Here is a 72,089-nt window from a genome sequence, read left to right as displayed (position 1 = left end):
GAGGAAGGCAAAGGCAGCAATAATTGAAGGGATTATGTAAATAAGTTCATGCATCTAATTCAGTTAACAGAAGGGAAATGTTGCTCAAAAGCATTAATGAATTAACCATCTTGAATTTACCATATCTGCAGATGGAGTACAAATTAAGAACAGAAAAATCAAACATGACTACAATGATGGAATTTATCCTCTTGGGGTTTTCTGATAGTCCCAATTTCCAGTGGATTCTTTTTGGGATATTTTTAGTGCTCTATCTGACCATCCTGATGTGCAATAGTGTCATTGTACTGATGACAAGAATTGACCCTACTCTGCAGACCCCCATGTACTTTTTCCTCAACCACTTTTCCATTTTAGAAATCTGTTACGTAACTGTCACGATCCCAAGAATGCTCACGGACCTCCTGAGCCAGAAAGGGCACATTTCTTTCTTTGCCTGTGCAACACAAATGTGTTTGGTCCTTCTGTTTGGAGGTTTAGAGTGTCTCCTCCTGGCCGTGATGGCCTATGACCGCTACGTGGCCATTTGTAACCCTCTTCACTATGGTCTGATCATGAGCCCCCAGGTCTGTGTCCAGCTGGTCACTGCCTCCTGGGTCAGTGGTGTTCCTGTCGTAATCGGGCAAACGTGGCAGGTTTTCTCTCTGCCCTTTTGTGGCTCTACCACGATTAATCATTTTTTCTGTGACCTCCCTGCAGTGTTCAAGCTTGCTTGTGGGGACACATTTGTGAACGAGATAGCAGTCTATGTAGTTGCAGTCGTGTTCATCATGGTTCCATTTCTGTTGATTGTTGTCTCCTATGGCAAAATCATCTCCAACATTCTGAAACTGCGATCCTCCAGGGGGAGGGCTAAAGCCTTCTCCACTTGCTCGTCTCACCTCACAGTGGTGGTCTTATTCTACGGCACAGCCTCCACCACCTATTTACAGCCCAAACCAAATCAGTCTGAAGAAACTGGGAAGCTGATCTCTCTTTTCTACACAGTTTTGATCCCAACGTTGAATCCCATTATATATACGCTGAGGAACAAAGATATCACCGTAGCACTGAGAAAACTACTAAGTAAATTATCAACTTGACTCGAAGGCTTGAAATTACAGAAGCAATTTGTTTCTATGTTTGTCATGTAAATACATCAGAAAATGTCATTTGTATTATTTCTATGTTCCTATGAAATGATATTTAATATTATCTCTGCCATCTCACATTATGTGAAAGCACCTTAGTGTCAAAGAGTTAAGGGTTTCTGGGTTATCAAAGTATACATTATCTCCATGGCAATGATCTATTCTGAAGACCCATCTTTCCTCTCATTAGGAAAGGGTGAGTTAAGAGATTTCCTGAGCAATAAAAATGATAGTTAACTACTATATAACTAATGATCAGGGTCATGCCCTGTAAGAAATTTGCTTGAAACTTCCCATTCCTTCAGACATATTCACTGTCCTTTTCTGTAATTAGGATTGGATTTAGATGATGAGAAAACAACAACCACATCCAAGTTGGTGGGAGTAGCAGAATCTTAGTATTTTCTGGCATTTTTTCCTTCTTTCTCTGTTTTGCAACTGTCCATATCCCTTTCAGAGTACAAACCTTGAAAGGATCCTTTGTTACCTCAATGCTGATTCTTCTCTAGTGACACCATTTCCTCCTGCTTGTAGCTTCATGTTTTGCTTTTGTGGCATCTCCTTAGTATTAGGAATATTGGGAATTTAAACTATAAATGGCATTGGGTTGAATGTTGATCCCTCTAAATATATGTCAGGTTATAACCTGAAAACCTGAACTTATTAGGAAAATAAAAGCCTTTGCAGATGTAATTCAGTTAAGGACTTTCTAATAAGATAATCTTAATTCAAGGGAAGGGCACTATATCCTATGATCAATGTTCTTAGTTATTTTAAGCGGGGGAAGAGAGATTAAGGGAAGACTAGAGATGCAGCGACACATAGAAGAATATCACGTGAAGATGCAGGAAGCAACAGGAGTGACACATGCCACAGCCACGAAGCGAAGGAGGCCAGGGACCACCGGAAGCCGAAAGAGGTGAGCCGTGACTATCCCCCCAGAGCCTGTGGAGGGAAACCCTGCCAGCACTGTGATTTGGGACACTGGCTTGTAAAGATGTGAGAAAGTCAACTTCTGTTACTTAAACCACCCAATGTGTGATAATTTGTTACAATAGATCTACAAAAGATCTAGTGTACAAATACACTACGTAAGCAGTCTTTTTATTATGGTGTTTTTATTCTAATCATCTAGAATAAATTCTGTATCTTTTAGGAACAGTAATTTTTTAAAAAATGTAGGATTTCTTTTTATTTTTTTTATTTTTTTCATTTTATTTTTTAACTTTACAATATTGTATTGGTTTTGCCATATATCAACATGAATCCGCCACAGGTATACATGTGTTCCCCATCCTGGTATAATATCATATATGAAACGAGTCGCCAGTCCAGGTTCGATGCACGATACTGGATGCTTGGGGCTGGTGCACTGGGACGACCCAGAAGGATGGTACGGGGAGGGAGGAGGGAGTAGGATTTCTTTATAATTTTAAAAACTAAATCGATGAAACCCCATAACAATATTTGCCCAAGAATGATGGCTACCTGTGCTTGTCCAAGATGTTTGTTAAAAGCTTTTTTAATACTGCAAAAGACAACACTAGCAAAGCAAAGGGAAACTGTTTTCAGTTGGAACATAGTAGACACAGGCATGATGTTACCATGTGATGCTGCATAGCCTCTCAAGACAATGTTTTAGAGCCACACCAGTGAAGAAATCCAAAGCTTTTCAGACATGCAATAAGTACATAAATATGTGTATAAAATATAATCCTATTTTTGTAAAACAAAGGGAGATAGCATTCATATATTCATATAACATTTCACATGTGCATCTTTCTAGTTGGTGTGTATATATGTCCACAGTATCTGGATGTGTATTAGAAGAGAGAATGGGCTTCTTCAAAGTGAAGGGAGTTCAGATCATGTGTGACTTATTTATTTATACTTTTTGGAGTATGGATTTATTATGAAGATAATAATGTGTACATCACAAAAATAATAAATTTTATTCAGAAAATAAAAAACACATATGGAAGAAAATTACTGCATATCTTTTTTTCTTATTGCCTCCCAATGTTTTACAGACTATTTAGTAGCTAACAGGGTAACTTTAATATCAGCCAAATAATCTTTGATATTTGAAATAACACTTTTTTTTTGAACTAAACAGAATCAGAATATATAATTTTGATAATTTCTTTTAAAAAAAAGACTAAGATAGCTTTAATAATAGTTACAAATAGAGATAAATTTAAGATTATGAAATGGATATATATGTACATAGGCACTTTTGCATATGTATAATATATATTTTATATAATATAAACATATAGATTTCAATATTCATTGGAAGGACTGATGCTGAAGCTGAAGTTCCAATATTTTGGCCACCTGATTCAAACAGCCAACTCATTAAAAAAGACCGTGATGCTGGGAAAGATTGAAGGTAGAAGAAGAGGGCATCAGAAGATGAGATGGCTGGATGGCATCACGGATGCAATGGACATGAACTTAGGCAAACTCCAGGAGACGGTGAGAGACAGGGTGGCCTGGAGTGCTGCAGTCCTTAGGGATGTGAAGAGTTGGACACGCCTGGAAGACTGAACAACAGTGACAGATATATATTTATATATAGCTATAAAAAAATAGAAAAATGACTGATTTCACTCTTTTTGCAGAGAAAACATGAAACACACACACAACCCAGAAGCATATCTCACTTCAGCGATAACATTAGTTCTTTGGGGATTCTTCTGTATTCCCAATGTCTGAGTGTTTCTTTTTGTAATATTTTCTTTTTTATGTGATTATCCTGGTGAGAAGCAACATCAATACTCCCATAATCAGAGCTGACCAGGCTCTAAAATTCCCATGTGTTTTTTCCTCAGTTAACTTTTCCTTCCTGGAAATCTGTTATGTATCTGTCCCTCTTTCTAGAATATCCATTCAAATCAGAATAAATATATGTGTGTATATATATATGTATATATTTATTTTTTTTGCATGCACTACAAAGATATCTTTTATTTCTATTCTTGGCAACATAGAGTACTTGGTCTTGACAGTCATGGCCCATGACTGCTATGTGGCCAACTGTAGCTTTCACCACGTCCTCTAGTTATAAACCGGGAGCTCTGTATTCCACCAATGACTCTTGGCTCTTGAATCAGTGGTGTTACAGTCAGGATAAGGCAAGCGTGCCAGATTCTCCCCCTGTCCCGTTTTGGATCTCACTACAGGCTGGGCTGTGGTGACGTTTTTCTGGATGAGGTGTCGGTCTCTATGGTTGCACCCTTCGTGCACGTTTGTCATGATCCCTTTCCAGCTGACACTTGGCTCCCACAGTGGAATCACTTCTCCTTCCTGTGTTTGCCATCAGCAGTGGAATGCGCCAAAGTTTTCTCCACCTGTTCACCTCACATCACGCATGTGCGCTAAGTTGCTTCGGTATTGTCTGACTCTGCAACTTTGTAGACCGTAGCCCACCAGGCTCCTCTGTCCACGGGATTCTCCAGGCAAGAACCCTGGAATGGGTTGCTGTGCCCTTCTCCAGGAGATCTTCCCTACCCAGGGATCGAACCTGCATCTCTTACATCTGCATTGGCAGGTAGGTTCTTTACCATTAGAGCCACCTGGGAAGCCCCATGGTTGTGCCTTTATTTTGTGGACTCAGAACCATTACATATTTATGACATGATTCCAAATACTTTTACAGGAAAGACTTTTTCTCTCTTCTTTCTAAACCATGTTACCCCGATGTTTAATCCCATTATGTATACTCTGAGGAATAAGGCTGTCACGCTAGCCTTGAGAAAATTACTGCCTTAATGTTTAACGTCTTATCCACTGCTTTGAGCTAGTGATCTTTTTCCCTACTTAGTTCTGGTGTTGTCTTAATCAGACATTATTTGGAATTTTGCTTCCTGCATTAGTATAAATTGATTGTCCTCATGATCCTGCCCTTTTATGCTTGACTTTCTGATATCAGGTTTATCTCCCTAGTGTTTCTATTTATAAGAAATTAATTTTTTGCTGATCTCATATTTAATGGACTAGTCTCTGTCAGGAAAAATTCACTGCTTATTTGATTTGTTGTTGTTGTTCAGTTGGTAATTCATGTCCGACTCTTTGTGTCTTCATGGACCGTAGCATGCCAGGCTCCTCGGTTCTCCACTACATCTTGGAATTTGCTCAGATTCATGTCCATTGAGTCAGCAACACTATTAATATCCAACCATCTCATCCTCTGCTGTCTCCTTCTCCTTTTTGCCTTCATCTTTACTAACATCAGGGTCTTTTACATTGAGTTGGCTCTGTGCATCAGGTGGCCAAAGTACTAAAACAATATAGTATATTTTATCTAGCAATTGGCCTCCCAATATCTTTATCCAAAATTCATAATGTATATTCTAGTTTATCTCCCTCTATATTGTTACAATTTACTTAAAACCAAAAGATTTCAGCTAGCAAAGATTACTGCATATGGAAAGCTTTAGAAAATACTTGCTGACTGACTATAGAACATGGCCACACTTAAATAAACAAAAGTTCATACAGCAGAAAATGTAGAAAAGATGGTCTTTTAATAAATTACATTAATTTAAATATATATAATGGTACAAAAAAAAGAGCTTGACCCTCACTTCACAAAATTTATTTTAAAATGTAATCTCAGATATTTTGTAAACTTAAGTAAAAATGCATAACAATGAGTCTTTTCCAAGATAATGTTTATCAACTTCATGACGTTGGTGTGAGAAAAGTGTTTTTGATAAAATTATTAGTCATAATGTAAACATTAATCAGTTGAACTTCCTGGACTAAGAAATGCTGCTATTCCGAGTGAAGTTTTTCAATATAAAAGGTTTAAATACACTATTGTTAAAGGAGTGCACTAAATCAAAAGCATCAAAAATTCAGGAGAAGAATTTACAGCAGACTTTAATATGCATTTCAAAAGATAATAATCTAAATGCCCAGAAAAAAAGAAGAAAATAACTCATTAGCAACCGGTAAATGCAAATTAAAACCAGATTAAAACCAAATGAAATCTATGACACATTCATTATGAGGACGAAATCAAACAAACAAAAATACTCACCCTATCACGTATGTAAGAGGTGTGGAGTAATGAAAGCTCTCCGTCGATGCTGGTGTGTGAATGGTGCACCATATTACCACACAGCCTGCCTTCATCAAGAAAAGCTTACCCTTAGCCACATACCAGAAGAAATGTGTGCACATGTGTGCCAAGGGACGCATCTGAGAATGCTCATTTCACATCATTCATTATGTCAAATCTTTATCAAACTAGAATTGTGTGTAATTATGATAATTTCACACAGAGGAAAACCAAGGAGTTCTAGAAATGAATAAAATGTAATTCCATACAACATGGATTAAGCATATTTTTAAGCAAACCAAATCATAATCATACTGTACATATCCTTTTTGTTAAGCTAAAAAGCCATATTCAGAACATCATTTATCATATGTATATACATAATTCCCTCTATTTCTTAAATTTTATTTAATGAGCACATTCTATCATGGAAAAAAGCATAATACTATTTCTTATTTTTGGCTATGCTTCTATTTTTTTCTGAAACTAATTCAGAAAAATGAATTACCTTTTATTATAAAAAAAGAAGTAATCAAGCAACAAATATACGATTCAAGACTGGTGATGCCACTGAATTGCTTTGAAAAATAAATCAACATCTTTATAAAAGGACATACTTAAAGCCAAGTTTAATTTTCCAATCTCTAAAACAACAACAACAAAAAATAACTTTCATTTGTGGTTAAGAGGCACTGGGTCACAACAAGCCAGTCTAGTTTCAGGCACTAGAAATGTTTGATAAATTATAGAACATATTTTAAAGGTACATATAACTATGGGAGAAAAAAGAATAGATGACAATATCAAAATCAAGACTCATTAAATCATAAAATATTCACACATTTTCAAGCCACAAATCTGTTGCAATGTTACTGCATATCTTAGTATGTGTGCGTGCTTACTGATTAATTCAGAGGGTGAGCACAGTTGTGCTGTTGGTCGATTGGATATTCCTCTCCACACATACACAACACATAGGAAAATGTCTCAGATTTTTTAATACTGTATCATTGTTCAGATTACAATTTACTTATTTTTTTTTTTTTACAAATGGAGCTGTTGTCTGTATGTTGAAAGAATAATTTTCTTCTATGAATTGTTAATTCATCTGTTTTACCCATTTTTTAAATTTATACTTTGGACTTCTCCTCTGTATTAAAGAAGGAGCCAAGATCACTTTATTTGAAATCAATTGTAACAATTTTTTCTGTTATATTAATTATATTTGATACTTAATGGAGCTTGCCACTTTTTAGCATCTAGAATCATTTATCTTTACAGAGTTTTTTGTGTGTATGTGTATCCTGCATTCTAAATTTTAATGAATTAAACTTTCCTTACTCCAAAATTATAAAACCCATTTCTTAGAATACTTTAATCATTTCACTATAAAATGTATCATTTGGAGTTTATTCTGCTGTGGGATAGTTATCAAAAATACATATACTGTTTTTTTTTTCCCCTCTAAGGGTGCCCAGCTGTCCGAAGACAGTTATTTTAAATGTCCTCACTGTACTAATTTGGTAGGCTATTTTTAGTCAATGACAAATTTTCATGTATATTTGAGCCTTTTCTGGAATTTCTGTTCTATTCCAGCAGAAGGCTTCTTTATTTATGCATAATACTGTGCTGTGCTGTGCTCAGTTGCTCAGCTGTGTCAGACTCTTTGTGACCCCATGGACGATAGCCCGTCAGGCTCCCCTGGCCTCCCCTACCTTGGTAGGCAGATTCTTTACCACTGAGCCACCTGGAAAGCCCATGCATAATACTGCACTCTGCTGATCAACAGGTCTTATAACTCCTTTCCAGCACTAGCTATTTTTTGGATGAGCCCCTGCAGGAGCTCAGGCCTGGCTGGCCTCTCACTCCCTTTCTGTCCTTTATCACATCTGGTCCCCATGAGAAGCCTGTCCCACCACCCGCTACTCATGATCTTTACCACAAGGCTCCTGATACTTTTTAATTAACCTTCCAAATCATTCCCACTGTCACATTACTCTCTGTGTTCCCTCTCTTGTAAATATTTTCTCTTCCTAATCATAAACCTGAAGAAATCACTGTTTACTAAATAATAGGAAACAACATCCAATTTGGGGGGGGCCATGAGAAACTGGCTCTGAGCCAAGATTTTTAAACAATCTTTATGTTGGAGAAATTTCTCCACATTTGAAACATATAACTCACAAACATTTTGCTTAGCATCTTTCCCATAATCTCAACTAGACTTATTCCCGATTCTCATTTTATTGCAACTAGAGGCTGCAAGTATTCACATCTTGAAGATGTGAAGTAAATTTGGGGAAAATTGGTGGTAGACTGCAAAAGAGAGGAAAAATTTTCTCCTACTAGGATTAACCTTGGGTTAAATTTTTAAATTTTGATGTATGTTTAATATATTCATCAGCTAAATCTCAGGTTGCTTAAGAAATCAATAACACACTAATTTTGCACATAAAAATATTTGCCATCAGAATATGTATTGTAACTACTACACAGATCTGTCCTCTAACTAGGAATCAAGGAACATATCATATAGAAGCTCTGCATAATGCATTCATAACAGTTAAGGTAAGAATTGGATCTGTGTCTATTTGATCAACCCAAATAATAGTGTGTGTGTGTGTGTGTGTGTGTGTGTGTGTGTGTGTGTTCAGTCATATCCAACTCTGTAGCCCACCAGACTCCTCTGTCCATAGAATTCTCCAGGCAAGGATTCTGGAGTGGGTTGTCATTTCCTACTCCACGTGAATTTCATGACCCAGGGATCAAACCTGTGTCTCTTCCATCTCCTGCACTGGCCTCTTTGTATTGGTCTCTTGCCTCTCTAGTGAGAAAAATCACCAACATTTCAAGTAAGAAAGGTAAATATGAAAATGATAGTAAGGTGTAATTCTTACTTTAAATTTAAAATTAATCATGTACAAAGGTTATTAATGTGTAAATTATTAATTTTACACATGGTAGCAAATATTTTTGTTCATTAAAGCAACTTCTATATATTTCTTATTCTATTAAATAAAATTTATAATCAAATAATTATAATAAATAATGGTATTAAGTCACTTTGAAATGTCAAAAAATGTAATAGCTTAAGTCTAGGTATAGATAATATTAAGGAAAACTTCATTTGAGCCCACATATTGCAACAAAAATGGTTACATATGTCTATTCAATTTGATATTATAATGATATTTAAAATAAATTAATACATAAAATAAAGAACAGTTATTTTGAAAAAAATTATAGAATTCAGGATTTATAAAATAATAAAGATAGCTTCAGTCCCAACAATGTTTTTAAATTATTTTCAAGGATTGAGTTACCAATTTTTATCAAATATACAAATATACTTGAAGTATACCTTGTTTTACTCTTATGAAATTCAAACTCAAATCTTACCTATTTCATGTTATACAAGATTTCATCACCAAAATGTCACATCTGTACAATTAGAAATTATATTTTATATAGCACTGGAAATAATTTTATTCAGGTAATGAGTAAAATACTAAATGCTTCTGTTCATAAAAATGATAAAGATTGCAATTCTATTCTTTTGTATATTAATTTTCCCTCTCTTTTAAGATTGACAATTTTAAATTAAAACTGTCTGTTCCTTTACTCAATTTCAGAATCAAATTATGAAGAATATATTAAGTAAACATGCATTTTCTAAGATCTACATTGCTTCCAAGCAGGAAAACTAGGACTATTTTCCTAGATCATGCAATAACTATTTTCCTAGGTCTCAGTCCTTAGATCCTAGATCATGGAATGTCAGTGGGAAAGAAAAGCGGCATATGAAAGGGATGAGCCAAACTGCAACACTGTGTGCTTCAAAGCCACAGGTGCTCTCCCTGTTAGCTCTACAGAGTGGAGGTGATAGTATTATCAAATTATTGGCAGAAACTTCATGGAGAATTCACATCTAAGAGTCTGGGATTTTTATAACACTGTGATGATTGCTTTAATATCTTATTTCATTCCCACATTAACCATGTGATACCAAGCCAAGGTAAACTAGAGAGCAGTTTTTCATAATGTTAAAGCAGAGAGTGAAATTTAGAAGAATAAAATTTAGCTTTTAATAAAAACAATAATAGCTAGCTTTCAAATAGACTTTCTATGAATGCCAAAACAACTTTACGTTGCTTTATTGTATCAAATGAATTAATTCATGTCGCAATCCTAACTGTTGGTACAACTGTTAAGTCAGTTTTGCAGCCAAGTGAAGTATGGTGCAGAGAGATTAAGCAATTCGCATTGTCACACAGCTGGCAAGTGAAGCCATGATTCAATTGCAGGCTATCTTGTCAGGATTGTATTTTTTGTCCATGACACTATATTTAGACTATGCTTGCATGGAGAAACTTGAAACGTAAAGGGTGGGGAAATGAGAAGCAGGGCTGGGACTCATGTTGAGTCAAGTGATGCCTGGAGTGTAATATTTAAAGAGGCAGTCACTTTAACAATGGGGCGATGCAGAATCAGCCCTGAAACTGAGTGTGTGCTCTTAGATTCTGTACTAAAAGAGTCTTATTCCTTATTTAGGTAAGACCGTATCCCACTCCTGGCTCTGATGAAAGGAAAAAATGGAAAAAAGTAATCATCAATGAGTAACTCAATAACTCTACCAAAAACAATTTTTCTAGGGAGTGTGGTACAACCCTGGCAACTAAAGATTTAAGAACATTATACCATATTAATAATTATAATTATAGGACCATGACTTATACATAAACATATTAAAAGCGATAGGAAATTTTATTGATAAAATCATATTTAATTATCTCAAATAAGGAAGCAAACAGAAAATTTAAACAATTACTTAATATAATAGATGATAAATAATGGAGGTAGAATTCAAACTTAAGTATGATTTAAACAATAGGCACTGATTTGCAATCACAAAACCAATGTGCAAATGAGCAATGTATCCATCATTGCTAAATCTGAATATCCTAGCTCAAGAAAAGTGAGTTCAGAAACTTTTATCTGAATTATTATTATTATTATTATTATTATTTGAGGAACAACAAAGACATCAGAGATGCACACAGAACACGGGGTAAAGCATAACAAGAAGTATCTTACACAGCTGGTGAATACATTCCAGGTGACCCCTCTTTTCCCACAGTGACCTTCTTAATTGTTTCTCTCTGTATCTATTCCCACACAACTTTTCCAGAATAAAACCCTCTGATAGCCTCCACAAAGCATCTTACTGAAATATATGTCTTCTATTCCCCTATGTACAAAAAATAAAATATTCTCTCATATTTTTTGTAAACTGCCTAAAAATGTGAATTGTATATAAGAACATGTATGATCAAGATCATCAAGTGATGGGAGGGAAATGAAGAGTTGAAATAAGTAGCTGAAAATATATAAGGCAGATAATTTCTGTTATATTAATAGTTCTACTGAAGTATGTAAAGTCATAGAGAAATACAATAAAATTGTCAAAAAATGTAAATTTTGAGGGAATTCCCTAGCAGTCCAATGATTAGGACTCTGTACTTTCACTGCTGTGAGCCTGAGGTTCAATCTCTGGTTGGTGTACTAAGATCCCACAAACTGTGAAACATGGCCACAAAATAATGTAAGTATTTAAAACTGAGATCACATAACAACAGTGTGGGTCTATCTTCAATAACTATCAGTTTGTCCAACGTCTGTGCTGATCAGGGCATTTGGGGCTTCCCTGGTGGCTCAGATGATAAAGAATCCGCCTGCAATGCAGGAGATCTGGGTTTGATCCCTAGGTTGGGAAGATCCCCTGGAGAAGGGAATGACAACCCACTCCAGTATTCTTGCCTAGGAAATCCCATGGACAGAGGAGCCTGGTGGCCTACAATCCATGAGATCAGAGAGTCAGACACGACTGAATGACTAACACTCTAACTCTTTTGACTTTGGACTATATTCGGAAAGAATGCCCTAAAAGATATTTCAAGGGAGAGTGTATGGTGATAACACATGGATTATAAACTGAGAAAGGGGAAAGTGGAAATAATAAAATTCTTAAATTAGAAACAATTGCATTGATCATGAAAATCAACCTGGATGTCCTGATACAACTTATAAAACAGGCACTGATCCCTGATGGTAAAAATAAAAAGCAGATAATACATTTACCCTTTCTCACAGATGGAACACCAAGAAAAAGCACCAGAAGGTAATCTTACTAAATTGATGGAGTTTGTTCTCCTGGACTTTGCTGATGTTCCTCATCTCCAGAGGTTTTTATCTGGACTGTTCTTACTCACCTATATAATTATCTTGATGGGAAATGGCATCATATTTCTGATAACAATACTGAACCCTGGTCTCCAGACCCCCATGTATTTTTTCCTTGGCAATTTTTCCCTTTTGGAAATCTGCTACGTGTCTGTTAACGCTCCCCAGAATCTTTGGACACAAAGAAGAACGATTTCTCTAGTTGCTTGTGCCACACAAATGTGCTTCATTCTTATACTTGGGGCCACCGAGTGCTTCCTTCTGGCCGTGATGGCCTATGACCGCTACGCGGCCATTTGTAGCCCTCTGCAATATCCCCTAGTCATGAACTACAAGGTGTGTATCCAGCTGGTGGCCGGCTCCTGGATCAGTGGAATCCCAATCCAAATAGGCCAGACAGGCCAGATTTTCTCTCTGCCCTTTTGTGGTTCCAAACTTATCCACCACTTCTTCTGTGACATCCCTCCCATACTCAAGCTGGCCTGCAGGGACACTTTTCTGAATGAAATGTTGGTCTTCACAGTTGCTGCGCTGTTTGTTTTGGTTCCATTTCTGTTGATACTTGTTTCCTATGGCAAAATCATCTCCACAGTCCTTAAATTGCCATCAGCCACAAGTCGGGGCAAAGCCTTTTCCACCTGCTCCTCTCATCTTATGGTTGTGGCATTGTTCTTCGGATCAGGCCTCGTCACATATTTAAGACCCAAGGCTCAGCAGGAACTGACAAAGTGCTTTCCCTCTTCTACACGATTGTGACGCCTGTGTTTAACCCCATTGTATACAGTCTAAGGAACAAGGATGTCATGATGGCACTGAGACAATGGCCAGGCAAACACCTTAGTTCATTGAAAAAGTGACTTGTATTTCAGAACTTGATTTCTTATATATGTGTTATAAATTTTCAATAGATATTTATCTTAAACTCAATTTATCTGCCTATAAAGTGGTAGTTATTACCAAAATAAAAATTACTTGTAACACTGAGAAACCTTTTTGTCTAGAGTTATATAGTTGTGTATGGGTCAACAAATAGCAACATTTGCTTAGGAATTCTATAACCTTGTTGTGAAATGTTCTCTTTTAGTAAGAACTTTAGACAACAATTGCTATAATACACCCAGTTGTAATACAGACTCAGTTATATCACTTATTGGAAAGCATATTATCCAGTTCCATAGAGATGTCACACAAATTTTTTAAACTAAGTTAGTAATGGACTTTAATTAAAATATTATGTATAGCTTGGGTTAGCAATTATTCTGCAGAGAAATAATACAATGATTATAATATTAATATTATTGTAACAGGATAGTGCAGAGTGAAAAGTACCTCTCATTAGGAATGTAGTTTAATGAATGATGTTGTACAATGGTATTAGTAATTATTAGGCATCCCTTATGTGTATATCAGATTAAATTCATAATATGATTTGTTGAGTTGATAAAACAAAAGATATTATTGAAATCTTTACATATAATAAGATGAGCTTGGAAAAAGTGATGGGAATATTCATAAGCCATGGTTTTTTAATATATTTTCCTAGAGATGATAGTGGGGATAGGAAAGTTAGGGGAAAAGGGAAAGGATTTAAATTTTTGTAAAAGTATCTTCTATAAAAGCACAAGTACTGTACATCTTAAACCTTACAAACATACACATATTACAAATGGTCAATACAAAAATAATCATTGTTGCTAATTATAGAAATCACAGAGTAAATCATTTTATTTTTCCCTTTGTTTTATTGAAATTGTGCAGTTTATTACAATAAACTTGTGCTATTTGGGTAATCAAAATAACAAACAATAAATTTGTATTCATTCTGGACAAGGAAAATCGCAATTATTAGTTGTGTGTGCTATTTCTGTAGTTACATATTTTTCAAAATTCCATGTGTATATAATAATCCTTCATATAGACAAGCAACAGATCATTGCAGAAATATGACCTGTCACCACTCAGTTCAGTTCAGTTCACTTGCTCAGTTGTGTCCGACTCTTTGCGACCCCATGTATCGCAGCACGCCAGGCCTCCCTGTCCATCACCAACTCCCAGAGTTCACTCAGACTCACGTCCATCGAGTCAGTGATGCCATCCAGCCATCTCATCCTCTGTTGTCCCCTTCTTCTCTTGCCCCCAGTCCCTCCCAGCATCAGAGTCTTTTCCAATGAGTCAACTCTTCGCATGAGGTGGCCAAAGTACTGGAGTTTCAGCTTTAGCATCATTCCTTCCAAAGAAATCCCCAGATTGATCTTCAAAATGGACTGGTTGGATCTTCTTGAAGTCCAAGGGATTCTCAAGAGTCTTCTCCAACACCACAGTTCAAAAGCATCAATTCTTCGGTGCTCAGCCTTCTTCACAGTCCAACTCTCACATCCATACATGACCACAGGAAAAACCATAGCCTTGACTAGACGAACCTCTGTTGGCAAAGGAATGTCTCTGCTTTTGAATATGCTATCTAGGTTGGTCATAACTTTCCTTCCAAGGAGTAAGAGTCTTTTAATTTCATGGCTGAAGTCACCATCTGCAGTGATTTTGGAGCCCAGAAAAATAAAGTCTGACACTGTTTCCACTGTTCCCCCATCTATTTCCCATGAAGTAGTGGGACCGGATGCCATGATCTTCGTTTTCTGAATGTTGAGCTTTAAGCCAACTTTTTCACTCTCCACTTTCACTTTCATCAAGAGGCTTTTGAGTTCCTCTTCACTTTCTGCCATAAGGGTGGTGTCATCTGCATATCTGAGGTTATTCATATTTCTCCTGGCAATCTTGATTCCAGCTTGTGTTTCTTCCAGTCCAGCATTTCTCATGATGTACTCTGCATAGAAGTTAAATAAGCAGGGTGACAATATACAGCCTTGACATACTCCTTTTCCTATTTGGAACCAGTCTGTTGTTCCATGTCCAGTTCTAACTGTTGCTTCCTGCCCTGCATACAAATTTCTCAAGAGGCAGGTCCAGTGGTCTGGTATTCCCATCTCCTTCAGCATTTTCCACAGTTTATTGTGATCCTCACAGTCAAAGGTTTTGGCATAGTCAATAAAGCAGTAGTAGATGTTTTTCTGGAACTCTCTTGCTTTTTCCATGATCCAGAGGATGTTGGCAATTTGATCTCTGGTTCCTCTGCCTTTTCTAAAACCAGCTTGAACATCAAGAAGTTCATGGTTCACATATTGCTGAAGCCTGGCTTGGAGAATTTTGAGCATTACTTTACTAGCATGTGAGATGAGTGCAATTGTGCAGTAGTTTGAACATTCTTTGGCATTGCCTTTCTTTGGGATTGGAATGAAAACTGACCTTTTCCAGTCCTATGGCCACTGCTGAGTTTTCCAAATTTGCTGGCATATTGAGTGCAGCACTTTCACAGCATCATCTTTCAGGATTTGAAATAGCTCCACTGGAATTCCATCACCTCCACTAGCTTTGTTCGTAGTGATGCTTTCTAAGGCCCACTTGACTTCACATTCCAGGATGTCTGGCTGTAGGAGAGTGATCACACCATCGTGATTATCTGGGTTGTGAAGATCTTTTTTGTACAGTTCTTCTGTGTATTCTTGCCACCTCTTCTTAATATCTTCTGCTTCTTTTAGGTTCATGTAATTTCTGTCCTTTATCGAGCCCATCTTTGCATGAAATGTTCCCTTGGTATCTCTAATTTTCTTGAAGAAATCTCTAGTCTTTCCCATTTTGCTGTTTTCCTCTATTTCTTTGCATTGATTGCTGAAGAAGGCTTTCTTATCTCTTCTTGCTATTCTTTGGAACTCTGCATTCAGATGCTTATATCTTTCCTTTTCTCCTTTGCTTTTCACTTCTCTTCTTTTCACAGCTATTTGTAAGGCCTCCCCAGACAGCCATTTTGCTTTTTTGCATTTCTTTCCCATGGGGATGGTCTTGATCCCTGTCTCCTGTACAATGTCACGAACCTCAGTCCATAATTCATCAGGCACTCTATCTATCAGATCTAGGCCCTTAAATCTATTTCTCACTTCCACTGTATAGTCATAAGGGATTTGATTTAGGTCATACATGAATGGTCTAGTGGTTTTCCCTACTTTCTTTAATTTAAGTCTGAATTTGGCAATAAGGAGTTCATGATCTGAGCCACAGTCAGCTCCTGGCCTTGTTTTTGCTGACTGTATAGAGCTTCTCCATCTTTGGCTGCAAAGAATGTAATCAATCTGATTTAGGTGTTGACCACGTGGTGATGTCCATATGTAGAGTCTTCTCTTGTGTTGTTGGAAGAGGGTGTTTGTTATGATCAGTGCATTTTCTTGGCAAAACTCTATTAGTCTTTGCCCTGCTTCATTCTGCATTCTAAGGCCAAATTTGCCTGTTACTCCAGGTGTTTCTTGACTTCCTACTTTTGCATTCCAGTCCCCTATAATGAAAAAGACATCTTTTTTGGGTGTTAGTTATAAAAGGTCTTGTAGGTCTTCATTGAACCGTTCAACTTCAGCTTCTTCAGCATTACTGGTTGGGGCACAGACTTGGATTACTGTGATATTGAATTGTTTGTCTTGGAAACAAACAGAGATGATGCTGTCGTTTTGACATTGCATCCAAGTACTGCATTTTGGACTCTTTTGTTGACCATGATGGCCACTCCATTTCTTCTGAGGGATTCCTGCCCACAGTAGTAGATATAATGGTCATCTGAGTTAAATTCACCCATTCCAGTCCATTTTAGTTCGCTGAGTCCTAGAATGTCGACATTCACTCTTGCCATCTCTTGTTTGACCACTTCCAATTTGCCTTGATTCATGGACCTGACATTCCAGGTTCCTATGCAGTATTTCTCTCTACAGCATCACTCAAAGTTAAAAAATATGATGAACCTTGAACTGTTGTATTTAAAGTTTATTCCCATAAAAATAAATGTCAGTTTTGTCACATTTATGTGGAGCTGGCTATTTCCAGATGGATAGGGAGGTGCAGTACCACTTTTTCCTTGGGAGAAAACAACCAGATGACGTGTGACCAATTCTGATAATAAAGTAAAGAAGGAAAAACCAACTCTTATTGAGAACCAAGTAAACAGTAAATCACCAAGTTCCTCAGATAATACAGCCATCATAACCTAGTAAAATCTAATGGAAACAATTGAATACAGGGGAGGTTAAAAGAAAGAGAACTATAATAACAGCAATAACAAAATTCCAGGAAAATTTCTAGGCAGATGTTGGATAAATCCTGAAACTATCATATGTTGAAAAGATTGAGACATAAATTAAGAAAGCCTCTCTGTTTTCTCTCCTTCCTGCCTAATTAAAAAAAAAATTTTTTTTTCAGAGAGAAGAGATAACTAATGGAGGGGGCAACACTTAAAAATATTGATATATCGAGCAGATGCGACTGGATCTCTCTCCTTTTATAGAGAAGGGCAAATAAGAGTGATATCTTGGAGCATTATGAGTTTTTGGGTAGATACTGAAGTTTCACAAGCTAAAAATGTCAGTGGACAGTGTCAGAATTTATTTTCACTTTGGCTTGGCAACTAACAAGCCATATCTAAACTAGTTACCACATTCAGTGGTAATAGCTTGCCAAAAATCTGTATCCGTATCACTTGATTTTCAAACACAATGAATGTGTGCAAATACTGCCAATGTTTTGTAAATTATAAATATCTTTATTAGCAAGATAATCTTTTGTTACTACTTTGCATTGTACTATTCCCAGAACAAGTCACTTATAATTCTGATAAACTAAGCACACACAATTTCATTATTTAGAAACACAAAAACAGATATTCATTTATATAGGTATGCATGCTTGTCTGTGTGTGTACTTTAGGATAATATTGCTTTTGTGTACTGAAGTCAACTGACAACAAAGGATGGGAAGGTCAATAATATGTGTAAAGTCTTTCCAAGATTAATAGACTGATTCGGGGAAAGTGAAAAGTGAATATGTCTTCATTGTGCATCTGGATTGTATTAATAGCTATGGATTCTTTGCTGGAAGGGAATAATGGTAGACATCTTCTCTTTCTTTCCTTCTTTGAAAGGTATCTGTATATTTATATTTATATAGGTATGATATGTATAATTGTTTTTTGGAATAGTGTTTTGGTATATGTAACCTTATTGATAAACTATTTCTTTAGCTGTGACATGAAAGCATGTAAGCTTATTTCACTATCATAAGTAGTACAGAGAACATATATGGAAATAGAATAATAGAATTGGAAGATAAAGAGAAAGTGAACATATGGTCTGAGGGAAGAGTTGGAAAAAATATAAATTATGAAACAATGTTTTAGAGAGATGATGCTGAAATTTCAAAAAGGAAGATGATTGAGCTTTGCCACAATAAGCTTTACACACAAAAGATATACATATTTATATATGTGCATTTATATTTTGTGTTTAAAGCATTTAGATAGATGATAGATACACAGATAAAGAGTTTGTGTACATGCATGCAATAACACAGATGAGAACTTTTCTAGGTGGATTCACTGAACTAATTATATTTAGAATGATTAAGTTTGTCATATATGGCCTTCTCCAGTGGCTCAGTGGTAAAGAATCTGACTGAAGTGGAGGAGCTTCAGGAGACGTGGGTTTGATCCCTGAATTGGGAAGATATCTTGGAGAAGGGCATGGCAACCCATTCCAGTATTCTTGCCAGGAAATCCCACGGATAGAGGAGCCTGGCTATCTACAGTCCATAGGGTGGCACAACCAGACACAACTGAAGTGACTTAGCACACACACACAAGGTTGTTTTATATATATATATATATATATATATATATATATATATATATATATATATATATATATAGTTGTTGCTATTCAGTCGCTCGGTTGTGTCTGACTCTTTGTAAGTCCACAGATTGCAGCATGCCAGGCTTCCCTGTCCTTCACCATCTCCTGGAGCTTGTTCAAACTCATGTCCATAGAATTGGTGATGCCATCCAACCATCTTGAACTCTGTCATCCCCTTGTCCTCCTGCCTTCAATCTTTCCCAGCATCAGGGTCTTTTCTAAAGAGTTGGCTCTTCGCATCAGGTGGTCAAAGTATTGGAGCTTTAGCTTCAGCATCAGTCTCTCCAATGAATATTGAGGATTGATTTCCTTTAGGATTTACTGGCTTGATCTTCTTGCAGTCCCAGGGACTCAAGAATCTTCTCCAACACCCCAGTTTAAAAGCATCAATCCTTTGGCACTCAGCCTTCCTTATAAAATGTGTCTTTGAGGGTCATTATTCTGTGACAGCCAACATACTTAACAAAACAGAGAATCAATTAATATCTGCCTCATATATTGGATTTCCATACTGAAAGTATATAAACATTAGCAAACCACTGAATATCTAGAAGAAATGGAGTATCCGTCATAGTCAACAAGAGTCCAAAATCCAGTACTTGGATGCAATCTCAAAAATGACAATGATCTCTGTTCGTTTCCATTCGTTTCCATTCAATATCACGGTAATCCAAGTCTATGCCCCAACCAATAATGCTGAAGAAGCTGAAGTTGAACGGTTCTATGAAGACCTACAAGACCTTCTAGAACTAACACCCAAAAAAAGATGTCCTTTTCATTATGGGGGACTGGAATACAAAAGTAGGAAGTCAAGAAACACCTGGAGTAACAGGTAAATTTGGCCTTGGAGTACAGAATGAAGCAGGGCAAAGACTAATAGAGTTTTGCCAAGAGAACGCACTGGTCATAGCAAACACCCTCTTCCAACAACACAAGAGAAGACTACACATGGACATCACCAGATGGTCAACACCTAAATCAGATTGATTATATTCTTTGCAGCCAAAGATGGAGAAGCTCTATACAGTCAGCAAAAACAAGGCCGGGAGCTGACTGTGGCTCAGATCCTGAGCTCCTTATTGCCAAATTCAGACTTAAAATCAAGAAAGTGGGGAAAACCACTAGACCATTCAGGTATGACCTAAATCAAATCCCTTATGACTAGACAGTGGAAGTGAGAAATAGATTTAAGAGACTAGATCTGATAAAGTGCCTGATGAACTATGGACGGAGGTGCATGACATTGTACAGGAGACAGGAATCAAGACCATCTCCAAGAAAAAGAAATGCAAAAAAGCAAAATGGCTGTCTGAGAAGACCTTACAAATAGCTGTGAAAATAAGAGAAGTGAAAAGCAAAGAAGAAAATGAAAGATATTCCCATTTGAATGCAGAGTTCCAAAGAATAGCAAGGAGAGATAAGAAAGCCTTCCTCAGTGATCAATGCAAAGAAATAGAAGAAAACAATAGAATGGGAAAGACTAGCGATCTCTTCAAGAAAATTAGAAATATATTTTCTTAAAAATATATTTCATATTAATGAAGAATATATTTCACTACACTTTCACAGGTCTTATTAGTAATAGGTTTTGTTTCTTTAGGGAATTTGAAAAATAAGAGGACATAGAATCCTGTTTATACATAAGGAAACAAAAGTCAAAAAGTGAAATAATTGTATTTCGGATTGAATCATTCCCACAGATGAAATATAAAGAGATGGAAGCAGAAGACAATGTATCCACAGTTATACAATTTGTTCTCCTGGGGTTTTCTGACCTTCCAAACCTCCAAGGGTTACTCTTTGGAGTGTTCTCCATAATTTACATCATTATCTTAACTGAAAAGAGTCTCTTAATAATAATAACTCGGCTTGACCCAGCTCTGCAGAAACCCATGTATTTTTTCTTGGCAAATTTTTCCTCCTTGGAAATTTGTTACGTGCCTGTCACTTTCCCTAGGAATCTGGTGAACCTTTGGACTCAAAACAGAAGCATTTCTATGTTGGCCTGTGCTGCCCAAATGTGCTTCTTCCTTATCTTCGGAACCACTGAGTATTTCCTCCTGGCGGTGATGGCCTATGACCGCTGTGTGGCCATCTGCGACCCTCTGCATTATCCCCTGGTCATGACCCCAAAGACATGCCTCCAGCTGGCTGTGGGCTCCTGGGTCAGTGGAATCCCAGTGCAGATAGGGCAAACGTGTTGGATCTTCACTCTGCGTTTCTGTCATTCGAACCAGATTAACCACTTCTTCTGTGACGTACCCCCCATTCTGAAGCTGGGCTGTGGAGACACTTCTGTGCAGGAACTGTCAGTCTATGCAGGAGTTCTGCTGGTTGCTGCAGTGCCTTTTATGTTAATACTTGCCTCTTACAGTAAAATCATTTCCACTATTCTGAGGTTGCCAACAGCCAGAAGAGCCAAAGCCTTCTCCACGTGTTTGTCTCACCTGTTGGTTGTGCTTTTATTTTTGTATCTGCTGCCATTGCCTACTTCAGGCCCAAATCCAGTCACTCTGCAGGAACTGACAGACTGCTCTCCTTGTTCTACCCCATAGTGACTCTGGTGTTAAATCCCATGATATACAGCCTTGAGAACAAGCATGTGATTGCAGCATTGAGACAATTGTTACTTAAAATATAGATTGAAGGCAGGAGGAGACAGGGACCACAGAGGACAAGATGGTTGAATGGCATCACTGATTCAATGGACAACAGCTTGAGCAAACTCTAGGAGATGGTGAAGGACAGGGAAGCCTGGCGTGCTGCAGTCCATGGGGTTACAAAGAGCTGGACTGCACTGAGTTACTGAAAACAATAATAGTATAGTGTGATGAGTATAATTATAAATGTTTTAACTGTTTGCCACACAGTTATCAGAGAAAGGTTTTAAATATCTATAATTTCCCCTTAAAAACTTAACCCTTTCTAGCTTATAAGATACTTTAGATAGTTTAGAATAATCCACTGTTGACTATGCTTAAATATTTATTGGGCTTCCCTGGTGGCTTAGACGGTAAAGAATCTGCCTGCAATGCAGGAGACCTGGGTTTGATCCCTGGATTGGGAAGATCCCCTGGAGTAGGGAAAGGCTACCCACTCCAGTGTTCTTGCCTGGAGAATCTCCACAGACCGAGGATCCTGGTGGGCTAACTTGTGAAAGGATCTTAAATATTTCATACTTAAATAATCCTCTATTGTGAATAAAGAGTAATGTTCATTACATACTTTATGAAAAAAACAAAACAGAATTCAAGTTGTTAAGAATTTTGGCTTAAATATACCTTAAAACATGCAAGATTCCTTATATTTTTCCATTCTTATTGTTGGTGCTTTTTGCTTCAATTGCATGGAAACTGACCAGCAGCAGTTAAATAATGACTATTTGAAGGAGGAATTGAACAACTGAATGAGGGAATGCATATTACCATGCCCTATGTCAGAGCCCTGGAAAAATCTAGAGACTTCATTTCATATTGATGTATGACAAAACCAATACAATATTGTAAAGTAATTACCTCAAATTTAAATAAATAAATTTAAATTTTTTAAAAAAATAAAGATATTTAGATAAGAAAAAAAAATCTAGAGACTTCAAAGAATCAACAGACACTAGGAGTATGTCTATTTATCCCACTATACCCTCATGAGGAATTACTTCAATCATCATACTAAAAGAAAAAATTTCATGTACTGAGTACTTTTCCTAACAGCACATTATAGAAGAATCTCCATGTTTGTCCCAACATTTTTACTTTGTACATATTTCTATATTCTGAAAAGGAGTACATCAAGGCTGTATATTGTCACCCTGTTTATTTAACTTATATGCAGAGTACATCATGAGAAACGCTGGACTGGAAGAAACACAAGCTGAAATCAAGATTGCCAGGAGAAATATGAATAACCTCAGATATGCAGATGACACCACCCTTATGGCAGAAAGTGAAGAGGAACTCAAAAGCCTCTTGATGAAAGTGAAAGCGGAAAGTGAAAAAGTTGGCTTAAAGCTCAACGTTCCGAAAAAGAAGATCATGGCATCTGGTCCCATCACTTCATGGGAAATAGATGGGGAAACAGTGGAAACAGTGTCAGACTTTATTTTTTGGGGCTCCAAAATCACTGCAGATGGTGACTGCAGCCATGAAATTAAAAGACGCTTACTCCTTGGAAGGAAAGTTATGACCAACCTAGATAGCATATTCAAAAGCAGAGACATTCCTTTGCCGACAAAGGTTTGTCTAGTCAAGGCTATGGTTTTTCCTGTGGTCATGTATGGATGTGAGAGTTGGACTGTGAAGAAGGCTGAGCGCTGAAGAATTGATGCTTTTGAACTGTGGTGTTGGAGAAGACTCTTGAGAGTCCCTTGGACTGCAAGGAGATCCAACCAGTCCATTCTGAAGTAGATCAGCCCTGGGTGTTCTTTGGAAGGAATGATGCTAAAGCTGAAACTCCAGTACTTTGGCCACCTCATGTGAAGAGTTGACTCATTGGAAAAGACTCTGATGCTGGGAGGCATTGGGGGCAGGAGGAGAAGGGGATGACAGAGGATGAGATAGCTGGATGGCATCACTGATTCAATGGACATGAGTGGGAGTGATCTCCGGGAGTTGGTGATGGACAGGGAGGCCTGGCGTGCTGCAATTCATGGAGTCCCAAAAAGTTGGTCACGACTGAGCAACTGATCTGATCTGATGTAGCAATTTTGGCCCAAAAATAATCTGCTTTGAATTATTTCATCTTTTTCATCACTGCCTTCCAAACTACCCCTATGCTAATTCATAAGAAAGCTATGGTACATGTACACAATGGAGTATTACTCAGCCATTAAAAAGAATACATTTGAACTAGTTCTAATGAGGTGGATGAAACTGGAGCCTATTATACAGAGTGAAGGAAGCCAGAAAGAAAAACACCAATACAGTATACTAACGCATATATATGAAATTTAGAAAGATGATAACAATAACCCTGTGTACGAGACAGCAAAAGAGACACTGATGTATAGAACAGTCTTATGGACTCTGTGAGAGAGGGAGAGGGTGGGAAGATTTGGGAGAATGGCATTGAAACATGTAAAATATCATGTATGAAACGAGTTTCCAGTCCAGGTTCGATGCACGATACAGGATGCTTGGGGCTAGTGCACTGGGACGACCCAGAGGGATGGTATGGGGAGGGAGGAGGGAGGAGGGTTCAGGGTGAGGAACACCTGTATACCTGTGGTGGATTCATTTTGATATTTGACAAAACTAATACAATTATGTACAGTTTAAAAATAAAATAAAATTTAAAATAAATAAATAAAATATATATCCTTTTTTGATAATAAGTACTTTATTTTTTCTTTTCTTTTTTTTGCATTTGTTTATTTTTTATTATAAATTTATTTATTTTAATTGGAGACTTATTACTTTACAATATTGTATTGGTTTTGCCGTATATCAACATGAATCCGCCACAGGGATGGGGAAATATATGTGCTTTTAATGGTAAGAAAATATTAGAATTTATTTTCAGAATTACATAAAGCTTCCACAATTGCATTTACATTAGTGTGCCTTGCTAATCCTCTATATTTTTAACATACTCTAAGTGATATAATTTTTAAACCTTTGAACTGATATTCACCAGGAAAATGAGCATCTGTCAATAGAATCATTAACAGGTATCCTCCCAATTCCATTCAGATGGCACGGTAGTAAAGAATCTGCCTGCCAATGCAGGAGATGCAAGAGACACGAGTTTGATCCCTGAGTTAGGAAGTTCCCCTGGAATAGGAAAGAGCAACTCACTCCAGTCTTCTTGCTTATAAAATTCCATGAACAGAGGAGCTTGGTAGCCAGTCTAGACACAGACCGTCTACAGTCTAGTCGGTCACACAGAGTCAGATACGACTGAGCACACACACACACATAAGCATAATCAGCAACTCATTTAGAGAATACGTCCTCTGGAAGTTCTTTTGACAATTATGCTCTTTTGTTGTTTTAGTTATAATTGTGCACATGTGTATAAGGCAATGTTAGCTTCTGTGTTGAAGCTAGTTATGTTTCACTTCTCAGTCCATTTGCTTATTTTACCATCTAGGTTGTAAATATGATGTACTAGGTTTAGTTACTTATGCATTTTATCATAGTGTCTATATGTATATATACCTTCTAGTTAAATGTTTAGTATGTTTATATACTTTAATATATAGTCCGTAATGTACTCTAGGATGATGATTATAATAGAGATGACAAAGATGACGATCTAGATGGAGAAAACAATAGTAGTTTTTTTTCTAAAATTTAGGAAAGCAGGAGTCACAGCACCATGGAAATAGTGCTGTCCCCTAAGTTCACATTTCATGTGTAAAATAAGTGATTCAATTATACATATACATGTACCTTTTCTGTTTCAAACAATTCCACATTTACATTGTTATATAACATTGAACAGCACTCCCTGTGCAATAGGCAGGTCCTTCTAGGACATCAATTTTAAATACATCAGTGTGTACATGTCACATTTTTTTTTTTTTTTTAGATTCTGCAAGTAAATGATATAATATGATATTTCTCTTTCTATGTCTGACCACACTCAGTATGACAATCTGTAGGTCCATCCATGTTCTTGCAAATGGGATCATTTCACTCTTTTTAACAGCTGAATAATAAACAGGAAAATTCTGAAAGAGATGGGAATACCAGACCACCTGACCTGCTTCTTGAGAAATCTGTATGCAGGTCAGGAAGCAACAGTTAGAACTGGACATGGAGCAACAGACTGGTTCCAAATAGGAAAAGGAGTGTGTCAAGGCTGTATATTGTCACCCTGCTTATTTAACTTATATGCAGAGTACATCATGAGAAACGCTGGGCAGGATGAAGCACAAGCTGGAATCAAGATTGCTGGGAGTAATATGAATAACCTCAGATATGCAGATGACACCACCCTTATGGCACAAAGTGAAGAGGAACTAAAAAGCCTCTTGATGAAAGTGAAAGAGGAGAGTGAAAAAGTTGGCTTAAAGCTCAACATTCATAAAATGAAGATCATGGCATCTGGTCCCATCACTTCATGGGAAATAGATGGGGAAACAGTGGAAACAGTGCCAGACTTTATTTTGGGGGGCTCCAAAATCATTGCAGATGGTGATTGCAGCCATGAAATTAAAAGACGCTGGCTTACTCCTTGGAAGGAAAGTTATGACCAACCTAGACAGCATGTTAAAAAGCAGAGACATTACTTTGTCAACAAAGGTCCATCTAGTCAAAGCTATGGTTTTTCCAGTGGTCATGTATGGATGTGAGAGTTGGAGTATAAAGAAAGATGAGCACGGATGAATTTATGCTTTTGAACTGTGGTGTTGGAGAAGACTCTTGAGAGTCCCTTGGACTGCAAGGAGATCCAAGCAGTCCATCCTAAAGATCAGTCCTGGGTGTTCATCGGAAGGACTGATGTTGAAGCTGAAACTTCAATACTTTGGCCACCTGATGTGAAGAGCTGAATCATTGGAAAAGACGCTGATGCTGGGAAAGATTGAGGGCAGGAGGAGAAGGGGACGACAGGATGAGATGGTTGGATGGCATCACCGACTCAATGGACATGAGTTTAGGTAAACTCCAGGAGTTGGTGATGGACAGGGAGGCCTGGCGTGCTGCCGTTCATAGGGTCACAAAGAGCAGACACAAGTGAGTGACTGAACTGAACTGAATATCAGGTTTTGGCACCATTAATGTGTGTGTTATGATTGACATTTTGGATGTTCCAAGGGAAGTGTGTTTTCCTTTTCTGTGCATGCATTTAACCCAACTTCATATGATGTCTGAACTTCTGTGGACACAGACACCTGTGAATATAGACACATTTCATAAGTATCTTGCAAGAATTTAATATATTCACAAGTCAATTGGAAGAGTAGTAAGAAAGGCCCTATTGATATTTCAAAGAAAAGTATTGTATGTTTCTGTGAGTGTGGCTTTCATAATTATGATATTCCACAGCTAGATATTTGATGATTTGAAAGCAGTTTTTTGACAAATATCTTACATTTTAAATAAGATTTCATTTTGTAATCTATTTTGTTGTTGTATAATTCTAACATGTAAAAGCATTGTTAAACCTGCAGGCTTTGCACATTTTCTTATAACTTGGTTCACAACAACTATGACTCCTTCATCATTACTTGAAATAGTAGCCCAAAGATAAAAATGATTTCAAGAGATATTATTAATAATGCCTGTATCTGTACTGATCTGTACTTATTTTCAATCTATTTTTGTTGTGAATTTTCATAGTCTTAATAAGCTCCTACATCTAAAATTTTATCAAGATAAATCAGCAAAATGTTTATAAAAGGTCTCTAAAGAAAGAGTAAGTTGTCCCAATTGCCTTCACAAATATAAAGTGAAAGTCAAAGTCACTCCATTGTTTCCTACTCTTTGTGACCCCGTGGACTATACGGTCCGTGGGATTCTCCAGGCCAGAATACTGGAGTGGGTAGCCTTTCCCTTCTCCAGGGGATCTTCCCAACCCAGGGATTTAACCCAGGTCTCCCACACTTCAGGGGGATTCTTTACCAGCTGAGCCACAAGAGTAACCAAAGAATATTGAAGTGGGTAGCCTATCCCTTCTCCAGCAGTCTTCCTGACCCAGCAATGGAACTGAGGTCTCCTGCATTGCAGGCGGATTCTTTACCAACTGAACTATTAGGGAAGCCCAAATAGAAAATACAAGCTAAAAGGGAAAACATTTGAAAGTTGCATATATCAAATAATAAATATATAGAAAGATTATGCAAATAATTCTCAAAGCCAACAGGAAGAAGCAATCTAACATCAAATGTAGGAGATTTTTTTTTTGTTTGTTGGTGTATCATTGCTATTTAATATTGTGCTAGTTTCTATTGTATAATGAAGTGAATTAGCTATATGTATACATAGGTCCCCTCCCTCTGACTCCTGACATTCCGTCATCTAGGTCACCACAGAGCATTGAGTTGAGCCCCCTGTGCTTTAAAAAAGGTTCCCACTAGCTCTCTGGCCATCATCAAAAAATACACAAACCAGAAATGCTAGAGAGGGTATAGAGAAAAGGGAACCCTCTTGTACTGTTGGTGGGAACTTAAATTGATACAGCCACTGTGCAGACCAGTATGGAGGTTCCTTAAGAAACTAATATAGAACTGCCATTGACCCAAGAATTCCACTACTGGGCATATACACCAAGAAAACCATAATTCAAAAAGACATATGCACCCCAATGTTCATTGGACTGTTATTTACAATAGCCAGGACATGGAAGTAATCTAAATGTCCACTAAATGTACAAAACTCTTAAATAAATATTTTACTAAAGCGGATAGCAGAAGTCAAATAATCACATAAAGGATAGTAACTGCCATTAGTCATTATCAAAATGCAAATGAAAACAAAACTGAGATTATGCTATGCATGTATTTCAATTGTTAGAATTAAAATAAAACAAATCACAAAATGGTATAATTCAAAATTGGTGTGTACATATATAACACTTGAACAGTTTTCAACGCATAGGCATAAAATTTATAAACTAGCTTTTAACTATTAATCTTCATAAAAGTATAAATCTATTCCTACTTCCTATAGTTAAATCTCATATTTTTCTCCATTGTATCTTGTGATTTTGTGTCTGTGTGTGTTTGTTTGTAGGGTGTGGCACAGAAAATACTATTACCTTATAGTCTCTGTACTGAGAGTTGCCACAATTAACTTGAGGGCATCCTTGGCTGGGGAGACAATATAGTAACTTCTTGGAGTTATAGTTTGTGACAACTGAGGGCAGTTGATATAAATGGGAGTCTTGGCTGGACACACGTTAGCACAGCTAGAAATATTTGCGTCCTCTCTTCCAGTTTAGCGTGATGTTGTAACTAATGTTGATATGAGGGGTCATGCCTGGAAATTCAGTATTCTGTTTCCAGTTTGTGCATCTGAAAAGGAGTGAATGAGCATTCCTCTGTATCCCTTGTAGTCTGGGAGGCAGTGAGGACTACCCGGCTCATGCGGATGGAGAGGTAGAAGATCTGTATTGAAGATGACACAGCTGCCCCAACAGTCCTGGATTTCTTACTGCAGAACACTTAACGGGAGAGAAACAAAATTCCATGTAAGACAGTGTATATTTACATCTTTTAGACCATCTTTATTTTATAAAAATAATATATCATCATAAATTATTGTTTTACAATGCTTATATTTCTTAGTCATTACAAAATACAGGAAGAGAGAGAATTTAGAGAATGCGTGGTATAGACAGGTATGGTTTTGCTTGTTGTACCAAACTTCTTGAGTGGCATGCAGAAAGAACTATCTAATTAGTTCAATTAGATAGTGACCTGGGGAAGAAGCTGATCCCAAGTGTAAGAATAATTCCTATTTAAAAAGCACTATTTGTTATGAAGATAGAAGATATTTTAGAGGGCGGTTAGGCCTGGTATCAAATACTTGGTGTCAAGAATTACCTAACTACCAAAAAAAAAAAAACCAAAAAAAACTTCCACAGTTCTATCAGCTTTTAACTCAATAGCTCAATTAATAAACGTAAGCATTGTATTTAACTTCAATCTAAACAGGTAAGCATGACTCATTTTTGTCCAATGTCGAATTTAGTTTTAAATGTGCCTATTTGTATGTAACATCAGGCAAAAAACACTAATTTCAGAAAATTTAGCAAGGAAACTTTTGTTATTATTGTTGTTTAATTTCAAAACCCTGATTCAGATAGCCTTTTTACTTCTCTGACCCACATCGTTATATTATCAAAAAAAAAATTACAAAAGTACTGTATAATATAGTGGGCCACCATATCAAAGTTTACCAGTCTCTGGGGTCACACAGAGTCAGACATGACTGAAGTGACTTAGCAGAAGCAGCAGCAGCAGCAGCATCACTATCATAATCATTAAAATGCTAACCTTTATTAAGTGATTAGTATGTATTAAGTATGTATTTAAGAAGTTTGCATGTATTAAACCTGGGGATATCTCATTAAAGTTAATGTATGATAACTAAGGAATAAGATAGCAAATGAACTTTATTAAAAGGATTTTGCACCCTATTAACATCAAATACTGTTTGTTAAAAATAACTTTTATGGTAACTGAATCTGACAATACAAAAGAGATTTAGGTATGTTTTTATTTAAATCTTTAGAAACTTCAAATAAGGAATTCAGTTCAGTTCAGTTCAGTCGTTGAGTTTTGACCGACTCTTTGTGAACCCATGGACTGCAGTGCACAAGGAATTATAGACTTCTGGAATCACCAATTTTAGACTTTTCTATCTTCAATTTGATTTTACAAACCTGTCTTCAATAGCACCATGTACATTTTAATGATAGATGATGTACATGCTTATTATAATCATCACACAGTGGAAAGACCAGAAAAGCAAACATGAGTTATTTGGATAAAAACAAAAGTGGCTACATAACCTGAACAATTTTATGGCTTTTCTTTCTGAGTGTAGTAGTACTATCTAAAGGTTTCCAGAAGCTGGAAACCAGCAGCAACATTGCAAGATTTGAGAAGAAAAATTTTGATGAGATTGAGTTTATAAAACTAAGAGTAACTTTGGTAGGATTTGAATAACTTTAATATTTCTTACTTTAAATATGATTTTACATTGATAATTCCACTTAAGATTCATAAAATCTTGCTCCATTTGACAAAGAAAAGCAAAGTTAAGAATAAAAAAAAAGGTTTCAGTAAATTAAGAACACTGTATTTTTTATTGCAAGTTCTGTTTTTTTACTTCTTCTGGCTATTTTTTGAACGTGAGTTTCAGTAGTCGCTCAGTTATATCCGGCTCTTTACAACCCCATGGACCATAACCCACCAGGCTACTCTGTTTATGGAATTCTCCAGGCAAGAATACTGGAGCAGGTAGCCATTCCCTTCTCCAGGAAATCTTCTTGACCTAGGGATATTCAAATATACTATCCTACTTGAACAGAAAGGAATACTTTAGATAGAAGTCCAAAAAATGAGAGAAGACCTTATATCAAAAGAAGATTCAATAAAATTTAAAAAAAAAAAACAAAAACTGATGGTAGTTTCTGAAGGCAGAGGTTAACTCATCAAATGTAAGGCATGATACATACAGGACTGAAAAGGTTGATAGCTCATTCAACAAGCAATTTTAATCAGTATCCAAGTATTACACTCTACATTGAATTAAATAGGTGAATAAACATGGATAAAGGTGTCAGGATAAGATAGTGAAAAAAATAGGCACTGTTTCATAGTCTTATACACATAAAATCGTATCTTAATAATGTCACCTATCAGACCCCCGTTTCTGATCATTCTAAAGACACAGTTAAAGCATTTTTATATTTCTTAAAATCACATTTTCATTGGGAAAATTCTATAATAATGAGTTAAGTTTAAATACCTTCTGATCTTTAATATATATGTAAAATAAAAATATATATAAGTAGTCTGAAATACTGTAGCTGATAAAATAGATTCTGTTCAGCTTTCCTTTTCCTGGGGAAAGGAATTCCCCAGGGTGCTCAAGTGTTGGATGGACTGTTCCTGCTATCCCAGGTGTGTGTCTACACTTCTGTAGCTGAAATGTTGACCCTCGTCCTCACTTAAAACTGTTAGAATGTGGATATAGGTGTGTCTCTTCTTTGCAGTGGCTTCATCTCTGTGAACTTTCAAATTAGTTAACACATACCATGGAAGTTATGTATGTAATACTGAAAACAATGATATAATTTGTAACTTCTACAAGAGTGGGTGAAAATGATATAATTTCTAGACACACACACACACTCTACAGAAGGTACACTTGAACTGTACTGGTCTAAAAAGATTGATGATTCTTTCAACAAGCAATTTTAATCAGTATACAAGTACTACAGTCTACACTGAATTAAATAAGTAAATAAAACAGGAGGGTACAGGAGCTTGTTCTGAATTTTGGGTAGAAATCCTCACTTACATCTTGGGGACTATTATAAAGAAACAATCAAGTTGATTCATTTTAATTTATTCAATTAATTAAGAAATTGCTTTTGTGAGAAAATATACCTATATATTCCATAGAAAGATGTACAGAATATCATCAGTTCAGTCCAGTTCAGTTCAGTCGCTCAGTCGTGTCCGACTCTTTGCAACCCCATGAATTGCAGCACGCCAGGCCTCCCTGTCCATCACCAACTCCCAGAGTTCACTCAGACTCACGTCCATCGAGTCAGTGATGCCAACCAGCCATCTCATCCTCTGTTGTCCCCTTCGTCTCCTGCCCCCAGTCCCTCCCAGCATCAGGGTCTTTTCCAATGAGTCAACTCTTTGCATGAGGTGGCCAAAGTACTGGAGTTTCAGCTTTAGCATCAGTCCTTCCAAAGAACACCCAGGGCTGATCTCCTTTAGAATGGACTGGTTGGATCTCCTTGCAGTCCAAGGGCTCTCAAGAGTCTTCTCCAACACCACAGTTCAAAAGCATCAATTCTTCGAGCTCAGCTTTCTTCACAGTCCAACTCTGACATTCATACATGACTACTGGAAAAACCATAGCCTTGACTAAATAAACCTTCGTTGGCAAAGTAATGTCTCTGCTTTTGAATATGCTATCTAGGTTGGTCATGACTTTCCTTCCAAGGAGTAAGCGTCTTTTAATTTCATGGCTGCAGTCACCATCTGCAGTGATTTGGGAGCCCAAAAAAATAAAGTCTGACACTGTTTCCACTATTTCCCCATCTATTTCCCATGAAGTGATGGGACCAGATGCCATGATCTTCGTTTTCTGAATGTTGAGCTTTAAGCCAACTTTTTCACTCCTTTTTCACTTTTATCAAGAGGCTTTTTAGTTCCTCTTCACTTTCTGCCATAAGTGTGGTGTCATCTGTATATCTGAGGTTATTGATATTTCTCCCAGTAATCTTGATTCCAGCTTGTTCTTCTTCCAGCCCAGAGTTCTCATGATGTACTCTGCATAAAAGTTAAATAAGCAGGGTGACAATATGCAGCCTTGACATACTCTTTTTCCTATTTGGAACCAGTCTGTTGTTCCAGTCTGTTGTAACTGTTGCTTCCTGACCTGAATATAGGTTTCTCAAGAGGCAGGTCCGGTGGTCTGATAGTCCCATCTCCTTCAGAATTTTCCACAGTTTATTGTGATCCTCACAGTCAAAGGCTTTGGCATAGTCAATAAAGCAGAAATAGATGTTTTTCTGGAACTCTCTTGTTTTTTCGATGATCCAGCGGATGTTGGCATATTGATCTCTGGTTCCTCTGCCTTTTCTAAAACCAGCTTGAACATCTGGAATATCATAAGAATCTTAAAATCTAGCTATAGTAAAGGACAAGTACTTAACAAAGATGGGCAACCTTAATTCAACATATTCTCGTTCACATAAAAAGAATATACAAAAATAAAAAAAGAAGAATGAATGGATTAAATGGGGCCAGCAGAACAACAGCAGTTATCAAGGATGTGAGTAATTTAGGAAGATCAGAGATGAATTGTGGCTGATGTTTCTTTCATGCAGTAAGTGTGTGAGGGGTGAGCATTCTAGTTAGAACTCCTAGCTGGAACATAAGTGCCAGAGATACCTACTTCTTATCTCTTGGGTATTCCTGGACAGAAAGATCAGCTTAATGATTCTTTTCTCCAAGTTGGAAAATCTGAATTAAAAATTATGACTACTGGAACTTCCCTGTTAGTCCAGTGGTTGAGCCTCCCTGAATCCACTGCAAGGGTCCAAATTTGATCCCTAGTCTGGGAACTAGGATCCTACATGCCATGTGGCCAAACTAAAATAAAAACATGAATAAAAACAGAAATTATATATTAAAAAAAAACTAAGACTGTTGCTTTCATAGACATTATATTGAAATACACCCTTTTAAAAAATAAATAGTATCCCATAATACTCAATGGTCAGCTCATTAATTTGGTTTTATAGTAAAAGAGCTAAATATGCATAATGTCAAAGACAAACAAAATTTGGATATACCACTGGATGATCATCATTTTAAAAATTAACTATTTTTATCCCCAAAATAATTTTAAGTGGTTTACAAAATATGTACAGGAACAATTAAATTAATTTTGAATTGATAATAGGAAAACAGAATAGAGAGATGAAAATAGCATGTCTGTTGAAAACATGAAATCATTGTTACAATTGAACATAATTTTCAATTTGAATTTTTAAGTGTTCAGATGAATAGAAAAATTGCAATCACGTCTTCAGAATCAAAGCAATAAAATAATATATGGTAGAGAAAACATAGACTGAAGTTTTTTTCTTTCATATAGGTTTAATGATAAATAAAAGTATACTTCTCTGTACTTTTAGAGCACCTGGAATTATAAGTTTGGTTTTTATAGGGAAATGAAAAGTAAGAAGACATATAATCTAGTTTATACACACACAAAAAAAGAGTCTAAAAATGAAATGACAGTACCTCTGGTTGAATCACTCGCACAGATGAAATATGAAGAGATGGAAGCAGAAGACAATGTGTCCACAGTGATACAATTTGCACTACCGGGTTTTCTGATCTTCCAAACCTCCAAGGGATATTATTTGGGGTGTTCACCATCACTTACTTCATTATTTTAATTGGAAATAGTCTCTTAATAATAATAACTTGGCTTGACTGCAAAAACCCATGTATTTTTTCCTGGCAAATTTTTCCTTCCTGGAAATCTGTTATGTGCCGGTCATTCTCCCTTGGATTCTGGTCAACCTTTGGACTCAGGACAGAAGCATTTCTGTGCTGGGCTGTGCCACCCAAATGTGCTTCTTCCTTGTGCTGGAGGCCACTGAGTGCTTCCTCCTGGCAGTGATGGCCTATGACTGCTGTGTGGCCATCTGTGACTCTCTGCACTATCCCCTTGTCATAATCCTAAAGACATGCCTTCAGCTGACTGTGGGCTCCTGGGTCAGTGGAATCCCAGTGCAGATAGGGCAAACGTGTTGGATCTTCACTCTGCATTTCTGTTGTTTGAACCAGATTAACCACTTCTTCTGTGACATACCCCCCATTCTGAAACTGGCCTGTGGACACACTTCTGTGCAGGAACTGTCAGTCTATGCAGTAGCTCTGTTGTTTGTTGCTGTACATTTTATGTTGATCCTTGCCTCTTACAACAAAATCATTTCCACTATTCTGAGGTTGCCAACAGCCAGAGGGCGAGCCAAAGCCTTCTCCACGTGTTTGTCTCACCTGTTGGTTGTGCTTTTATTCTTTGGATCTGCTGCCATTGCATACCTAAGGCCCAAATCCAGACATTCTGCAGGAACTGACAGACTGCTCTCTCTCTTCTATATCATAGTGACTCTTATGTTCAGTCCCATGATATACAGCCTTCAGAACAAGAATGTGATTGCAGCACCAAGAAAATCATTACTGAAAAAAGTAGTGTGATGAGTTTATTTAAAAATGCTTTAAATACTGGCCACAGGATGATCAGATAAATTTTTAAAGATCTCTACATTTCCCAGTTTAGAAGTTAACCTCTTCTTTTTATACTGTATTTTTCAATTCAGTTCAGTTCAGTCTTGCAGTTGTGTCCAACTCTTTGCGACCCCATGGACTGCAGCATGACAGGCCTTCCTGTCCATCACCAACTCCCAGAGTTTACTCAAACTCATGTCCATTGAGTCGGTGATGCTATCCAACCATCTCATCCTCTGTCATCCCCTTCTCCTCCTGCCTTCAATCTTTCCCAGCAACAGGGTCTTTTCAAATGAGTCAGTTCTTCACATCAGGTGGCCAAAGTTTGGAGTTTCAGCTTCAGCATCTATCCTTCCAATGAATGTTCAGGACTGATTTCCTTTAGGATGGCTGGTTGGATCTTCTTGCAGTCCAAGGGACTCTCAGGAGTCTTTTTCAACACCACACAGAGCAGCCATGATTATCCCTATATCCTCTCCCATCCCAGCCTCCCTCCCCTCCCTCACCCCATTCCTCCATGTCATCACCTGCGGCTGGGCTCCCTGTGCTACACAGCAACTTCCCACCAGCTATCCATCTGACTGTGTAAATATGTTGCTTCTTCTTTTCCATTCATCTCACTCTCTCCCACCCACACTGTGTAAGTCCATTCCCTACGTCTGTGTCTCCATTCCTTTCCTGCAAAGTTTCATCAGTATCATTTTTTGTAATTGCATATACATGTGTTACTTAGTAAAGAACGTTTTACAAAATCATGCAACACTGCTGTCCCAGAAGTTCGATCACTGGTTTTTAATCTTCTCTACCAGACATAGAGCAAGTCATTTAGCTATTATTTTTTCCTTTAATTCTTTTAAAGAACAAAATTAAAATGAGTATGAAGCTTATTTAAAAGCACATGGCTAGCTATACCATCCCACCAGAAGTATTGCTGTGTGAAATTAAAAAAAAAAAGTGTTTTATTGCACAGGCTTGAATATGATTTAGAGAAAATACACATTCATGTTTCACAGTGTTTGGTGGTGATAGATAGTACATCTTTAGTGACTTTTTAGCTGGTACAGAAGCTCTTTTGTGGTAGAAAATGTTTCTCTGAAGTGCAAGTTTTGATATTTTAATGTATGTGTTATGATTGAGCACTTCAATGTTTAAAGAGTGCTTTCCTCTGCTATGTATGTATTCAACACACCTTCATCTGATGTATGAACTTCTGTGAATATAATCAGCTGTGACTACAGACACATCTCATTAACACTTTGCACGAATTTAATATACTCATGGTGTCAAAGGGAGAGTAGTAAAAGAGGTCTTATTTTAAAGAAAATAATTGCATGCTTCTGTAGGTGTGGATTTCATAATCAAAATATCCTATAGCTAGATATTTTAGAGCATTTTTTGCACAAATATCTACTATGTTAAAAAGTTTTATTTTGTCATCCAGTTTGTTGCTACTTTTATATGATTTTAACATTAAAAAGCATTGTTGAACATGCAGACTTTGCAGATTTTATTTGGAATTTGGCTTACAAAGAATATGACTCTGTCATCATTATTTGAAATAATGGTAAAATCAGAGTGTGGAAAACTATTTCCACAGCTTATGATTCACTTCAGTTCAGTTCAGTCGTTCAGTCGTGTCTGACTCTTTGAGACCCCATGAATCGCAGCACGCCAGGCCTCCCTGTCCATCACCAACTCCCGGAGTTTACCCAAACTCATGTCCATCGAGTCTGTGATGCCATCCAACCATCTCATCCTCTGTCATTCCCTTCTCCTGTTTTCAGTCTTTCCCAGCATCAGGGTCTTTTCCAATAAGTCAACTCTTCTCATGAGGTGCCCAAAATATTGGAGTTTCAGCTTCAGCATCAGTCCTTCCAATGTTCACGCAGGACTGATCTCCTTTAGGATGGACTGGTTGGATCTCCTTGCAGTTCAAGGGACTCTCAAGAGTCTTCTCCAACACCAGTCAATAGCAGCAATTCTTTGGTGCTCAGCTTTCTTTATGGTCCAATTCTGACATCCATACATGACTACTGGAAAAACCGTAGCTTTGACTAGACAGAGCTTTGTCAGCAAAGTAATGTCTCTGCTTTTTAATATGTTGGCTAGGTTGGTGATAACTTTTTTTTTTCCAAGGAGCAAGTGCCTTTTAATTTCATGGCTACAGTCACCATCTGCAGCGATTTTGGAACCCAAAAAAATAAAGTCTATAACTGTTTCCATTGTTTCCCCATCTATTTGCCATGAAGTGTTGGGACCAGATGCCATGATCTTAGTTTTCTAAATGTTGAGTTTTAAGCCAACTTTTCCACTCTCCTCTTTCACTTTCATCAAGAGGCTCTTTAGTTCTTCTTCACTTTCTGCCATAAGAGTGGTGTCATCTGCATATCTGAGGTTATTGATGTTTCTCCCAGCAATCTTGATTCCAGCTTGTGCTTCATCCAGCCTGGCATTCCACCTGATGTACTCGGGCTTCCCTTGTGGCTCAGCTGCTAAACAATCCACCTGCCATGAAGGAGACCTGGCTTCCATCCCTGGGTTGAGACGATCCCCTGGAGAAGGGAAAAGCTACCTACTCCAGTATCCTGGCCTGGAGAATTCCATAGACTATACTTTCCATGGTTTCACAAAGAGTCAAACAGGACTGAGCGGCTCTCACTTCACTTCATTTCACTCTGCATATAAGTTAAACAAGGAGGGGGATAATATACAGCCTTGACACACTCCTTTCCTGATTTGGAACCAGACTGTTGTTCCATGTCCAGTTCTAACTGTGGCTTATTGTCCTGCATACAGATTTCTCAGGAGGCAGATAAGGTTGTCTGGTGTTCCCATCTCTTTAAGAATTTTCCAGTTTGTTGTGATCCCCACAGTCAAAGGCTTTGGCATAGTCAGTAAAGCAGAAGTAGATTTTTTCTGGAACCCTCTTGGTTTTTTCCATGATCCAATGGATATTGGCAATTTGATCTCTGGTTCCTTTGCCTTTTCTAAATCCAGCTTGAACATCTGGAAGCTTATAGCTCATATACTGCTGTATCCTGGCTTGGAGAATTTTGAGCATTACTTTGCTAGCATGTGAGATGAATGCAATTATCTGGTAGCTTAAACATTCTTTGCCATTATCTTTCTTTGGGATTGGAATGAAAACTGACCTTTTCCAGTCCTGTGGCCACTGCTGAGCTTTTCAAACTTGCTGGCATATTGAGTGCTGTGCTTTCACAGCATCATCTTTTAGAATTTGAAATAGCTCAACCAGAATTCCATCACCTCCACTAGCTTTGTTTGTAGTGATGTTTTCTAAAGCCCATTTGACTTCGCATTCCAGGATGTCTGGCTCTGAGTGAGTGATCACACTATCGTAGTTATCTAGGTCATGAAGATCTTTTGTATTCAGTTCTTCTGCGTATTCTTGCCACCTTTTCTTAATATATTCTGCTTCTGATTAATAATACCTATATTGGTACTGACCTATAGTTATGTTTCAATCTATCTTTCCTTTGAATGTTCACACAATCATGATAATAAGTTCCTATGAATAAAATTTTATCATTAAAATTAAATTAATTAAATATTTATAAATAGCCTATAAGGAAGATGGGTTGTCCTCTAGTCTAGAAAGGATCACTTTTTTGTATTTGAAATATAGCACAATTTTAACAGTATTGTGCATGTATCATTGGAACAACTGTGACATAACAAACGTGTTTTGTTCTCACATTATTTACTGTCATTATCTGTGTGTTTCTGTTTGCAAACTGTGTCGACTAGATGTATGAGATTGTCTGTGACAAACAAGTGACTCAGGAATGACAAAGACCTCCTGCCAGCATCTAACTGAGATTATTTCTCAACCCACAGGCTGACCCTGGCAGTGTAGTTGTCAAAGTTGATTGATTTGTAAATGAGGATAAAAGGTCCTCTTTAGACTGGATCAGGGGAATGGACATGTATAATAATCTAGTGATGTTTTCGTTAATTGATAACATTTTAAAATATATTCTATAACATTTTAAATTTGCATGCAAATGGAAATGTATTTTTTTGTAAAATTTTGAGAAGTCTGACAAATCCACAGTTATGTAACCAAAAACATGATCAAAATACAGAACAGCTTGATAACTCTCCAAAGTTCTCATTTTCTGTCTCTCTAGTTAATACTCTACTAATTTATCACCAGCTGACCAGTCCTCTGTACATCTGCCTTTTTCAGAATGTCATACAAATGGAATCATAAAGCCTTTTAAGTCTGAATTTTCACTTTGCATAAAGCATTTAGCATATTGCTGACTGCATCAATATGGTTTGTTTATTTATATTTCTTAGTAGTTTCTCACACTATGTAATGTACCAGAGTTTGTTCGCCCATTTGTTGGATGAAGAACACATGGGCTGTTTCCAGAATGTCACTGTTATAGTTGCCCTGAATGTTTGGCAACTGATTTCTGTGTAAATACAAGTTTTCATTTCTATATAAAGTAAGACTTTTGGATAAATGTAAGTGTGTAATTAATTTTATAATGTATAATTTTATATTTTATATTATTTTATATTTTGTATTATTTTGTATTATTATAATTTTATAATAATTGTAAGTGTGTAATTAATTTTATAATGAACCACAAACCTTCAGAGAAGCTGTCTCAATTTTGCATTCCTACGAGAAATGCACAGATGTTTACATATTCTAAATCCTCACCAGCATTAAGTATTATCTGTGCATTATTTTTTTGTTGTTGTTGTTGTTTTGTTTTCATTAGATTTTTCTTTCAATTTTAACATGTTTAGTGATATTTCATTTTTTAATTTTTATTTCCCTAATCAAACTCAGTAATTTCACACTGAGTTTTTCATGGTGTAACTTGTCATCTCTATATCTTCTTTGATGAATTATCTGCTCAAATTGTTTTTTAACATTGTACTTGTGCTGTCAATTTCTTACTGAGTTATAAGAGTTTTATATATTTATATGTAAATACATAAAGTACATATGCAATGCATATGTATCTGTATATATTTATATTCACTGACAGGCTTCCTTGGAGGCTCAGTGGTAAAGAATCCACCTGCCAAGCAGGATATAAAGGTTCAATCCTTGGGTGGGGAAGCTCCCCTGGAGAAGGAAATGGCCATCCTCTCCAGTATTCTTGCCTGGTGAATCCCATGGAGAGAGGAGCCTAGAGGGCTATACTCCATGAAGTTGCAAAAGAGTCGGACATGACTTAGGGACTAAACAACAATATTCATTGACAGATCACAAAATGAAAGAAGGCCATTATCCAAAAATTTTACTGGCAGGAATTAAGCTGACATGACTGGTCAGCTGCACATGTACTCTACGCTTCATGAAAAGAGACATGTAACAAGGAGTCTGACTCCATATTTGATATCTGACTATGGACAGCTTTTAAAGCACACACTTAGAAAACTTGAAATGGCCCAGTGTAAAATAAAATGAGGTCATCTAAGACTTAAACTCATTATACAAAAACTATCTGAAGGAGAAGGGAATTTTTTTTTTTTTTTTTTTTAGTAATTAGGAGCAGAAAGCACCTTCCTCTTCAGGTCTTCCCCATCCTTCTGTAGCCGCACAGGACGCTGCAGCCCGTCCCTGGGGAACAGACTCTCCAGGATGACCCCGGCAGCTTGCAGTGTGAGCCACCTCCTGGGGGCTGGACTTGCATAGCCCCAGCTTTAGGCTGGCGTTCACCTGGAAGAGAATGGCCAAAAGCTGGACCCTCCTGTAGTCAGAGGCGATGGGGGCCCCAGCAGCCCTGGCCTCCCCAGGAAGGCAAGAGGACCTTTGCTTTGCCTTTGGTCAGGCCGTCTGGGCTCAGAGAGTACAGGCTGGTCCAGAGGCAGCATGTTCCCAGTCCTGGGGTACAAGCTGCAGGGAACAGGGATGAAGGATGCATCCCTGCACCCAGCCATCCCCCTGCCCGGCACCGAGGAGCCGCGCAATGTCCTGGGGCCCTTGGTTTGTGGCCTTGCTTTGTCTTTGACCTTCATCCATCCCCTTTCTCCAGCTCAAGTTGATTCAGGAAAAGGGGTGATCAACCCCCAGTATTCCTCCATTTTACAACCCAGTTTGGCTGGTCCATAAAATGGAAATAATGAATGACACCATATGATCACAACCTTAATGCCATAGCCCCAGCCGTGAAGGCTCCACAGGCAATAACAATGACATTACTGACTTCATTCCACCAGCAAGTATTAAGTATTTTGCAGCCGTAGATTTAGCTAATATGCTCTGTTCAGTGCCTATTTCAACTGCCTCTCAGAGGAAGTTTGCTTTCACCTCTAAAGGGACACAAGCCACCTTTACTTGCTACTCATAGGGTATCTCAATAGCTCGGCCATCTCATACAATTTTTTCAAGATATTAACTGCATTCAACTCTTTCTGGAAATGTGGATATGACATGGTGTATAAATGAATTCAGGCTTCCCCAGTGGCTCAGCAGTAAAGAGTCTGCCTGCTGAGCTGCAAGTCCAGCCCCTGGTTCAGAAAGATACCCTGGGGGAGTGTATGGCAATCCACTCCAGTGTTCTTGCCTAGAGAATCCCATAGAGAGAGGAGTCTGGTTAGCTGCAGTCCAGAGGGTCACAAAGAGTTGGACACAACTGAAGCAACTTAGGACTCATGAATATAAAGGGATTCATTTGACAGATTCATTTAGGACCATGGGAGGAGGTCCTCTGGAGAAGGCAACATCTGGTTGACTGGCAAACTGGAACTGGGTACTCCTCACCCTCTCCCTTGTCTATAGAATGTACATTCTGTCTGTCATCCCTTCAGTGAGAGATATTTTCAAAGATCACACAAGCAGTCTTGAGAGAGCAGCTTGATGTTGAGACCACCTGGACAGTATACATGCTTGAACCTGGTTAAGTGAGTGAAGTTGCTCAGTTGTGTCCGACTCTTTGCAACCCCATGAACTGTAGCCCACAAGGCTCTTCCATCCATGGAATTTTCTAGGCAAGAGTACTTGAGCAGGTTGCCATTTCCTTCTCCAGGGGATCTTCCTGACCCAGGAATCGAACCCAGGTCTCCCGCATCACGAGCAGATGCTTTACCATCTGACACACCTCTATATAAATATTTGAAATTCTGACTGGTGGCTACTGAGATCTACTTGCCTCACAGCTTCCCATAAAAAGCCCTATATGTGAGACTATAAGCAATAATGTGATGCTTATTCTAGAACATGAGTTCAACTTTAAATCAATTGTATTTTACTGACCTTCCATAAAATCAATTCAATCTATTGGGATATCAGGGCTTCCCCAGTGGTTCAGTGATAAAGAATTCACCTACAGTGCAGGAGACCCAGGTTTGATCACTGGATCAGCAAGATCCCCTGGAGGAGGAAATGGCAACTCACTCCGGTATTCTTGCCTAGAGAATTCTATGGAAAGAGGAGCCTGGTGGGTTACAGTTACAGTCCATGGGTTGCAAAGAGTCGGACATGACTTAGAGACCACACAACAACAAGAATATCTGGGTGTTGATACCAAGGATAAGAAAAATCAGGACTTTTTGTTTGATGATGGTTTACTGGAACCTGAGAGTCACAGTTTCCTGCACAGAGAGGAGTGTGATCAATTTACAAAGAGAACTGGTAATGGGAGAATTTCTTAAAAGAAAATTTAAATTTCTGGAAAAAAAAAAACACATATACACAGTGAGAAACAGAGTACTAACATAATTGGAAATCTCAATTACACAAAAATCTTTAAGAACACTGAAAGTTTCTTTTTCAGAACTGACTCAAAGGCATACTAAATAGATTAGATAGTTGTCTCTGGTGCCATCTATTGTCTGAAGGATATAAGAACTCTAGGCTCCACGGTAAATGGAAAACACTTTTTAAGTTCATTCCTCTCAAGCAGTACCAATGTGAAAGAGCATTTGCTGTGAAAGTCTGTTTTCTTAAGGCTGGTTCATGGTGAGCATTTAAGTATTTGAGTGGAAGTAGCATAGATTTTCCTGATGACCTCCTTTACCACATTAGTTCCAAGTTCAAACCAAAGATCCTTAATACAAACCCTTTTGACCTTGTCACTTTTCATCCAATTCTTTGCTTTTAAAAATTCAATGTATCAATAAATCCACTCAACAAGTTGCCAATTTAGATGTATTTTTCAATTCTATTTTCTAAGGTTTTCAATCATTGGAGGAATGTCTCCCAACTTTTGCCATTTTCAATTTTTTTTTACAATTTTCTTTAGGATGTTTTTAGAATTATTTTTAAATTATTGCTTGCCAACTCCAACTTTGGTTCAATGTGTATCTGCTTTTGGCATTTTCCCTCTTGTATGGGCATAAAATCTTTCCTGTTATCATGCTTAGTAATTTGTTTATTGCATGCGTACAGACTACAAAGATGCTGTACAGGATTTCTCAAATCAATGAAGCTTCAATTATTTTTCTGATGCAACTAAGAGTGATAAGCTCCATTAAATAGAAAACTGATTCTTTTGGTTTTGGCAACATGCACTGTATCTCCAGTTCACCCCTCTTACTAGGGTGTAACAATCTAGGACTTTCACATAAGTATTGAGCTTTCTTAGTCTCTTCAGCACAAAGTAATATAGAATTGTCTACTCTTGTATTTCAGAGGTATTTGACATATCTTTAACCCCCACTCCAAGCAACTTAAAATTTGGCAAATGCTATGAAGGGAAGACAGTTCTGTGTTTGTAGCCATGCAAATTTCCAGTCTGGGTGCTCTTCAGATCAGTTCAGTTCAGTCGTTCAGTCGTGTGCGACTCTTTGCGACCCCATGAAATGCAGCCGCCAGGCATCCCTGTCCATCACCAACTACCAGAGTTCACTCAAACTCACATCCATTGAGTCGGTGATGCCATCTAGCCATTTCATCCTCTGTCGTCCCCTTCTCCTCCTGCCCCCAATCCCTCCAAGCATCAGAGTTTTTCCAATGAGTCAACTCTTCGCATGAAGTGGCCAAAGTACTGGACTTTCAGCTTTAGCATCATTCCTTCCAAAGAACACCCAGGGCTCATCTCCTTCAGAATGGACTGGTTGGATCTCCTTGCAGTCTAAGGGACTCTCAAGAGTCTTCTCCAACACCACAGTTCAAAAGCATCAATTCTTAGGCACTCAGCTTTCTTCACAGTCCAACTCTCACATCCATACACGACTACTGTAAAAACCATAGCCTTGACTAGACGGATCTTTGTAGGCAAAGGAATGGCTCTGCTTTTGAATGTGCTATCTAGGTTGGTCATAACTTTCCTTCCAAGGAGTAACTGTCTTTTCATTTCATGGCTGCAATCACCATCTGTGGTGATTTGGAGCCCCCAAAAATAAAGTCTGACACTGTTTCCACTGTTTCCCCATCTATTTCTCATGAAGTGATGGGACCGGATGCCATGATCTTCATTTTCTGAATGTTGAGCTTTAAGCCAACTTTTTCACTCTTTCACTTTCATCAGGAGTCTTTTTAGTTCCTCTTCACTTTCTGCCATAAGGGTGGTGTCATCTGCATATCTGAGGTTATTGATATTTCTCCTGGCAATCTTGATTCCAGCTTGTTCTTCTTCTAGTCCAGCGTTTCTCATGATGTATTCTGTATAGAAGTTAAATAAGCAGGGTGGCAATATGCAGCCTTGAAGTACTCCTTTTCCTATTTGGAACCAGTATGTTGTTCCATGTCCAGTTGTAATTGTTGCTTCCTGACCTGCATACAGGTTTCTCAAGAGGCAGGTCAGGTGGTCTGGTATTCCCATTTCTTTCAGAATTTTCCACAGTTTATTGTGATCCCAACAGTCAAAGGCTTTGGCATAGTCAATAAAGCAGAAATAGATGTTTTTCTGAAACTCTCTTGCTTTTTCCATGATCCAGCGGGTGTTGGCAATTTGATCTCTGGTTCCTCTGCCTTTTCTAAAACCAGCTTGAACATCTGGAAGTTCATGGTTCACGTATTGCTGAAGCCTGGCTTGGAGAATTTTGAGCATTACTTTACCAGCGTGTGAGATTAGTGCAATTTGCGGTAGTTTAAGCATTCTTTGGCATTGCCTTTCTTTGGGATTGGAATGAAAACTGACCTTTTCCAGTCCTGTGGCCACTGCTGAGTTTTCCAAATTTGCTGGCATATTGAGTGCAGCACTTTCACAGCATCATCTTTCAGGATTTGAAATAGTTCAACTGGAATTCCATCACCTCCACTAGCTTTGTTCATAGTGATGCTTTCTAAGGCCCACTTAACTTCACATTCCAGGAGGTCTGGCTCTAGGTCAGTGATCACACCATCGTGATTATCTTGGTCGTGAAGATCTTTTTTGTACAGTTCTTCTGTGTATTCTTGTCACCTCTTCTTAATATCTTCTGCTTCTGTTAGGTCCATACCATTTCTGTCCTTTATCGAGCTCATCTTTGCATGAAATGTTCCCTTGGTATCTCTAGTTTTCTTGAAGAGATCTCTAGTCTTTCCCATTCTGTTGTTTTCCTCTATTTCTTTGCATTGATCGCTGAGGAAGGCTTTCTTTTCTCTTCTTGCTATTCTTTGGAACTCTGCATTCAGATCCTTATATATTTCCTTTTCTGCTTTGCTTTTCACTTCTCTTCTTTTCACAGCTATTTGTAAGGCCTCCCCAGAAAGCCATTTTGCTTTTTTGCATTTATTTTCCTTGGGGATGGTCTTGATCCCTGTCTCCTGTACAATGTCATGAACCTCCGTCCATAGTTTATCAGGCACTCTATCTGTCAGATCTAGTCCCTTAAATCTATTTCTCACTGGGTGCTCTAGTACAGCGTAATTACCAAAAGTTCTGCAAGTTTTTCTGAGAGCAGCTGAAATATCATTGTTTTAGTGAAAGTGTCATACAAAATGCACATAAGAACAATCAAGTTGACGTTGAAAAGCTGCATTTACCAACTGGTAGGGTTTTGCCTCCTTTTGTAGCTCTCAGGCATAAGACTGTTATTTAAAAGTCCTTCTGGGACTTTCCTGGTGGTCCAGTGGTTAACAGTCCACCTGCCCCTGCAGAGGACATGGGGTCAATCCCTGGTCCAGGAAGATAACCACAAGCCACAGGCAATCTAAGCCATGCACTGCAACTGTTGAGCCTGTGATATTAGAGCCCAAGTTCTAGAGCCCATGGTCTGCAACAGAAAGTACCCCCACTCTCTGCAACTGCAGAAAGGCCATCCACAGCAAGGAAGACCCTGCACAGCAAAAGTAAATAGATAGGTCAATAGACAATTTTTTTAAAATAAAGTCCTTTCATCTTCTCAGAAAGCACCTACTGATAACAGGTTCTATAGTAGACGCCCTGGACTCACTTCAGTGAAACAGAAAATATTACATTTCAGTGCTGAGGATATCAAGTAACATTTTTAGGAACTTCCATGTGGTTTTTGAAATAATTTAAATGAGAGCTACATTTTAAAATATATGAACTATTTAAAGAACCTCTAGGGCTTCCCTAGGAGAAGGCAATGGCAACCCACTCCAATACTCTTCCCTGGAAAATCCCATGGACAGAGGAACCTGGTAGGCTGCAGTCCATGGGGTCGCACAGAGTCGGACACGGCTGAAGCGACTTAGCAGCAGCAGCAGCAGGGCTTCCCTGGTGCCTCAGAGATTAAAGCGTCTACCTCCAATGTGGGATACCTGGGTTCGATCCCTGGGTCAGGAAGATCCCCTGGAGAAGGAAATGGTAACCCACTCCAGTATTCTTGCCTGGAGAATCCCATGGACGGAGAAGCCTGGTAGGCTATAGTCCACAGGGTCGCAAAGAGTCAGACACAACTGAACGACTTCCACTACAGTACTTTCCACTACAGTATTAGAGTGCAGGACTCTAGTGGGATTTCAAGTGTCAGAAAAAAAACAACCACAATATTATTGAGAGTAAAAATTGCCTCTTCAAACTAACACTAACAGAACTGCTATTCTAATTATGAAGTTGTTTCAAAATAATAATTCACAATAACCTACTAATTATTCCCTAGGAATCTCTTGGAAATGAACATGTTTGGAGTCTTCAGTTATTAGGTCCCTAATGACTTGAGAGTGTATATAAAAGTCCTTGGTCCTATTGGTGAAATTATTCATCTGGGTAATAGAAAAATGTCTCCCTCTTTGGTAAGTAGCTTCTGTGTTTACCAGACTGGCTTTAGTGATGCAAAAATAGACTTTTATGGATCTGAGACCACTGACATGTGTCAAAATAGTTACAAAATCATATGTATTAGCATATTACCCACAAATAGATCTCCCTGTGTCATTCTTCTATAGTTTCTACAGGGATCTGAGACACTCACCTTGTTTAAATAAGCTTTGTTGTTAACAGAAATAAACTGGAACATGATTGGCTACCTGATAGTTTCAATTAATTTATTTTCTGTTCTAATATTGTTTTGCTATATACTTATGAAAAATTTAGTGAATCACTTCAGTTTGATTGAATCTTTTTCGTCATTCCCATCGAAAGCAAGAATCCAAGATTCACTCTCATCTCCAACTTTTCCCCTCATGCTTCTCTTCTCTACATTCACGTTTCTCTACCTGGATGGTGGTGGTGGTGGTAGAGGTGATTTAGTTACTAAGTCCTGTCGACTCTTTGCAACCTCATGGACTTTAGCTCCACCAGGCTCCTCTGTCCATCGGATTTCCCAGGTAAGAATACTAGAATGGGTTGCCATTTCTTTCACCAAGGAATCTTCCCGACCAGAGATCAAGCTCAGGTCTCCTGAGTTGTAGGCATTCTCCTGCATTGTTGGCAGATTTTTTAAGGGTTGAGCCACAGGGAAACCCTTCTTAATCTATTGGAAGGATGTTCGCTGTGAGTCCCCAAGAGTAATGGTCTGCTTTTAGTAAATAACTGAGTCATTCTGCCCTGCCTTCAGCAAGTCTGCACCACAGCTTCTCTCATGGAGGCCACACTATTAATTCTCTAACCACCTTCATGGTTATCCTCATGAGATTTGACTTCACACATACCTGAATTTGAATTATACCTGTCAACTACTTACGGAGTGACTTGGAACATTAAGCTTCAATATTCCCATGCAACATACGGAATCAATAATGAGAATCTAGCTTACCAATCTGTCTTGAATCTTACACCCAATCTGTCTTGAAGTTTTGGAGGTGGGAACATGGGCTCCAATCCTATTTTCATCACGTCTTAGCTCTCCAGCTCTCTGTGCTTTAGCTCCCTCAACTGTAAGAGAAAGATAACAGTGATAGCAACTAACTGTGAAATGTTGTTAGTATATTTCTGTGTGACATTTAAATAAATTATATGTAAAGTGTTTAGAATATTGTATTTCACATCACAATCATTATATAAATGATAACTATTATTTAAAAAAATCTAGTGACATATTTCTAATTATTAGCTAGGGATAAGCGAGAGCAGTGGGGTTATTTCTGTTGTTGTTTAGTCGTTAAGCCGTGTCCAACTCTTTGTGACCCCATGGACTGTAGCCCATCAGGCCTCTCTGTCCATGAGGTTCTCCAGGCAAGGATACTGGAGTGGGTTCCCATTTCCTTCTCTAGAAGATCTTCCCAGATCAGGGATTGAACCCACATCTCCTACGTTGGCAAATGGATTCTTTTTTTTTTTTTTTTTTTTAATTTTATTTTATTTTTAAACTTAACATAACTGTATTAGATTTGCCAAATATCAAAATGAATCCACCACAGGTATACATGCGTTCCCCATCCTGAACCCTCCTCCCTCCTCCCTCCCCATTCCATCCCTCTGGGCCATCCCAGTGCACCAGCCCCAAGCATCCAGTATCGTGCATCAAACCTGGACTGGCAACTCATTTCATACATGATATTTTACATGTTTCAATGCCGTTCTCCCAAATCTTCCCACCCTCTCCCTCTCTCACAGAGTCCATAAGACTGATCTATACATCAGTGTCTCTTTTGCTGTCTCCTACACAGGGTTATTGTTACCATCTTTCTAAATTCCATATATATGCGTTAGTATACTGTATTGGTGTTTTTCTTTCTGGCTTACTTCACTCTGTATAATAGGCTCCAGTTTCATCCACCTCATTAGAACTGATTCAAATGTATTCTTTTTAATGGCTGAATAATACTCCATTGTGTATATGTACCACTGCTTTCTTATCCATTCATCTGCTGATGGACATCTAGGTTGCTTCCATGTCCTGGCTATTATAAACAGTGCTGCGATGAACATTGGGGTACTCGTGTCTCTTTCCCTTCTGGTTTTCTCAGTGTGTATGCCCAGCAGTGGGATTGCTGGATCATAAGGCAGGTCTATTTCCAGTTTTTTAAGGAATCTCCACACTGTTCTCCATAGTGGCTGTACTAGTTTGCATTCCCACCAACAGTGTAAGAGGGTTCCCTTTTCTCCACACCCTCTCCAGCATTTATTACTTGTAGACTTTTGGATCGCAGCCATTCTGACTGGTGTGAAATGGTACCTCATAGTGGTTTTGATTTGCATTTCTCTGATAATGAGTGATGTTGAGCATCTTTTCATGTGTTTGTTAGCCATCTGTATGTCTTCTTTGGAGAAATGTCTATTTAGTTCTTTGGCCCATTTTTTGATTGGGTCATTTATTTTTCTGGAGTTGAGCTGTAGGAGTTGCTTGTATATTCTCGAGATTAGTTGTTTGTCAGTTGCTTCATTTGCTATTATCTTCTCCCATTCTGAAGGCTGTCTTTTCACCTTGCTAATAGTTTCCTTTGATGTGCAGAAGCTTTTAAGGTTAATTAGGTCCCATTTGTTTATTTTTGCTTTTATTTCCAATATTCTGGGAGGTGGGTCATAGAGGATCCTGCTGTGATGTATGTCAGAGAGTGTTTTGCCTATGTTCTCCTCTAGGAGTTTTATAGTTTCTGGTCTTATGTTTAGATCTTTAATCCATTTTGAGTTTATTTTTGTGTATGGTGTTAGAAAGTGTTCTAGTTTCATTCTTTTACAAGTGGTTGACCAGAGTTCCCAGCACCACTTGTTAAAGAGATTGTCTTTAATCCATTGTATATTCTTGCCTCCTTTGTCGAAGATAAGATGTCCATATGTGCGTGGATTTATCTCTGGGCTTTCTATTTTGTTCCATTGATCTATATTTCTGTCTTTGTGCCAGTACCATACTGTCTTGATAACTGTGGCTTTGTAGTAGAGCCTGAAGTCAGGTAGGTTGATTCCTCCAGTTCCATTCTTCTTTCTCAAGATCGCTTTGGCTATTCGAGGTTTTTTGTTTTTCCATACAAATTGTGAAATTATTTGTTCTAGCTCTGTGAAGAATGCTGTTGGTAGCTTGATAGGGATTGCATTGAATCTATAGATTGCTTTGGGTAGTATACTCATTTTCACTACATTGATTCTTCCAATCCATGAACATGGTATATTTCTCCATCTGTTAGTGTCCTCTTTGATTTCTTTCACCAGTGTTTTATAGTTTTCTATATATAGGTCTTTAGATTCTTTAGGTAGATATATTCCTAAGTATTTTATTCTTTCCATTGCAATGGTGAATGGAATTGTTTCCTTAATTTCTCTTTCTGTTTTCTCATTATTAGTGTATAGGAATGCAAGGGATTTCTGTGTGTTGATTTTATATCCTGCAACTTTACTATAGTCATTGATTAGTTCTAGTAATTTTCTGGTGGAGTCTTTAGGGTTTTCTATGTAGAGGATCATGTCATCTGCAAACAGTGAGAGCTTTACTTCTTCTTTTCCAATTTGGATTCCTTTTATTTCTTTTTCTGCTCTGATTGCTGTGGCCAAAACTTCCAAAACTATGTTGAATAGTAATGGTGAAAGTGGGCACCCTTGTCTTGTTCCTGACTTTAGAGGAAATGCTTTCAATTTTTCACCATTGAGGATAATGTTTGCTGTGGGTTTGTCATATATAGCTTTGATTATGTTGAGGTATGTTCCTTCTATTCCTGCTTTCTGGAGAGTTTTGATCATAAATGGATGTTGAATTTTGTCAAAGGCTTTTTCTGCATCTATTGAGATAATCATATGGTTTTTATTTTTCAATTTGTTAATGTGGTGTATTACATTGATTGATTTGCGGATATTGAAGAATCCTTGCATCCCTGGGATAAAGCCCACTTGGTCATGGTGTATGATCTTTTTAATGTGTTGTTGGATTCTGATTGCTAGAATTTTGTTAAGGATTTTTGCATCTATGTTCATCAGTGATATTGGCCTGTAGTTTTCTTTTTTTGTGGGATCTTTGTCAGGTTTTGGTATTAGGGTGATGGTGGCCTCATAGAATGAGTTTGGAAGTTTACCATCCTCTGCAATTTTCTGGAAGAGTTTGAGCAGGATAGGTGTTAGCTCTTCTCTAAATTTTTGGTAGAATTCAGCTGTGAAGCCGTCTGGACCTGGGCTTTTGTTTGCTGGAAGATTTTTTATTACAGTTTCAATTTCCGTGCTTGTGATGGGTCTGTTAAGATTTTCTATTTCTTCCTGATCGAGTTTTGGAAAGTTGTACTTTTCTAAGAATTTGTCCATTTCTTCCTCGTTGTCCATTTTATTGGCATATAATTGTTGATAGTAGTCTCTTATGATCCTTTGTATTTCTGTGTTGTCTGTTGTGATCTCTCCATTTTCATTTCTAATTTTATTGATTTGATTTTTCTCCCTTTGTTTCTTGATGAGTCTGGCTAATGGTTTGTCAATTTTATTTATCCTTTCAAAGAACCAGCTTTTGGTTTTGTTGATTTTTGCTATGGTCTCCTTTGTTTCTTTTGCATTTATTTCTGCTCTAATTTTTAAGATTTCTTTCCTTCTACTAACCCTGGGGTTCTTCATTTCTTCCTTTTCTAGTTGCTTTAGGTGTAGAGTTAGGTTATTTATTTGACTTTTTTCTTGTTTCTTGAGGTGTGCCTGTATTGCTATGAACTTTCCCCTTAGGACTGCTTTTACCTTGTCCCACAGGTTTTGGGTTGTTGTGTTTTCATTTTCATTCGTTTCTATGCAAATTTTGATTTCTTTTTTGATTTCTTCTGTGATTTGTTGGTTATTCAGCAGCGTGTTGTTCAGCCTCCATATGTTGGATTTTTTAATAGTTTTTCTCCTGTAATTGAGATCTAATCTTACTGCATTGTGGTCAGAAAAGATGCTTGGAATGATTTCTATTTTTTTGAATTTACCAAGGCTAGCTTTATGGCCCAGGATGTGATCTATCCTGGAGAAGGTTCCATGTGCGCTTGAGAAGAAGGTGAAATTCATTGTTTTGGGATGAAATGTCCTATAGATATCAATTAGGTCTAACTGGTCTATTGTATCATTTAAAGTTTGTGTTTCCTTGTTAATTTTCTGTTTAGTTGATCTATCCATAGGTGTGAGTGGGGTATTAAAGTCTCCCACTATTATTGTGTTATTGTTAATTTCTTCTTTCATACTTGTTAGCATTTGACTTACATACTGCGGTGCTCCCGTGTTGGGTGCATATATATTTATAATTGTTATATCTTCTTCTTGGATTGATCCTTTGATCATTATGTAGTGACCATCTTTGTCTCTTTTCACAGCCTTTGTTTTAAAGTCTATTTTATCTGATATGAGTATTGCTACTCCTGCTTTCTTTTGGTCCCTATTCGCATGGAAAATCTTTTTCCAGCCCTTCACTTTCAGTCTGTATGTGTCCCCTGTTTTGAGGTGGGTCTCTTGTAGACAACATATGCAGGGGTCTTGTTTTTGTATCCATTCAGCCAGTCTTTGCCTTTTGGTTGGGGCATTCAACCCATTTACGTTTAAGGTAATTACTGATAAGTATGACCCCGTTGCCATTTACTTTATTGTTTTGGGTTCGAATTTATACACAATTTTTGTGTTTCCTGTCTAGAGAATATCCTTTAGTATTTGTTGGAGAGCTGGTTTGGTGGTGCAGAATTCTCTCAGCTTTTGCTTGTCTGAAAAGCTTTTGATTTCTCCTTCATACTTGAATGAGATCCTTGCTGGGTACAATAATCTGGGCTGTAGGTTATTTTCTTTCATCATTTTAAGTATGTCTTGCCATTCCCTCCTGGCTTGAAGAGTTTCTATTGAAAGATCAGCTGTTATCCTTATGGGAATTCCCTTGTGTGTTATTTGTTGTTTTTCCCTTGCTGCTTTTAATATTTGTTCTTTGTGTTTGATCTTTGTTAATTTGATTACTATGTGTCTTGGGGTGTTTCGCCTTGGGTTTATCCTGTTTGGGACTCTCTGGGTTTCTTGGACTTGGGTGATTATTTCCTTCCCCATTTTAGGGAAGTTTTCAACTATTATCTCCTCAAGTATTTTCTCATGGTCTTTCTTTTTGTCTTCTTCTTCTGGGACCCCTATGATTCGAATGTTGTAGCGTTTAATATTGTCCTGGAGGTCTCTGAGATTGTCCTCATTTCTTTTAATTCGTTTTTCTTTTATCCTCTCTGATTCATTTATTTCTACCATTCTATCTTCTAATTCACTAATCCTATCTTCTGCCTCTGTTATTCTATTTGTTGCCTCCAGAGTGTTTTTAATTTCACTTATTGCATTATTCATTATATATTGACTCTTTTTTATTTCTTCTAAGTCCTTGTTAAACCTTTCTTGCATCTTCTCAATCCTTGCCTCCAGGCTATTTATCTATGATTCCATTTTAATTTCAAGATTTTGGATCAATTTCACTATCATTATTCGGAATTCTTTATCAGGTAGATTCCCTATCTCTTCCTCTTTTGTTTGGTTTGGTGGGCCTTTATCCTGTTCCTTTATCTGCTGGCTATTCCTCTGTCTCTTCATCTTGTTTAAATTGCTGAGTTTGGGGTGTCCTTTCTGTATTCTGGCAGTTTGTGGAGTTCTCTTTATTGTGGTGTTTCCTCGCTGTGTGTGGGTTTGTACAGGTGGCTTGTCAAGGTTTCCTGGTTAGGGAAGCTTGTGTCGATGTTCTGGTGGATGGAGCTGTATTTCTTCTCTCTGGAGTGTAATGAAATGTCCAGTAATGAGTTATGAGATGTCTATGGTTTTGGGGTGACTTTGGGCAGCCTGTATCTTGAAGCTCAGGGCTGTGTTCCTTTGTTGCTGGAGAATTTGCTTGTTATGTATTTCCCTGGAACTTGTTGGCCCTTGTGTGGTGCTTCGTTTCAGTGTCGGTATGGAGGCGTTTGATGAGCTCCTGTCAATTAATGTTCCTTGGAGTCAGGAGTTCCCTGGAGTCAGGGTTTGGACTTAAGCCTCCTACTTCCAGTTATCGGTCTTAATTTTACAGTAGTTTCAAAACTTCTCCTTCTATACAGCACCACTGATAAAACATCTACGTTAAAGATGAAAAGTTTCTCTACTGTGAGGGTCACTCAGAGAGGTTCACAGCGTTACATGGAGAAGAGAAGAGGGAGGAGGGAGTTAGAGGTGACCCAAATGAGATGAGGTGGAATCAATAGTGGAGAGAGTGGGCTAGCCAGTAGTCACTTCCTTATGTGCACTCCACAACTGGACCGCTCAGAGATGTTCACGGAGTTATACAGGGAAGAGAAGAAGGAGGCAGGAGACAGAGGTGGCCAGAAGGATAAAAGGGGGAAATGAAAAGGAGGGAGACAGATCCAGCCAGTAATCAGTTCCTTAAGTGTTCTCCACCGTCTGGAACACACAGAAATTCACAGAGTTGGGTAGAGTAGAGAGGGGTTAGGGAGGAGATACAGGTGACCTGGTGGAGAAAATGGAGAGTCTAAAGGGAGAGAGAGCAGTCAAGCCAGTAATCTCGTACACTAGTGAAAAATGGGTCCTGAAGATTGGGTTCTTAAAGGTATAAAATTGGTAACAAATACATAAAAACAAAAATTAGAAATCTAGAGTAGAGTTTGGAATTTCAAAAATGCGATGTTAATGAAAAGAAGAAGGAAAAGAAAGAGAGAAAAAACGAACAAAGAAAAACAAACAAGGTCATGAAAGTAATAAAGAAACTACAGGTACAAAATTGATAACTAATACCAAAAAGCAAAAATTAAAAATCTAGAGTAGAGTTTGGAATTTCAAAAATACAACGTTAAAAAAAAAAAAAAAAAAGAAGAAGAAAAATAAAGAGAGAAAACAAACAAACCAACAAAAACAATGTCGCAAAAATTATAAAGAAAATACAGGTACAAAATTGATATGAAATACCAAAAAGCATAAATTAAAAATCTTGAGTAGAGTTTGGAATTGCAGATATACGATGTTATATAAAAGAAGAAGAGAAAGAAACAGAGGAAAAAAAAAGTCACAGAAATTATGAAAAAAACTATAGGTACAAAATTGATAACATATATCAAAAGGCTAAAATTAAAAATCTAGAGTAGAGTTTGGAATTTCAAAAATACAATGTTAAAGAAAAGAAGAAAAAGAAAAAAAAAAAAAACCACGGTCAAAAAATTATAAAATATATATATGAAGTTTGCTGAAGAAGAAAAAAAAAAATAGGGTCTTTTTTTTTTTTTTGCAAAGTAATAGTTATAAAAGTGAAAATTAAAGGACAATAGAGGACTTAAAAAAAATTTTTTTTTTAATTAAAAAAAAAAAAAGAAAGAAAGATTGATCGTAAAAATAGTAAAAATATATCTAGGTCTTTCTCTGGTTTTGTTGTGAGTATTGTGGGTTCAGTTCATTTTTGGCAGTTCCTTAGTCCGACTTATATTTCTCAAGATCCATAGGCCCCTTCCTATGTAATCCGTAGTAACCACAGGGTTTTAATCTATGGCCTGTAGCTTCCAAGGCGTTTCCCTCTGTTATAGCTTCTTCTGTTTGCTGGTCTCTTCAGTGTCTGGTTCCCGCCCTGACACAAAGGGGATGGTTGAGGACACTATTTTTTTTTTTTTTTTTTTTTTTAAATTTAGGCTCACTTGTTCAGCCGCGCTGTGGGGAGGGAGGGAGGGATGCTGCAAACAGATAACACTGGCGTGCGCGCGCAGTGCCTCAGCCACACTGGGTCTGCCCCCGCTCACGGCGCGTGTAGCCTCCCTGCCCACACTGCTTGGGCTCTAGGTTGTTCCGCCGGGAACAATCAGAGGCCAGCCCTGGGCTGAGCTCCCAGGTCCAAGCCGCTCAGGTTCAGGCACTCGGGTAGTCCCCAGAGGCGCAGACTCGGTTGGGCCTGCATTTTGTGTTCTTCCCAGATCTGAGCAGCTCAGGTGATGAGGTGTTTGGCGGGCGCCAATGCTGCGACTTATCGCCTCCCCGCCACTCGGTTATCTGGGTGTAAAACCGGCGCACCTTCTCCGGCAGATGTTGACCGTCCAGACCCCCAAGAAGTTTTAGTTAGCAAAGAAGCCTGCTTACAGTTTTATAGATAGTGTCTCTCTGGGGCTGCGATGTCCCCCTTCCGGCTCTGGCTGCCTGTCACCGCAGGGGGAAGGTCTGCAGCCGGCTATCTCTGTTCAGTCCTTTGTTCTGTGCGCGGGCCTGGCGGTGTCTTAGGTTAGGGCTGGCTTTTCGCGTGGTAGATATCCCACAGTCTGGTTTGCTAGCCCAAATTATTTCGCTCATATAGCGCTCAGGACATTCGGGCCGATTCTTACTCTAAGGGACACAGCCCGCGCCGCACTTCCCTGCCCAGCCCCCGCTTGCTAATGCCGTGTGCAGGCGTCTGCGCTGCTTCTCCGCTGGGGGAGTTACCGTAGGGCTCACAATCCGCGATTTTTAATTGTTTATTTTTTTTTCCCCTCCCTTTTATGTTGCCCTCTGTGCTTCCAAAGCTCGTCACAGATTGGGCAGTGAGAGGGTTTCCTGGTGTTTGGAAACTTCTCTCTTTTTAAGACTCCCTTCCCGGGACGGAACTCCGTCCCTCCCTCTTTTGTCTCTTTTTTTGTCTTTTATATTTTTTCCTACCTCCTTTCGAAGAGTTGGGCTGCTTTTCTGGGTGCCTGATGTCCTCTGCCGGCATTCAGAAGTTGTTTTGTGGAATTTACTCGACGTTTAAATGCTCTTTTGATGAATTTGTGGGGGAGAAAGTGTTCTCCCCGTCCTACTCCTCCGCCATCTTGGCTCCTCCTCCCGGCAAATGGATTCTTTACTGCTGAGCTGAGAGCAGTGGAGTAACTGAAACTAATCTTCACTCTTTACCTATTATGTGCCAGTTTATCTAAAGTGAGACAGCAAGAAAGTATAGATAGTTTTCCTAATTTAACCTGGCAGAGAAACCATGTGAAATATTATTGTCATTATTATAGTAACATTTTAAATATATATAATGTTATATATAATAATATACATATGATATATGTATTAAGTATAGCAGATTCTCTCTCTCTCTCTATATATATATATATATATATACACACACACAGATAGATATATATACACACACATAATGTGTGTGTATGTATATATATACACACACATAGTTGTGCAAGGTCCTACAGTCCATATGGCTAATATGAGATTCTAACCAAATGCTTATTAACTCTAAATGTAGGTCTTATCATTTCTGAACACTCTGATTACTTTGAAAACAGGCAAAATAAGAATAAATTAACTACTGTCCTAACAAGGTACTGCATCTCATTCTCACTCTTTGAGGTAATAACATAAGACAGCATCCTAACCCTTCTAATTCTCTTAGATTTTTCTGTGCCTATCTTATAGCACACTTTTAGTGAGTAGATGATATTACAACAATGTAGTTCTTAGCCCTGTAGTGGTCTCAATAATTTTATATAAGTGAGAGAATGACCCCAACCATTTGTTCTAGCAGGCTGTGGCAGTAGTAACAAAGCCCACTGGAGGTTTCACTTGCTTGTTTTATAGATTTCCAAGTCATCCCTCAAGGTTACAATAAAACATCTTATATTTCAAAGTCAGGTTCAAATTCTCCTTGCTTCCAGAAAAATTCTGAGATTATAGAAACAGAAATTGACAAAATTCTTAGACTCAACATCCTGAATTATACTAGGATAAAAATTAAAGGCAGCTATTTGTGTTTGCTCACAAATATAATTAGTGAGGAGGCTATATAGAGTGATTTTTAAAGATGAGAAGTTAACTTACTAATTTTTTGCTCACTTCACTCAGTCATTTAATATTTATGCTGTGCTTACTAGAAGCCAAGAATGATAAAGAATGCCAAAGAGAAAAGCAGTTAATTATTTTAATCTCCTTGACTTAGTATCTTGACAGGATTTAAGGAATTGCCTTAAACTCATCCCTGTCTAAAACACACTGTTAGCTGATGTTTACTGACATTTGCTTTCATTTCACTAATATCACTTTTGCTTTCATTATTATTTTTTAAATAGATGAAGTATAGCTCATTGCACCACTCTATTTATAGTCAAGAGTACAACACACTACTATCAAATACTGGGCAGAAGGACTACATTGTTCCAGAGTTATTGTTACAACATGTACTCAAGTTAACATATTTTTAATAACAGATATATTTTTCCTCTTAGCATCATTTCATTTATTACTTCATTATTCATTTAATCCTCTGTACTAGCTATAGTACTATACTTGAGAATTAAAAAAAGTAAGAAATATGAGATTTTTCTGCACATGTCTGTCCAGTGGAAGAACTAGCTATTAATCAAACAAATAAAACTATCAACCATGATATAAAACTACTAAATTCTGAAATATGTTTCTCAGAATTTATATTTGGAAGGAGATTTGGTCTGGGACTCTTGACTTGATTGCTTGTTTGTTGAAACAATAAAATAACCTTATAATTATATCTTTTTTTTTCTCTTTCCATCAACATAGGATCTTAGGATGTTAGAATTCTCATAAGAAGAAAACAGCACAGAATATGGAATTTTTAGATGGAAACTATACCTTGGTGACTGAGTTTATTCTGTTAGGGTTTCCAACTCTCCCTGAACTGCAGATTGTCCTGTTTCTCCTGTTTCTGACTTTGTACTCTCTGATTTTAATGGGGAACATCAGCTTAATGATGTTAATCAGGGTTGATCTGCACCTTCAAACCCCCATGTACTTTTTCCTTAGTAACCTATCCTTTGTAGACCTTTGCTATTCTTCAGTCATCGTTCCCAAAATGCTTGTCAACTTCCTCTCTCAGAACAAGTCCATTTCCTATCACGGCTGTGCCCTGCAGTTCTATTTCTTCTGTACTTTCGCAGATACCAAATCCTTTATCTTGGCTGCCATGGCGTATGACTGCTATGTCGCCATCTGTAACCCTTTACTGTACACGGCTGTGATGTCTCGGGGCATCTGCATATGGTTGATCGTCTTGTCATACTTTGGAGGCAATATGAGTTCCCCGGTGCACACATCCTTTGCATTTATTCTGAAATACTGTGATAAAAATGTCATTAATCATTTTTTCTGTGACCTCCCTCCCTTGCTTAAGTTATCGTGCACAGACACATCACTTAATGAGTGGCTTCTCTCCACATATGGCAGCTCAGTGGAAATTATCTGCTTCATTGTCATCATCATCTCCTACTTTTACATTCTCCTCTCAGTCTTAAAGATCCGTTCTTCCAGCGGGAGGAAGAAGACCTTCTCTACCTGTGCTTCTCACCTGACATCCGTGGCCATCTACCAGGGAACTCTGCTTTTCGTTTACTCACGACCCAGCTACCTGTATTCTCCCAACACTGATCAAATCATCTCAGTGTTCTACACCATCATCATTCCAGTGCTGAATCCCTTGATTTATAGTTTGAGAAACAAAGATGTAAAAGACGCTGCTAAAAATGTCTTAAAACCAAAGATAAATTCCTCCTGAGATATAAGGCTCCAGGATTCATCTAAATCCCTGATTACAAACTCTATTTGGATGTATGCTCAGTCGTGTCCAGTTCTTTGTGACCCCATGGACTATAGCCCGCCAGGCTCTTTTGTCCTTGGAATTATCCCGACAAGAATACTGGAGTGGGTTGCCATTTCCTCCTCCAGGGGATCTTCCCCACGCAGGGATGGAACCTGTAGCTCTTGCTTATCCTGCATTGACAAGCAGATTCTTTACCCTTTCAATGCCTGGGACAAATTGTAGCTAAGAGCCTGCAACAACCTTGCTAGCATATACACAATTTCTCACACAAACATTTTATCAAACACTTGTTTTCAAAGAGCCAAACACATTTCATAGCCCCAAGATAAAGGAAACATTTAAAAATTTCAAAATTGCTGCAAAGTAATAGTTGAATAGTTTTCCAACTATTCAGTTCAGTTCAATCACTCATTCATGTCTGACCCTTTGCAACCCCATGGACTGCAGCACGCCAGGCTTCCCTGTCCATCACCACTCCCGGAGCTTGTTCAAACCCATGTCCATCAAGTTGATGATGCCATCCAACCATGTCATCCTCTGTCATCTCCTTCTCCTCCCGCCTTCAATCTTTCCCAGCTGCGAGGTCTTTTCCAATGAGTCAGTTCTTCATGTCAGGTGACCAAAGTATTGGCGCTTCAGCTTCAGCATCAGTCCTTCCAATGAATATTCCTTTTTTATTGACTGGTTTGATATTCTTGCAGGCCAAAGGACTCTCAAGAGTCTTCTTCAACATGACAGTTCAAGCATCAATTCTTTGGCGCTCAGCTTTCTTTATAGTCCAACTCTCACATCCACACATGACTGCTGGAAAAACCACAGCTTTGACTAGACAGACCTTTGTGGACAAAGTAATGTCTCTGCTTTTTAATATGCTATGTTTGTCATACCTTTTCTTCCAAGGAGCAAGCATCTTTTAATTTCATGGCTGCAGTCACCATCCGCAGTGATTCTGGAGCTCAAGAAAATAAAGTCTGTCACTCCCAGCCATTAGGAGCTGGGAGTTAATTCTAGAACAGATTGTATTAGGTTGTCTTAAAAGATATAGAAAGAACCTCAGACATTGTGTCTGTGTGTGTTTTCATGGGTAGAATATCTCATTAATAAGATTTCATTTACAAAATTACTAGATTAGGGAGGAAGCCAGATTCCTTTGGTTTCTGTGCTAGCTCTTGTACCCAACTAGTTAATTGCACTTTGATCAAGTTACTTAATTTTTCTGTCTCAATTGTCTGACCTGTAAAATGAGGAGAGTATAGTACCTACATCAGTGACTGTTGCATGTTGGACTAAATGCTGAGAATCATGCTTGAATCATTTTAACCACTTGATAGATCTTAAATACACATATTTCTTTAATCGATTAAAATACATATAGTGCAACAAGATGGTGTGAGGCAGGGATGCTAGGAAAGCAATAATACAAAATCAAATACCTTTTCTCAAGTGTTGTCCAATAACAAGTCAAGAACCTTCTCTACCCAATCTAATTCAAATTAATTTGAAAACTTTTTCTAAGTGGCATTTTGCACACTAAAGGTTAATTACAAGCCAAGTATTTGTTTTCCTCCATATCTTTTATGTTTATGTGTGTAAGTATTACTGAAAATATGGAACATACTTCTCTGATATCTCAGAAACACAATGAGCTACTGAGTGTATAACCTGTGTCTTCAATGGCCGGTCAACTGACGTGACATTGGGAAGCACCACAGAGAACATTCACTTGAAGTCTGGACATAAAAGGACACATATAATTGCAAAATATATTTCTGAAACTTATGTTTTTGCTGTTTATTATTATTTTCATCATCATTATTTATTATATCATTATTTAATTGCCATTTATATATCTATTGGTGAGGTATCTGTTCAAATCATGTCCCTATTTTTAATTGGGTTGTGTTTTTATTATTTATAAACATTTTTGTATAGTCTAGCTACAAATTCTTTGTTGCAAAAATATTTTGTAAATATTTTCTTCACTTCATCTATAAATCTAACATCTATCTATATTACATAATAATACATAGCATTACATAATAATACAAAACATATACACATCACTTCATAAAATTATGTAACAGGAATAATTAATAATCAACAAAACATTTCCCCCCTGCTTATATTCTATTCATACTACTTCAGCTTTCCTTTGCTATATAAACACTATCTCAAAATGGCACAGGTTAAATAACTGGGCTGTATTCTGTTACTCTTCATGTTGACCATGGTCAGATGATATTGAACCATACAGCATCCCATGGACAGAGGAGCCTGGTAGGCTACAGTCCAGGGGGTCACTAAAGTCCCAAACATGACTTAGTGACTAAATAACAACAACAACCAAGTATAAACATTAGTTTGAAGGTTCTTGTTGCTTTATTTCAGAAGTAGTTGAGGTTCCATCTTACAAATAACAACCTGTGAAAAACTGAACTTCATGTGAACAATATGTCATATTCTTCAGGTCTAAAAAATATACACATCACTCACATTCCAATTTTCACATATTATCCAAGACACACACACATGCAAACATGTGACACACATATAAATGCATGCAAACACAATGGAGATGAGTCTATATATTTCAGAAACAATTGAAAGTGAAAGTCACTCAGTCATGTCTGACTCTTTGTGGCCCCATGAACTATACAGTCCATGGAATTCTCCAGGCTAGAATACTGGAGTGGGTAGCTATTTCCTTCTCCAAGAGCTTATTCCCAACCCAGGGATCAAACCCAGGTCTCCCACATTGCAGGCAGATTCTTTACCATCTGAGCCACCAGGGAAGCACAAGAATCTTGGAGTGGGTAGCCTACCCATTCTCCAGGGAATCTTCCTGGCACAGGAATTGAACTGGGGTCTCCTGTATTGCAGGTTTATTCTTTACCAGCTGAGCTACAGCGTAGCTCAAGAGATAAAAATATATGTGTTACATAAGTTTGTAGAAGTGTTTCCTTCAATGAGTAAAGAGATTCTTTCTTTGGCACCAGACAATTCCCACAAATAGGTAATTAATATTATGACAAAACAAAAATACACATCTAGAGAACTGCTCATTAATACTTACTTAATGTCTGTATTGTCGGGTGTTGTCATTATAGACATGCCTGAACCAGCTAAGTCTGCTCCTGCCCCTAAAAAGGGCTCTAAAAAAGCTGTGACTAAGGCCCAGAAGAAGGACAGTAAGAAGCGCAAGTGCAGCCTCAAGGAGAGCTACTCCGTGTACGTGTACAAGGTGCTGAAGCAAGTCCATCCGGACACCGGCATCTCGTCCAAGGCCATGGGAATCATGAAATCCTTCGTCAACGACATTTTCGAGTGCGTTGCTGGTGAGGCATCATGCCTGGCACATTACAACAAGCGCTTGACTATCACATCCAGGGAGATCCAGACCGCCGTGCGCTTGCTGCTACCTGGGGAGCTGCCCAAGCACACCGTGCCCGAGGGCACTAAGGCTGTCACCAAGTATACCAGCTCCAAGTAAATATAATATGCCTAGCCACTGTTAATGGAGAAGGCAATGGCACCCCACGCCAGTACTCTTGCCTGGAAAATCCCGTGGACAGAGGGCCTGGTGGGCTGTAGTCCATGGGGTCGCTAAGAGTCGAACACGACTGAGCGACTTCACTTTCACTAATGTCTCACCAAATACTGAACATAACATAAACCAAAACCAGAAACATAATTATTTTATTTTGATCAATCCATGATGTGCTTATCATTTCTAGAACTGATACAGACACTCTTAAGACAATGATGGTTTTGAGAAATATTAAATCTGTTATCTTGTTTTGTATCCACATGAATATCCATAGAAAATGCTTAATCCTGACTCTTATAGCCTGGTATCTCTAACATTAGAGTCTCATCCCCATTATTTTGAAGAGGAAAAGACAGGTAAATTTATCAAATGCATTCTCTGAAGTAAAGAAAGGAAGGCTCAGAGACAAGCTTATAGAAAGTAACATGCCTCAAACATGACATTGAGATTTGGTTCAGTTTCTCAACTTCTATCCCAGGTATTTGTTGTTATTGAATAATAATAGCTATGCCTCTTTAAAGAGTGGGTGCATGAATGGATAATTTTCTGAATATGAAGACAACTGCCTATAGAATTGTGTTCTATCTTATGATATACTGCAGATGTGCAGAAGTGTTACACATCCATATGTCCTTTTCCTGATCATTTTCTAAAAGTTTAGACTAGAACAAATGAATGGATGAAGGGAATTGCTCCTCTATGACTGAATTCATTTTCCTGGGAATTACTGATAACACTGAGGACAAAGTGACCATATTTACCATGGTTCTAATTGTTTATCTCACTGGCCAGTTGGCAAATCTTGAGATGATATTCCTGATTAAGATGGATCCCCAGCTGAACACACCCGTGCACTTTTTCCTCGGTCACCTCTCCTTCTGTGTTCTCTGCTATTCCACTGCAGTTGATCCCAAGATGCTCTTGGACCTATTTGCCAAGAGCAAATTAATCCCCTACTGTGGCTGCACTCTGCAATTCTTGGTCTTCTGTATCTTTGCCAATTCTGAGTGTCTCCTGCTGGCAGTGATGGCCTATGACTGGTACAAGGCCTTCAGCAGCCCCTTGCTCTATGCAGTCAGCATGTCCAGGGTGTGCTCCCTGCTCGTGCCTGGGGTCTACCTGGTGGGGATGGCAGATGCTCTGATACATGTGACATTAGCATTCCGCTTATGCTTCTGTGAGTCAAATAAGATTAACCACTTTCTTGTGATGTTCCTCCTCTCCTGTTGATACTTGCTCAGACACATAGGTCAATGAGTTAGGATATTCAAGATTTTTGGCTTCATTGAACTGAGTACCATTTCAGGAGTCCTTGTCTCCTATTGTTATATTATCTTATCAGTCTTGAAGATCCACTTCACTGACGGGAGATTCAAACTTTCTCTACCTGCACCTCCCACCTAACTGCTGTGGCAATTTTCCAGGGAACTCTGCTCTTCATGAATTTCCGACCAAGTTCTTCCTACTCTCTGCTGCTGCTAAGTCGCTTCAGTCGAGTCCGACTCTGTGCGACCCCATAGATGACAGCCCACCAGGCTCCCCAGTCCCTGGGATTCTCCAGGCAAGAATACTGGAGTGGGGTGCCATTTCCTTCTCCAATGCATGAAAGTGAAAAGTGAAAGTGAAGTCGCTCAGTCGTGTCCGACTCTTAGCGACCCCATGGACTGCAGCCTACCAGGCTCCTCCATCCATGGGATTTTCCAGGCAAGAGTACTGGAGTGGGGTGCCATTGCCTTCTCCGACTCTCTAGATCAAGACAAAATGACCTCACTGTTTTACACCCTTGTGACTCCCATGTTAAACCCTCTGATTTACAGTCTACAAAACAAGGCTGTGAAAGTGGCCCTAGAAAAATTGAAAAATAAATGGCTTTAAATATTTTATGTTAGGTGTATGTGAATAAACATGCCTATAGTGACAGATGATTTATTAAAATTATATGGTAGAATACATGACAAACATAATTTTTCACTTTCCTAAAGTAGTATTACACTAAATCTCAATCTTAAATCTATTACTGTTCCTTTCACATGTCATGCTTAATTATCTTTCCAGAATTTGTACATGGCATTTAGTTTAAATGAAAAACATTTCTGATGTTTACATTATGCTAATTTTTGTTTAGTTGTTGTTCAAACATTGTTTCAATTATTATAAGACTTATTGTGCATTTATTCAGTGATCTTTGAGCATGTAGATTTTTTTTAATATAAATTTATTTATTTTAATTGGAGGCTAAGTACTTTACAATATTCTACTGGTTTATTATAGCACATCTTGCAGTTTGCTGCTGCTGCTGCTAAGTCGCTTCAGTAGTGTCCGACTCTGTGAGACCCCATGGACTGCAGCCTACCAGGCTCCCCCATCCCTGGGATTCTCCAGGCAAGAACACTGGAGTGGGTTGCTATTTCCTTCCCCAGTGCAGGAAAGTGAAAAGTGAAAGCGAAGTTGCTCAGTCGTGCCCAACTCGTAGCAACTCCATGGACTGCAGCCCACCAGGCTCCAACATCCATGGGATTTTCCAGGCAAGAGTACTGGAGTGGGTTGCCATTGCCTTCTCTGATCTTGCAGTTTAAATACTACTAAATATAAGCTAAAACAAATAACATATTAACTAAATGGTCAAGTAACTCATTATAACCTCAAATTCATCATGAAATAATACATACAGGGCTATAATTTCAAAGCAAAAATATCTAAATCTAGTCCAAAATAACATCATCTTTGAATAGATATTCAGTCAGATCTAAATAAGACTCAATTTGAGAGATGAAAGGATAGTAGATAGAGGATTTGACAGTTATTCAGGTTGTGAAATATACAAGTCTATGTTTGTTGGAAGAAGTCATATGTGCTATAACATGGAAGAACCGTGAAGGCAACATACTAAGTAAAATAATCCATACAGAGGAAGATAAGTACTGCATGATCTCACATATAGATAGAATCTAAAATGTAAATCTCAGGAATTCCCTGGAAGTCCAGTGAACAGGACTTGGTGCTTTCAATGACCAGGCCTGGGTTTGACTCCTGGTGAGGGAACTAAGATCCTTGCAAGCCTTGTGGTGCAGCCTAAGTAAATAAATAAATTTCATAGAAGTAGAGAGTAGACTGGTTGTTGCTAGGGGCTGAAAGACAGGAGAAAAGAATGATGTTGGTCAAAGTGCAAAAATTTTCTATTATTTATTGAACAAGTTTAAGGGATTTAATTTACATAATGACTCCAGTTAACAACACTGTATTATAAACTTGAAATTTGCTAAAAGAGTAGATTTTAACTGTCCTCACCATCAGATCAGATCAGATCAGTCGCTCAGTCATGTCCCACTCTTTGCAACCCCATGAATCGCAGCACGCCAGGCCTCCCTGTCCATCACCAACTCCCAGAGTTCACTCAGACTCACGTCCATCGAGTCAGTGATGCCATTCAGCCATCTCATCCTCTGTCGTCCCCTTCTCCTCCTGCCCCCAATTCCTCCCAGCGTCAGAGTCTTTTCCAATGAGTCAACTCTTTACATGAGGTGGCCAAAGTACAGGAGTTTCAGCTTTAGCATCAGTCCTTCCAAAGAACACCCAGGGCTGATCTACTTCAGAATGGACTGGTTGGTTCTCCTTGCAGTCCAGGGGACTCTTGAGAATCTTCTCCAACATCACAGTTCAAAAACATCAATTCTTCGGTGCTCAGCCTTCTTCACAGTCCAACTCTCACATCCATACATGACCACAGGAAAACCATAGCCTTGACTAGATGAACCTTTGTTGGCAAGGTAATGTCTCTGCTTTTGAATATGCTATCTAAGTTGGTCATAACTTTCCTTCCAAGGAGTAAATGTCTTTTAATTTCATGGCTGCAGTCACCATCTGCAGTGATTTTGGAGCCCCAAAAAATAAAGTCTGTCACTGTTTCCACTGTTTCCCCATCTATTTCCCATGAAGTGATGGGACCGGATGCCATGATCTACGTTTTCTGAATGTTGAGCTTTAAGCCAACTTTTTCACTCTCTTCTTTCACTTTCATCAAGAGGCTTTTTAGTTCCTCTTCACTTTCTGCCATAAGGGTGGTGTCATCTGCATATCTGAGGTAATTGATATTTCTCCTGGCAATCTTGATTCCAGCTTGTGTTTTTTCCAATCCAGCGTTTCTCATGATGTATTCTGCATTTAAGTTAAATAAGCAGGGTGACAATATACAGCCTTGAGGTACTCCTTTTCCTATTTGGAACCAGTCTGTTGTTTCATGTCCAGTTCTAAGTGGTGCTTCCTGACCTGAATACAGATTTGATTATTCATGTATTAATTATCCTTATTGTGACAATAATTTCACAAAGTATACATATATCACTTCATCACATTTTATACCTTATAACTATATATATATATATTTATAAATATATATCAATTACATTTGAAGTAGCTATATTAAAAAATGAGAAGGAAAGAAGTCTAAAGATTAGATTATAAAGCCCTATGGAAAGTATAGAAAGAGATTTGTTAAAATATAATGTCATGGTTTTGTTATCAACTATCCATTCTTCTGCACTTCTTCCAAGATGATTTTCCTTCCTTCTCTCTCATTCTCAGCCCTAAGTGCCCCTTTTTTGTCTCTTTGTGGTTCACAAACACCCACTTACCTAAAGCATTGTTTTATATCACACTGTTTGTGCTCATTCTTTGTTGAAGAACAAAGCATTCCATCCTTGTTAACCAAAGCACTGACAGTTGCCTGAAGCATCAAATAAGCAAATATAAGCAAAACCAATACAATATTGTAAAGTAAAATAATAATAATAATAAAAAATAAAAATTTAAAAAATATACTAGACAACCTTTTTTGGCTATTGCTTATGTCTCATAAACACAAAATTAACTGAGAGTTTGCTAAGTGCCTTAAATATATATATATATATATATATATATATATATATATATAAAATTTATCACAATATGCAGGTGGATTCTTTACCAGCTGAGCCCCCAGGGAAGCCCTATATATCACAATAGAGTATAACCTTTGTATGCATATAACAACAGTTTTGGGAAGATGCAGAAATGGTTGTGGACAAAAGTTAACAGACTTTTATAAAGGCATACATATTTATTAATTGCACTAGATGTAATAAATTATAAGTTCTTGATATTTGATGCTTCAAATACATTGAATCTGTTTTCCTGAAGGCTAAAGTATAGAAAGTGAGGATACAAACTTGTATTTGAAATACCATAAAGTATTGAAGAACACTCTTATTTATCCATTAAAAGTGTAAGGTTAAAAGACCTCTGATAGTCTTAAATTTTCTAGATGTCATTGTAAAATGCCCTTGTGTGAAAATATTTCAGAATGGAAATATAATGCCTACAAAATTCCTGTTATTCAGAGTGGTATTTGTGAAACACAGTGTCAGACTTTATTTTTGGGGGCTCCAAAACCACTGCAGATGGTGACTGAAGCCATGAAATTAAAAGACACTTACTCCTTGGAAGGAAAGTTAGGACCAACCTAGGTAGCATATTGAAGAGCAGAGACATTACTTTGCCAATAAAGGTCCATCTAGTCAAGGCTATGGCTTTTCCAGTGGTATGGATGTGAGACTTGGACTGTGAAGAAAGCTGAGCGCCAAAGAACTGATGCTTTTGAACTGTGGTGTTGGATAAGACTTTTGAGAGTCCCTTGGACTGCAAAGGGATCCAACCAGTCCATTATGAAAGAAATCAGCCCTGGGATTTCTTTAGAAGGAATTATGCTAAAGCTGAAACTCCAGTACTTTGGCCACCTCATGCGAAGAGTTGACTCATTGGAAAAGACTCTGATGCTTGGAGGAATTGGGGGCAGGAGGAAAAGGGGATGACAGAGGATGAGATGGCTGGATGGCATCACTGACTCGATGGACGTGAGTCTGAGTGAACTCCAGGAGTTGGTGATGAACAGGGAGGCCTGGCGTGCTGCGATTCATGGGGTCGCGAAGAGTCGGACACGGCTGAGCGACTGAACTGAACTGAACTGATAGCATGTTAAAATGAGTTCTCACGGTGGAAACACCTTACAATAATTGCATAATATAAAAGGTTGAAAATTTCTACTCCTGGTATATTTTATCAGTTCAGCCAAATGTCTTTTGAATTGTTGCTTATGGGGAGAAACATGGCAGAAAACATTGACTGGAATATATTAAAGTTCAGGATGGGGAACACGTGTTTACCTGTGGAGGATTCATGTTGATATATGGCAAAACCAATACAATATTGTAAAGTTAAAAAATAAAATTAAATTAAAAAAAGAAATAAAATGAAACATACCCCCAAAAAATAAATAAATAAATAAAGTCAAGCAAATAGGGAGTCGATGGATTGCCATTAGGTGAAGTTAATCATCTTTCATGCTTATGATATATATTTATTTCAGCAATTAAAGACTGCATTGCAAATATTGGCTCATTTTATTGGATCTAGTGGGAATGATATAGAGAGAAGGGAATTTAAGCCCATTAAATGGAATTCCATAAATAGTACTGATTCAGATGAAAATTTTCTGTGTATATTATAATCTAAAATGGCATTCCATAAACACCGTAGCTTCACTATGAGATTGTAGGAAACTATTAATTTTTATTTTTAATTCTAAAAGTTTCTTGTAAAGGGTTTATTATGTTTATGTAATGGATGTAGTTCATCCTTTATAGAGTATCTCAGTACATTATTAATCTTTATGTTACTAAAAGTGCCACCTTGCTTGTAGAACAACACTGTCTTTATCCACCCACTGGCTCTCCCCTCATTTTCACAGCACCTGGGAGCTATAAAATACTTCAGTACCATACCACGCAATGAAATCCATGTCATATTCCATGTTCTGGCTGGAAGAACAGACAACCGTATTTTAAAGAAGATCGTCTGAGTAGTATGTGTCTGCCTAAAATTGTTTTAGTGTCTGCAAAGCACCAGGAAAACTCTAAATATAGATCCTTTCTCTCACTTGCTTATATCTGAGGAATACACTTTCTCTTTAAGAGATGTTTTAGAGTTATTTAGGATCTCCATTTTTAATGAAACACAAATGCCTTGGAAGACTTTCCCCCCCACCTGCCCAGGTTACCCAGCTTGTAATAACAATGTAGTTACTCACACTCAGTTAAATTGTTAGGTGGGGGAATACTGAAAGGATGTTAATCTACAAGTGTTTGAGGGGCAGCCCTGTTAAAAAGCTAAAGCTGGGTTCTGGCTGAACAAAATAGTTGTTGCAACAAATATTTGCACCCCAGAAGACAGGGATTCCTGAGGGAAAATTAATTTGGATTAGAGTATAATTAGAGCTTCCTTGGTAACTCAGACAGTAAAGAATTTTCCTGTAATACAGGAGACCCTGGTTTGATCCCTGAGTCAGGAAGATCCCCTGGAGGAGGGAATGGCAACCCGCTAGAATATTCTTGCCTGGAGAATCCCATGGACAGATGAGGCTGGCAAATAGAGTCCACAGGGTAGCAAAGAGTCGGACACAACTGAGCGACTAACCACAAAAATTAGGTGACCAAGAACAATTCTACATATATCTAATGTGAAACAGAGAAGTAGAATGATAGTAAAATTCTTCTGAAACATAAATGCATCAATTTCTTGATTTTACTGGGAAAACATTAGCAATTAGTTTTGGTTTGAACTTTGCCTCACCAATAACTCCACAGGAGTACAATTGGTATTTCAGTATTGAGATCCTCAGAATGGAGAAAAACAATGACATATAAAAAGGCGTCAAAAGTTACCATTAAGAATCTCATTTCCAAAATTAAATATGAAATAATTACATGGATTTAAGCTAAATGATTTCCCTGATTTGTAGAAAATAAAAGTAGAAAAACAAACAAATGAACAAAGAAAAACACCCAAACTGATAAGAAAACCAGTCCCTGTTAGTTCCCAAATGAGATTTCCAATCAATTAGGGAATTTGTTATGCTCAGTATATTAATTTCAGTCCATTTGACACTTGTGCTATGTTATTGTGTTGTGGCTTTATCCTCATTACCTTAATAACTAATGGTGCTGAGTAAACTCTCATGCATTAACTTGTTACTTATGTATCTTCTTTTTTTTTTGACAGTTTCTGTTAATTTTTATTTTTTTGTGGGGGTCATTTTTTGTTTAAGTTTCCATGCCCCAATGAAGAAAGCTTTTAGTATATTGTGGATACA

The 72,089-nt window shown here is 37.9% G+C and overlaps 2 protein-coding genes and 4 pseudogenes across 2 annotated transcripts; all 6 read left to right on the top strand.

Annotated features, from left to right (window-relative positions):
* The first annotated feature begins 113 nt into the window (after positions 1–113).
* On the top strand, positions 114–1,082 carry LOC129628446 (olfactory receptor 10AG1-like). Its single transcript, XM_055547888.1, has one exon. The coding sequence runs from the start codon at positions 132–134 to the stop codon at positions 1,080–1,082; it is 951 nt and encodes a 316-aa protein (XP_055403863.1). The 5' UTR covers positions 114–131.
* An 11,078-nt stretch (positions 1,083–12,160) lies between these two features.
* Positions 12,161–13,295, top strand: LOC129627682 (olfactory receptor 10AG1-like; annotated as a pseudogene).
* A 7,610-nt stretch (positions 13,296–20,905) lies between these two features.
* LOC129627684 (olfactory receptor 10AG1-like) lies at positions 20,906–21,855 on the top strand (annotated as a pseudogene).
* A 12,827-nt stretch (positions 21,856–34,682) lies between these two features.
* LOC129627683 (olfactory receptor 10AG1-like) lies at positions 34,683–35,625 on the top strand (annotated as a pseudogene).
* Positions 35,626–57,905: 22,280 nt separating this feature from the next.
* LOC129628445 (olfactory receptor 5I1) lies at positions 57,906–60,315 on the top strand. Its single transcript, XM_055547887.1, has one exon. It carries the CDS (start codon positions 59,371–59,373, stop codon positions 60,313–60,315), a length of 945 nt encoding a protein of 314 aa, XP_055403862.1. The 5' UTR covers positions 57,906–59,370.
* Positions 60,316–64,582: 4,267 nt separating this feature from the next.
* Positions 64,583–65,782, top strand: LOC129627886 (olfactory receptor 5W2-like; annotated as a pseudogene).
* Positions 65,783–72,089: the final 6,307 nt, after the last annotated feature.

This window comes from Bubalus kerabau, chromosome 15 (assembly GCF_029407905.1).
Source record: "Bubalus kerabau isolate K-KA32 ecotype Philippines breed swamp buffalo chromosome 15, PCC_UOA_SB_1v2, whole genome shotgun sequence".
Lineage (NCBI taxonomy): Eukaryota > Metazoa > Chordata > Mammalia > Artiodactyla > Bovidae > Bubalus > Bubalus kerabau.
The sequence above is the reverse complement of the archived record's forward strand: the minus strand, read 5'-3'. Positions and strand labels throughout refer to the sequence as shown.

Excerpts from the sequence above, each read along its gene's own strand:
- LOC129628446 (XM_055547888.1), top strand. The coding sequence starts at position 132 with ATGGAGTACAAATTAAGAACAGAAAAATCAAACATGACTACAATGATG.
- LOC129628445 (XM_055547887.1), top strand. The coding sequence starts at position 59,371 with ATGGAATTTTTAGATGGAAACTATACCTTGGTGACTGAGTTTATTCTG.